At 46.5% G+C, this 72089-nt stretch overlaps 1 protein-coding gene across 1 annotated transcript; it reads right to left on the bottom strand.

Moving 5' to 3' along the window:
- Positions 1–44181: 44181 nt before the first annotated feature.
- LOC122919542 (transcription initiation factor TFIID subunit 9-like) lies at positions 44182–68770 on the bottom strand. The gene is made up of 7 exons (XM_044268619.1): positions 68640–68770; positions 67191–67272; positions 63443–63579; positions 58612–58746; positions 53386–53467; positions 51757–51870; positions 44182–44445 (listed from the first exon to the last, which is right to left on the bottom strand). The coding sequence occupies exons 1-7, from the start codon at positions 68700–68702 to the stop codon at positions 44279–44281; spliced, it is 780 nt and encodes a 259-aa protein (XP_044124554.1). The 5' UTR covers positions 68703–68770; the 3' UTR covers positions 44182–44278.
- Between the last annotated feature and the right edge of the window lie 3319 nt (positions 68771–72089).

Here is a 72089-nt window from a genome sequence, read left to right as displayed (position 1 = left end):
TTAGACTGGGTGAGTCTATTGGTTGGAGCACCCACTCCTTATCAATTAGCGGGTGAGCCACCGCACAAAATTGTTTATTTCAGGATTAACTGATTACCATTTGATATTAAATATATGAAAATGGCCATATTTTGTGTTCTTAGCAATACCCTCTCTGTCAAAGTGGTCCGCAACCAGAAGTGACGTTCCCATCATTTCCAGTTTCCTGATTTTCAGTTTTTTCGGGCATTTATGAAAATCCATTGGTTAGACAATACAGTTTTATCTCTATTTATATGTGTCTTTTTAGGCTATGTGTATGCTCCTATGCTCCTGGACAAGGGGACTTGCTATTGTCCTCGAAACGCATTGAGCTGATTTAAAATAAAAAAACTTCCTAACTCTCCATTGAAGTCCCTAGTTACATCATTGAAGTTTACCATACTTTTAAGGTGATCTCGGCAAGGGAGGAGTGGGTTTAAGTGTCTTGAGCTTATCCTGCATCCCCCTCACTGGTAAAGTAAGTCACCTTCTACACGTACTACCATTTATCTATAATTTTTTTACAATTTCTTAGCACTGTACGAGACAAAGGGCATCTGTCAGCAGATTTGTACCTATGAAACTGGCTGACCTGTTACATGTGAGCTTGGCAGCTGAGGGCATCTGTGTTGGTCCCATGTCCATATGTGCCTGCATGTCCATATGTGCCCGCATTATGTTTTAATATATTAAAATTAGCCTCTAGGATCAATAGGGGCGTTGCTGTTACACCTAGAGGTTCAGCTCTCTCTGCAACTGCCGCACCCTCTGCACTTTGATTGACAGAACCAGGTGTGATGATGTTTATAAGAAAGTATTTATAACGAAGGTTTTCACTTCTATGAGTTGTATCGTTCTTCCTCATCCCAAAAAATGTATGGATGAGGAAAGTTTAAAGGTTGTTTATGTCCTGAAAGAAGCTGATCTGAAATTCAAGTCGGGCAGCTCCAGAGCGGGATCTGTGATTTTACATGCACTTAGTTATTTTAACTTTGTCAGTATAATAAAACCCTGGAGTGTGGATCCGGTATTGCAGTGCTGCCTCACTATTGTGTTATATATTGTTAAGCCGGTTTATAATAGTGATACATTCAGATGATATTGGTCGGCAAGGAAGAACGATACAACCAATAGAATGTGAAGATCTTCATTGGGAGAACTTGTAAAAGAAGATGTTAAGTTGTTGTCTACATTGTGGTGTTTTATATTTAATAGAGCAGCGCGCACCTTTTCAGTATTTAACTATTTGACTGTTGGAGAACTGACCGATCTCTTTAGGTGCGGCGCTCAAAGTTATACATAGGACTCTTTTTCTTTTTTGTTCATAGGCATCGGGCCTACTGGGCTGTGGCCTATGAAAGTGTAGGCTGGGGCAGGCAGCCATCTGCTACCTTGCCCCGCTGCAGTATTTAACTGTATCGTCGTACTCATGGTGGCTTTAGACTTGAATTCAGGAAAGTGACTTGCTGCTCATTTCCAGGAACTTTCGACCACCAGCTAGGTATATACAGACCCGATGCTACGAGCGTTAATTGGAAGGCCCACCGATCATCAACCCACCAGGAAGTTCCCTGCTAGGGTCTTTGGCCAGGCTGCCCCAAAAGACACATGCCGTGGTTAAAGATACCTGCATTTGTTGTCATCCAGCTTTAGGTGTCAATACCTTATTATATGTTATAAGGACAGAATATTAAAGGTTCCACAGTGGTCTGGAAGGAGTGGGAGCGGAGGATGGGAGGTAATAGAGGCTCTGGCTGTTATAGTCAATCAAAGTGACTTTCCTCAAATCGTTACTCCCTACAGCCACTCAGTGAAAGGAGGTTGCCCCCTTTCTTCCTCTGGGGCACACACTGATGTTGGGGCTCTTGCCTGATGGTAGTCAGGGTGCCCGTGATGTTAAGTGTTTGGGTGAAAGGCAGGGTGTGTAGAGTACAATGGCCGGAGTGTAGGAGTCAGTAACTAGGTCAGAATAAATGTGCAAAATAGAAGTTGTAGTACATCCAACAATAGGAGGATATGTTGATTTCCAGTTGTGGAAGCATCATTCGGTGACCAGAACTACTGCCCAGTGAAGCCAAGTGTGTCCAAGGCCCTGATCCTGTCCAGAGGAACGAGGATTGCTTCCAGGAAGACTGGTGAGAGCTGAGGAGAAAAGCAACATACACTGCGGTACCGCATATAAGAAGCTTTTGTTCAGTTCACAGCCACCAGCGGAGGCAGAGCAGACTTAGGTCGGTAAATTCGTGCACGCACCTCATTACAGTGTTGGCTCCTAGGATCCTAGAGACTGAGACGAGGCCTGTAGTTATTTAGATAGGATTTCTGTTTGTTTCAGTCCATAAGTGTTGTTGGCTGTTCATTGCAACGACTCCACAATTTAATTTGAAATTTCACACTGGAGAGCTGATAAACTTCCCTACAAACTGAAGCCAGGCTGGTCTTTTGCTCAAAAGGAATACTCAGGCACGTGCTACATGACCAGTTATGGAATTGGGAATACTGCAGAGCATTTTAAGTCTGTAAGCTGTTGTGCTGCACCGCAGGCTAGCCCGTAGCACACACCCAAACAGTTGTTCTTGATCTTTTAGTGTAATAACAGTTAAGGCGTGGCTGTTTAATTGTGCCCGCTAGCAGGTAAATTACCGCACTTTCCTCCGACTTTCATCTTAGGGCTGCGTGTACGTAAATGTATTGTATGTTCCCAGCATTTGTGGTTGTCGTCATTGCCACATTTAAGTAAACTACTGTTTTGGCAAAAGCTTGTGTTGGAGTTGCTTTCCTCGTTCGTGATTTTGCTGTATCCTGGGGACCCTACCCCGGTACACGGCTTACACATTGTCCATGAGGCAAGTTGAGCACTTCGCCTCAGGCGGGACACCTTTTACAAACACCAGGGCTGTGCTCCTAGAACTAGATCTGTGGGAGGCAGTGGCACTGTAGAAGCTATAGTTAAAGTGAGGTGAGGCAGAAAGCTCCAAGTAGGACTCAGTTGACACAACAGTATTTCTGCATTGGAAGCCTAGCCGGACCTCTAAGCTGCTGCTCAATATATATAAAGCTTGGGATGTCCATATATCATGCAACCACCATCAATCTGCTCTGCACCTATTTTAATAGGCATAAGTTATGCATGTCAGCTGTGTGACTGTTTACTGATCATGCGTGAAGCTGCTGTCTAAAGCTCTGATTGACCCCATACTATTTAGTGAGATCCATTGACCTGCAGATCTTTTCTTCTCTGTCTGCTGTAGGCTTTCTACGAAGGGTCCTGCTACTAATCCTTTCACACCCTGCTTCCAGCACTGTCTTACTGGGAGCTGTCAGTCAGCAGTTCCCTGCCCTCAACCTGCTGCTTCACAACAGTGATCCGTGGAGGCCAGTGGCGTCTCTAGCTTTCAAATTTGGGGGGGCGCACACTGGGGGCCAGGACAAAAGTAGGGGGGGCAGCTATAACAACTATACATTTACACAAGTATGCTTAGAAATGCTGTGATACTTTACCCAATACCTAAAACCGCAACAGGGAAGAAAACGCCTGCTGTCTATGGTTTAAAAAAAAAAAAAAACTATCACTCAGATTTCAACATGTCCTAGTTGCCTGTGCATGACACTGCTATGGGGGGGATCTGTGGATGACTCTGTTATGGAGGGGGATCTGTGGATGACACATAACGTATGTAGCATCTTATGCTATATGTGTCATCCACAGATCCACCCCATGACAGTGTCATCCCCATTTCCCCCTCCATAACAGTGTCATCCACAGATCCCCCTCCCTATAACAGTGTCATCCACAGATCTCCCTCCCGCCTCACAGGAATGTACATTTGACATTTCTAAACTGTAATCCATATCCTGCAGTAACTTTACCTTTAAATCAGGATTAAGCGGCCGCTTATCTCTACTAGTACCTTAACCTTACACCACTCAGCTAGCTTCGTTAACAGGGCTAGGCTACAGCCTACAGGCACTGCCTGTTAGTTGTTACCGAGCGAGTGCTGATTTCTGCAGGTCAGAGGATACGGATTACAGTTTATAAGAAATGTACACTAATGTGAGCGATGACAGTGGCGGATCCAGAGCCTGGTCTCGGGAAGGTCACTTCCAGATTATTTTTTGTCCGCCGCCACAAAACAATGGTGCTTATAAAACAGACTACACAGTGTAGAGGTATACTGTATATTGTGTGGCACAGTGTATGCTATGTGTATAACATAAACATATTTCACATGAAAACTTGCAATTACTTGGCTTTGCCCTTGGGGATCTTGGACGCCATTTCAACACTTTGCTGGGGGGCTCAGTGGAGCTGATGTTGTGTTTTATCCTAATGAGAAAGATTTCATAATAAGTATTTGGAGAAGGGGCAGAGGGATAGCAGAGCAGGGAGAGGCTGGTGCTGCTACTAGGGGGTCATACCATGGGGGAGTAATAAAGCCCACCATTATGCCCCCCCAGTAGAAATAATTCTCCTTATAATGTGACAGTGCAAAGAATACCCCCTTGTAATGCCTCCAGTTGAGCTAATGTCCCCATAGTGCCCCCTAATGTGCCAGTATAAAATACGCCTATATAGTGCCCCCAGTAAATGCCCTTATAGTGCTCCTCTCCCCCCTTCCTCCTAGTGCCCCCCTAATGTACCAGTATAAAATGCCCCATATAAAGTGCCCCCCATAGATGACTCCAAAGTACTCCTCTCCCTCCTTCCCCATAGTATCCACCATAATGTGTTCCAGTATAAAATGCTACTGTACAGAGCCCCCCATATAAAATACCCCTTCTTTGTGGCCTCAGTAGATGCCCCTATAGTGCCCACCGATAATGTGGCAGTAATTAGTGTCCCCAATAATGTGCCGGTAATAAGTGCCCCAATAATGTGCCAATAATAAGTGCCCCCAATCATGTGCCAGTAACATGAGCCCCCCCATCACGTGCCAGTAATAGGAGCCCCCATCATGTGCCAGTAACAAGAGCCCCCATCATGTGCCAGTAACAAGAGCCCCCCATGTGCCAGTAATAAGTTCCCCCCCATCATGTGCCAGTAACAAGAGCCCCCCCATGTGCCAGTAATAAGTGCCCCCCATCATGTGCCAGTAACAAGAGCCCCCCATGTGCCAGTAAGAGCCCCCCATCATGTGCCAGCCCAGTAACAAGAGCTTAGAGCCCCCCCCCCCCCCCCCCAATGTGCCAGTAACAAGAGCCCCCCCCCTAATGTGCCTGTAAAGCTATTGTACATATAAAAATAAAAAAAAACACTTATACTTACCTCCATGTCAGCGATGCGATGCAGGCCTCTTCCGGCCTGTTTCCCGCGCTTATGGCTCAGGCGGCGCGGTGACACAGAGGAAGGGGAAGGGGCACGCCTCTCCCTCCCCTGCCCCGCCGCACTAGCACACGCAGATGACTATGGAGATGAGCGCAATGGAAGCGCTCATCTCCCTGTGCCTGGCTGCGGCAGCTCAGTTGGGGGGGGCATTTTAGTTGGGGGCAGCTGGGGGCACAGCGTGATGTAGGGGGGGCCGTGGCCCTTGGCGACGCCACTGGTAAAGACAGAAGCTACCAAACACTGATCAGTGGAGACAGAAGCTGCCCTCAGTACAGAGGAAAAGACTACAGGAAAGAGGAAAGTTACAGTGTAGTTAGTAGGGAGTGTGTAATTGTGTCCAGTGCAGACGGTCAGACCTCACAAGTGTCCCACTTTCTACTTCTAAGTCCCTCTTTACTCCTTTAAAGTCCATCTTTTTGATCTGAGGTATAGATTTGTATTATTACAATATTGATCCAGAAAGTGTTTGGTTCTTATCTGTATATTAGAGAATGCCTTGTATATTGTTTCATTATTTGATACAATTTGGATTTTAGAAATTTCTATATTCAGATAATTTTTTGCGCTACAGTGTTTACCTGTGTACAGTATTTGAGTATATGCATGTTTACATAGTTGTGTAGACACATGTATAGTGCGTGTATGCATGTTTGCACAGTCCTTATATGTATGTGTACAGAGTTTAAATTGTGTGTACCGTGTGTAAATCATGTGTACAAAGTATGTGTATGCATATGTATGTTTGTGCCCGGATCGACTATCAGAATGACCGTAACCTAAGCATAGCAGTTGAGTAGTGGCGGAACTGCTGTAAAGGGTAGCCTAAAGGGGGCCACCCTATAGGAAATGATGATAAAAGGGGTTGGGTGGGAGGGGCACACGCTGCTGTTCCGGGAATCGTGGAGGTAGCTGACAGGGGGGAGGGCACAGAGGTGCCTTAAGTAGTCAATGCGGGAGCCTCCCCTCCCACAAATACGGAAACTACGTTGCCTACACTTGTGCTCGGATCGACTATCAGAATGACCGTAACCTAAGTATAGCAGTAGAGTAGTGGCGGAACTGCTGTAAAGGGTAGCCTAAAGGGGCCAAAAATACACGACACAGTAGTGTGAACAAAGTACTGTATTGACACATATTACAGTAACAAATTTCGGAAAAATAAAGACATCTCACGTTTAGGGTTGGGGATGTAGCGAGTGTAGCATAATGATTTCCAACGCCCCAGTCTCTTACAGTGTTACATTGTTCCTAGAGGAGGCTGATGCCGCCCCCTATCCTGAACGAATGGCCGGTGATGCTCAAAGGATCTACACCCAGTCCCGGCAACAATGTGCGGATGAACCTAAGGAATGTCTGGATACTGAGTGGGCCGGAGTCGTAAGCCAACAATGGGGAGTTAGGTGCATCGTGTTTGATCAGCACCGACCATTCGTTAAATGCTGCTACTGGGCACCATTCGTTGCCTATGGAAAAATACTTGACCTTGGTGGTCTCGCCGGGTCTGGTAGTTTTGGTATGATCAAGTGTGAGGACGTAGTGGGAGCCCAAGTGTTGTAAATGTTGTTTCTGTACGAAAGTATTGCAGGATATAGTTAAAAAATTGGATTGGCTCACCCTCCAATTATAGTGGAATGGGTGCTCCCCCTAAAAGATATCCCCAATCTTCTAAAGTATATAAGTAACTGACTGTTCAAGAGGGGCACACCTGCATCTAATAATCACATGGAGCTACAGCCAATACGTTTGATATTATTTATTTGCACCAAATGATAACAATTAAAACAAATGAGGTACCTCAATAATACTATAAATACAATGTATTCACTTAAAACCATACAAATTGATAACTATCTGTAAGGGCTAGATGTTAAATAGAATAGGATATCACTAGTTGTAGGTTGCTGTGCAGTGAGAGATCGTGGTTGTTTGGTTTTGTATACAGTTTTTGGATACAAATTCCAATGCGCAGGACTGGTTTGGTGCGCAATGTCTCTGCTGATAGTAAGTATAGCAACTTTGACTGGTAGTTTACAATTATGTATACAGTCTCGTTCCTTTAGTTGGTTATCTTCACAGCATATACCGGATAGTGTGCTGTTAAATATTGCTGTGTGTATACACACTACTCACTGTTCTGGAGCAATGGAGTGACCGATCCCTCGTGCTAAGCGTGGCGTCCCACGTGTTGTAGCATAGGTGCACGATCCATTAAGTAACTTTGTAGAATACAGTACTCAAATTTATATTACATATACTATATATGTTTGTAATTATTTTATAAAGGTTTTATGTTTTATTAATTTTATCTTTATAACATTTTTTATTATTCTTTTAATTATAATCTTGAATTGTGGTATCTATTCCTTTGGCTTTGTTTTCATCTCCATATATAATCATATGGAGATCAAAGATTATATTTATGTGGACAAAACGCATAAAAACCACATTAGATGGAGAGACATACAATATCAAATGCAAAGAATAGCAAACCGCATCAAGAGACATATGAAATGACGATTCAACATATACATAGCATATACGATTTGTATACAATTCTATATGAGTAAGTTGCTGCAAACTATACTATACACCAAGTCCCATCGATATATTTGAAAATTCATTTATATGAAAGACTGTTTTTTAAAATACATATTATCAGCCAATACGTTTATTTTATAAATTGCTATATATATATACTCTTATGCACATGCTTGTTATATCTAGTGAATTTTTATATACTTACATACGTATAACAAGAGGATAAAAGGGCAAACAACCAAGAAACCTATATCCAGATTTTCCGTTTTACTCTGTGATGACTAAACAAGTCATAATGAGCAGATGGATTTAGCCCTATATAAACCCCCATTCAACAGACGAGACTTGACCACTGAGGAAAGAATCACTGCCAACTCCGAAACGCGTCTGGTGTACACAAGTCTCGAGTAAAGAAAGAAACCGCAGCATATAATCTGCGCAACATATTTGAATCTTTGGAAGCGCTTCTCTACAGCCGACAGGAAGAAACTTAAGTCCTGCTGTGTCTAGATCAACAGACACTAAGTAACGCCGAAGATTCGAGTGGGTCTTAACTATTTCAGACCCCGGCGTCTAAACGGACAGTTTTTTTCCTTGTCACGGCATTCTGTTCAATCATACAAAAGAGCGGACCGGAATTGAAATCACCTATGCTACAACACGTGGGACGCCACACTTAGCACGAGGGATCGGTCACTCCATTGCTCCAGAACAGTGAGTAGTGTGTATACACACAGCAATATTTAACAGCACACTATCCGGTATATGCTGTGAAGATAACCAACTAAAGGAACGAGACTGTATACATAATTGTAAACTACCAGTCAAAGTTGCTATACTTACTATCAGCAGAGACATTGCGCACCAAACCAATCCTGCGCATTGGAATTTGTATCCAAAAACTGTATACAAAACCAAACAACCACGATCTCTCACTGCACAGCAACCTACAACTAGTGATATCCTATTCTATTTAACATCTAGCCCTTACAGATAGTTATCAATTCGTATGGTTTTAAGTGAATACATTGTATATTATTGTATAGTATTATTGAGGTACCTCATTTGTTTTAATTGTTATCATTTGGTGCAAATAAATAATATCAAACGTATTGGCTGTAGCTCCATGTGATTATTAGATGCAGGTGTGCCCCTCTTAAACAGTCAATTGCAGGATATAGGGCACGTGAATTCCCCGGGTCGTAGGAAGCCGTAAAAGCATAGATACAAGGCGGTTTTGATTAAGGCGCTAGTCCTCAACCCGAAGGGGTTAGTACCTAGGATGGCCGATAAGGACTTAAACATGTCCCCGGAGAAAGGTCTCCTAGAAACTTTGCTGACGGCTGCTGAATTCTGGATCCCTTTGAGGATCGTTTTAATAGGGTGAGCGGAGAATAGCGAGGGTCTATCTGGGTAGGAGATATGCCAGCAGTGTTGTATTTTCACACTTGCGTTCAGAGCGGATCCGCTCATAATGCAGACAGTGGATCCGTTCAGAACGGATCCGTCTGCATTATATTGTAAAAAAAATTCTAAGTGTCAAAGTAGCCTCAGATGGATCCGTCCAGACTTTACATTGAAAGTCAATGGGGGACGGATCCGTTTGAAAATTGAGCCATAGTGTGCCATATTCAAACGGATCCGTCCCCATTGACTTACATTGTAAGTCTGGACGGATCCGTTTGCCTCCGTACGGCCAGGCGGACACCCGAACGCTGCAAGCAGCGTTCAGGTGTCCGCCTGCTGAGCGGAGCGGAGGCTGAACGCTGCCAGACTGATGCATTCTGAGCGGATCCGCATCCACTTAGAATGCATTAGGACTGGACGGAAGCGTTCGGGGCCGCTTGTGAGAGCCTTTGAACGGAACTCACAAGCGGAGCCCCGAACGCTAGTGTGAAAGTAGCCTAAGTATGACTTGATTGTGCCATGTGCTAGTTTGAGGTCTGAGTGTCAAAAAGCTATGAACGCGAGTAGATATGTAATATCGTCCATGCCCAGTTGTGGACAATTTTGCTGAAACCTAGAGAAATGGGACCACGCCGTCTTGTACGTCTTCGCCGTGTTCTTGGATAATGACCTCTGCATGAGAAGCCTGGCTGTGACCAGGTGCGTGTTCAATGCATGACTAACAGGTTGTGCGATGGTGTTGGGGTTGGTGTAGGGTCCGCCTCTGGTGAAATCTGAAAGAAAAACTGCAGTTTACCTCTAGATAGTGCATCTGCAGCCACGTTTACTTTGCCGGGAATATGTACACATTCAAAATGAAATTGGTGCTGTAAAGCCAACCAGATGAACCGTCTCATGAAGGCCATGATCTCTCTGGAGTCTGATCTACCCTTATTGATCAGTGCTGCCAGACCTTCGTTATCAGTCAGAATCAACACTGTATTCTTGCGCCAGTAAGCACCCCACGCCTGTGCTGCAGCAACAATGGGGTAAATCTCGAACAATGAGGTGGACTGGGAAAACCCAGGTATGGTTGTAACCTCGGGTGGCCAAGAGCTGGCCATCCAGTGGTTGCCGTAAACGGCGGCGAAGCCCAGAGCTGATGAAGCATCGGCGTGGAGGATGGGAGAGTGACTGGACACTGCAGGAGTAAAAAATGAAATACCGTTCCAGTTGGAAAGGAACTGGTCCCACAGGACGAGATCGGCCAGAGCTTGTTGATCTAGCCTCACCTGGCTATCTTGGTCAGTGGTTAATGGAAGGAGGCTAAGGAGTCTGGAGATGAAAGTCCTGCCTTGCGGTATGATCCTCATGGCATAATTGAGCATGCCAAGCAGACTTTGGAGCTCAACTCTGGAACAAATGCCTGCGCAAGCTAACTTGTGGACAGTATCTCTGACTCTTCGTAGCTTGTCCAGAGGCAAACTAGCTTGCAACGTGACGGTATCTAGCTGGATACCTAAAAAGTTCAAACTAGTGTGCGGGCCATCGAGCTTATGATCTGCTACTGGAACACCGAGTTTGCCAAAGACTTCGGTTAGGACCCCTAGGTCCCCAGGAGGCCGTGATGGTGGTTCGATCAGCAGAAAGTCGTCTAGATAGTGTATGACGTGATGGGCACTGAAGGTGTGCTCAAGGATCCAGTGCAGACTCCTGGCAAACTGATCGAACAACCAAGGGCTTGATTTTGAGCCGAATGTGAGACAGTTAGCGAAATATTACAGCCCGTCCCATCTAACGCCATGCCACTGCCATAGTAGGGGGTGAATAGGTAGCAGTTTAAAAGCGTCGGTGATATCTGCCTTTGATAGCCACGTGTGCTGCCCCAAAGACAGTATGACCTGAATTGCCTCATCTATGGATGCATATTTCATGCCGAATTCCTCGGAGGGAATAAGAGCATTGAGGCTAGGAACGTCTGAAGAATGTGGAGCTGACAGGTCATAAATCAGGCGTTTTTTATTGGAGAACTTGCCAACGACCATGCCTATTGGACTAACTCTCCAGCAATCGAACGGGGGCTGACACAGAGGACCTATCAGATAGCCCTTCGCCAACTCTGCTTGAATGAGGCAACTGACTGCCTCGGGGCTCCTGACAGCAGACAGCAAATTCCTGCACTCGTACGTGGTTTGTGGTAGGGATATCTGGCCTGTGTGGAAGCCCTCGGTGAAACCTTTTAGGAGGAAACTCACCCACTGTTCATTTGGATGATCAGCCAAAAATGTGACTAAAGTGTCTACGTGTACCCTGCCTAGTCATGCCGAGTGAATGCCTTTCTGGGGGCATGCTGTCTTGGGGTGAGCCCTGAAGCAATTGGTGCACAGATGCAGCAAACAGCATTGGCTGTAGAAGCACCCTGTGGAATTGAAGTTATTGCAAATTTGTGATTTGCCTAAGTACTTGATGGGTCTGCCTAATTTATCAATATAACAAAACAATAACAAATACAGGTGCACTCTGCAGTCTCACTAAACCCTCAAACTGATTTTAAAATTGAGAGATTAGTCAACATGTCCTACGGTGTAGAACATGTCTAAGCCTGGGCACCACATCAAGGTTTCTCAAGTAGCCCGAGACCTAACACTCTCCTACCTGAGCCGTATGGGCGATACCAGGAGCCAGTGGGCAAATTACAGGAGCATGAGGCCGACTCACAAACAGCTCACCAGTTACCTCCAGCATGTAACCATGCTTACAATGGGAGGAGGGAGGAGTCCGTGAGTCCCACTCAAGACTGACTGATATGGCCTAGGCCTCACAGGTGCACCTAAATGTGGCCTGTAGATGGAAAACAGGCACATTTAAATTGGAGTTTATACACCTCCAGAAATATATATATACAAACTAAAAAGAAGGGGTGGCATTAGCAGGAGGTGCTCAAACCCACATGCAGTCGTGCATATATACAGGGGAGCAAATCCTGCACTTGTGGCCCGTTGCTAATGGCGATCCCCAGCAAAATGCATACGGTGGAGGATGCCCGCGGCGAACCACAAGTACCACAATAGACATCTCACACAAGGTAACAAGTACGTATGTCATAATCAATATAGCAATATAACAAAACAATAACAAATACAGGTGCACTCTGCAGTCTCACTAAACCCTCAAACTGATTTTAAAATTGAGAGATTAGTCAACATGTCCTACGGTGTAGAACATGTCTAAGCCCGGGCACCACGTCAAGGTTTCTCAAGTAGCCCGAGACCTAACACTCTCCTACCTGAGCCGTATGGGCGATACCAGGAGCCAGTGGGCAAATTAATCTCTCAATTTTAAAATCAGTTTGAGGGTTTAGTGAGACTGCAGAGTGCACCTGTATTTGTTATTGTTTTGTTATATTGCTATATTGATTATGACATACGCACTTGTTACCTTGTGTGAGATGTCTATTGTGGTACTTGTGGTTCGCGGCGGGCATCCTCCACCGTATGCATTTTGCTGGGGATCGCCATTAGCAACGGGCCACAAGTGCAGGATTTGCTCCCCTGTATATATGCACGACTGCATGTGGGTTTGAGCACCTCCTGCTAATGCCACCCTTTCTTTTTAGTTTGTATATATATTTCTGGAGGTGTATAAACTCCAATTTAAATGTGCCTGTTTTCCATCTACAGGCCACATTTAGGTGCACCTGTGAGGCCTGGGCCATATCAGTCAGTCTTGAGTGGGACTCACAGACTCCTCCCATTGTAAGCATGGTTACATGCTGGAGGTAACTGGTGAGCTGTTTGTGAGTCGGCCTCATGCTCCTGTAATTTGCCCACTGGCTCCTGGTATCGCCCATACGGCTCAGGTAGGAGAGCGTTAGGTCTCGGGCTACTTGAGAAACCTTGACGTGGTGCCCGGGCTTAGACATGTTCTACACCGTAGGACATGTTGACTAATCTCTCAATTTTAAAATCAGTTTGAGGGTTTAGTGAGACCGCAGAGTGCACCTGTATTTGTTATTGTTTTGTTATATTGCTATATTGATTATGACATACGCACTTGTTACCTTGTGTGAGATGTCTATTGTGGTACTTGTGGTTCGCCGCGGGCATCCTCCACCGTATGCATTTTGCTGGGGATCGCCATTAGCAACGGGCCACAAGTGCAGGATTTGCTCCCCTGTATATATGCACGACTGCATGTGGGTTTGAGCACCTCCTGCTAATGACACCCCTTCTTTTTAGTCTGCCTAATTTATCTACCCCTGTGGTGGGCTTGGGCAAAACGCTATCGGGTGCATGCCTAGTCTGAGACCCGCCTGCCGGAGGATTGCTGGAAGAGCACCACTCTGCGGTGTGGGAGTGAGAACTGCATGTGGAACAAGTGGGGGCTTTCAAGCCTGTAAAATGGCGACAAAAAAGCTTGGTGTCAGTAACTGCCCAGTCGACGGTGTGCTGGAACTGTGTGAGTAAGGCTGCTGCCTTTGCGGAAAAAGATCTGTGGTAATTGTGAAAGGCCGTACCCCCGTATTTGTGGCCTAGATCTACTACTTTGTAGAGGTACAGGTCTAATTCTTCGCGGCGACTAGACGACACGGAACAGATGACGTCCCGGTATAGACTAAACGCCAGCACAAACTCAGTGATACTGAGTTTGCGGTCTAGCCTGACGTCCCGTGACTTGAGAATGACGTACACCTCCCCGCATGGTCTTATTGTCAGGTACCTCATGTGTGGCGATGAGCAGACAGGCTAAGTTGACGTCCTTACCGTCTAGAATATCCTGCTTAACGTTGGCCGGTATAAAATGTGACGGCGCGACGTTGAGGAAGTTGGGGGGGAAAGTCGCCACAGACGTCGGGGGAACTGATGGAGTCATGGGTCTTGGGGTGCCAGCGCTGGAGGTGGAGGCCCTGTTTTCAATTGCCTCTAGTCTGGTTTGGAAGTCAGACATGGAGGACGCGATATTGTTAATCGCTGCATGTAACTGGGTAATGGAAGTCTGTATGGTATTGGACGAAAACATCTCTTGACTGGACCCTGGTTCGGACTGTAGCAGGGGAAAAAGTTCAGCCTTCCTGGCAGATGCTGGGAAAGGAATCCCTCTGCGTAACAGTTCCGTGGTTATTCTCGATATGGTCCATTACCTTAGGGATGGGATGACGCCTCTTTCTGACTGTACGTCCCCGCTGGCTTGGGATGACGCAGATCCTGTCGAAACCTGGTTGTGTGGCAGCTCCATCTAGAATATATGAATTGCGTGACACTATGGCTAACTGAACGTGACGACTGCCCGTAACCATACACCCTGGTGAACTAGTGTGGAAGGCAGAACTGAACACACAAGCTGTGCCCGAGGAAATGACACGCAACTAGCCGGACAACCACCAGTGTACCCTGACACCCACCTGCCACCTTGTGTACCACGAGACGGGACATGTACAGCCATGACTGCTGATAGCCGTGGGGGGGCCCATGTCTACCTGTGAATGGGCTATTACAGTGGACACGTGTGAGACTGGAGGCATGTATGCGCAAGCTGTAGGCCGTACCGAGCTGGGACTGTACTGGCGCCTGTAGACGCGACAGGACTTGCGTCATCTCTGTAGACGTGACAGAGTTGCATATGCCTGAAGTCGTGTCCGGACTTAAACTGAGTCTGAGGACGTGACAGACTTGACGAGTGTGCCTGAAGACGTGACAGGGCTTGAACCGAGTCTGAAAACATGACAGACTTGACGAGTTTGCCTGAGGACGTGACAGGTCTTACGTTGAGTATGATGACGTGACAGAACTGACGAGCCTGACGTGTTCCGGGACTAGCGTATGAGTCTGAGGACATGACAGAACTGACGAGGCTGAAATGTGCCGGGACTAGCGTATGAGTCTGAGGACGTGACAGAACTGACAAGGCTGAAATGTGCCGGGACTAGCGTATGAGTCTGAGGATGTGACAGACTTTTTCTTTTTTTTTTTGGGCTGTACATGAAACCCCTGGTGAGGAGTGGAACCCCTGGTGGAGAGAGAGAGAGACAGACATATACACATAGCGACATCATGTGTGGTCGGCGGTCATGTACGTCATGAAATTAACGGTGATGACATGCAAGTGCGTGCTGCATGTTACCTGTGGAAACATTTTTTATTTTTTTTGGGTGGAACATCTAAACACCGGACATCTAGACAAAATGTGAACCTGTATGCTGTTCCAGAGCTAGGTGCGTGGAACGACCGGCAGAACAAATTACATATGACCAGAATGGGTATACTTTGGAATTGTGTACTGGCTGGTACGGTATCAAGAACGGTAATGTAGACAACATTATAGCTATGGCATAACATGACTCATGAGATACGGAATACAGCGATTGCAACTTCCCTATAGCATCATATTTGAACAATTTGTTACAACCCAGGAGACTGTTAACACGTGATGGAAGGGACCAGCTACCGTGTGTCTGCGTGGATACTGTGAAGCTGGGGATATAAACCCGGCGGCACACTGGAAGCAACCATGGAGTCTGGAGAATAATACAGCTTGAGGCCGCAGCCTGAATGCATAACATGACCGAGTGATAGTGGTGACAGTGGCACAGACTGTGGTGCCGACAGCATTCTCCAGCAGAACGGGACGTGCACGGAGGTAAGCGGTACCGCCGCTAGAAGGATGCTGCCAGTGGAATGCGATGCGTGCACCCGGCTTACATGGCCACCCAGCGGGGGAGGGGAGTGCCGCGCCCTCCGACAGGGCCGGACTGGCCTACCGGGATACCGGGAAATTTCCCGGTAGGCCGCCGGCCCTGGGGCCGCTTTGAGATGTGCCTGCAGTTTTTCGGTGGCCGGCGGGCCGAATCCGAAAGCTCTGATGCAGTGGTGGCCGGTAGGTGGAGCTGAGCAGGCCGGCCTCCGTGGGAGCGGCACTGCTCCCTCCGACCACCTGGTGTCGCTGTGAGCGGCAGCCCCTGATCCTCCTGGCCCGGCCTGGCTGTCCTGTGTGTGGACGCCTCTCTCTTCCTGCAAGTGGCCTCAGGCTCCCGCCGCCTCACCTCCAGATTCAATATGCCGGGCCCAGGCCGCAGACCGCAAGCAGAGCCCGACCCCTATGTATGCCGCCGTCATGACCGATGCCCTGAGAGGACTTGAGGAGCCGCAAATACTGGGGGTAAGAAGGGGCCAGGCTGTGCCCACATGTGACTGTGCAGGCTGTCAGGGTTATGTAGTGTATATTATTTACATACAGTCTTATAAATTATAAGACTGTATGTACACTAATATACACTACATAACCCTGACAGCCTGCACAGTGACATGTGGGCACATCCCTGGCATCCAATACATATCACAGAGAGCTATACTGTGCATTATAAGCTATACTGCACAGTATACAGTAGCTCTCTGTGATATGTATTGGATGCCAGGGATGTGCCCACATGTGACTGTGCAGGCTGTCAGGGTTATGTAATGTATACTATTAGTTTACATACAGTCTCTAGTTTACAGGAATCTCCAGGAGTGACATCGGCTGGGCAAATCAGCTTCTAGGATCTGGGCTCCATGGGCATTCTGTAGCCCTCATATGCTTCTTTATACATCACAGCAAGGAGATTGGGGCAGTTGACAGCAGGGCTCTGGCTGGAGGTAGCACTTTGTGAAAGGTTGTCACATAGGTTGTCAGGGGCTAGGAGTAGAGAACATCTTGGTGTGTAACCTGGTGTCACTGTGCTGTACAAAGGATCTGCTGGGCATGGTGCCTCCACAGAGGGCAGGGAATCAGATTGACTGAGGAGGGCTTGTACTTTGGAGAAGAATATTTGGCTTCATGTGACAGAGCAGAGGAATCGCACAGAAGAGTGTGTGGATGAGGATACGTCGTGTCTCCAGGAGCTCTGCCCCTGACATCTCCAAGTGACAGACTCTTCTGTGCGATTCCTCTGCTCTGTCACATGAAGCCACATATTCTTCTCCAAAGTACAAGCCCTCCTCAGTCAATCTGATTCCCTTCCCTCTGTGGAGGCACCATGCCCAGCAGATATTTTGTACAGCACAGTGACACCAGGTTACACACCAAGATGTTCTCCACTCCCAGCCCCTGACAACCTGTGTGACAACCTTTCACAAAGTGCTACCTCCAGCCAGAGCCCTGCTGTCAACTGCCCCAATCTCCTTGCTGTGATACATAAAGAAGCATGTGAGGACAACACAGTGCCCATGGAGCCCAGATCCTAGAAGCTGATCTGCCCAGCTGATGCCACTCTTGGAGAGTCCCTTGCTGCTCTCTGTACAGGAGGGGACAGTGATCACACAGCTCTCTGCATCCAGCAGGCTGCTCAGCCTCCACACAGGCAGCTCCCAGCAGTCTACTGTGCCTTCATACATAGAAGCCTGGAGGTCACTTCCAGGCAGCTGAAACTCCATGCATGATGGTCAGAGTGGCTGTGAGAAGCTTGGAGCCCACCACCTCCAGGCAGCTGCACTTCAACAACTTTTCCAGGAGAACCCAGCAACTCTGTGACAGCAGGAAGGGGTTGCCAGTCACTCACTTGTCCCTGTGCAGCCTGCAGCTCCAGTCTTTCTCCTGGTGCTGCTGCTGACATACATTCAAGGGGGACAGAAGGGGAAGGGGGGTGAGGAAGAGGGGGACAGAGGGGGAAGGCCAGGTACTTACAGGAGGACTATATCTGAGTATAAATTAAAGGGGTTGTTCGGGTTCAGAGCTGAACCCGGACATACCTCCATTTTCACCCCGGCATCCCCCCTGACTTGCACATCGGAGCAGTTCATGCTCCGATGCTCTCCTTTGCCCTGCGCTAAATCGCGCAGGGCAAAGGCATTTTTTTGAAGATCTGGTGACGTACCGGGGCTCTCCATGTGGCTGCCAGGAAGCCCAGTGACGTCACCGTCACTGATGGCCGGGATTTAGCGCTGCCCTAGCCAGTAAAACAGTAATATGAACAATGGGGTTCTACAAAAGTGCTATTGTGGGGCAAAGTTCATATTCGTCTTTACACACGTGTTTTAAAATGAATGCTTTCCCCTTTTATAAACAAGTAAATAATGACGCAACACTGTGGGGCTGGTGTGCAACTTTTTCCAGGGCTGGTTTTTATCCCCAGTCCGGCCCTGCCCTCCGCCGCCTGAACGTGGGGCATGAAGCCAGGGGCGCGCGACCGTTACCTGCACCGGGATACCTGCCGGACGGGAGCGGCTGTAGATCTTGGAGGTGAAGCGCTGCAGTTCGCATGACGGCGCCCGCCGGACGCTCATCCACCACGTGACCCGGAAGTGACGCGGCACACGCTGCTGTGCCGGGAATCGCGGAGGTAGCTGACAGGGGGAGGGCACAGAGGTGCCTTAAGTAGTCAATGCGGGAGCCTCCCCTCCCACAAATACGGCAACTACGTTGCCTACACTTATACATGTATGATGTGTGTCTAGTGAGTAAGCATATGTGCTATTTGTGTCACATTCCCAGCTTGACACCATAGTGTCACTAAGGAGGAGAACATCTCCAGATGGTTCTGATTTTACCTATTTTTGCACACCCTGCAGTACACTTACTTTCTGTGTAGCTGTGGTTGTGGGTAGTCATGATGTCCCTATAGTGTATTGTTGTGCGGATTTATGTGCGTTTTTTCGTTCAGATTTCATGCATATTTTCTGCACTTAAACCTCTGCAGCCACCGTTAGGCCACCTGCACACATTACGGAATACGTCCCTTTTTTTCCAAGCAGATTTGCATGCTGAAAAACTGCAAAGTACAGTACAGTACGGTACCAGCAAAGTGTATGGGGTTACACAAGTCTCATTTACACTCATTTTTTCTGTGCGGAAATTGACCTGCACTGCATATTGCCAAATTTATAGCATGTCAATTATGTTTGTGGTTTTAACTGCGGATTTCACCCTTGACCACAATATTCTGGAGTTATCTACCTGGACCCTCCATACTCTCTATAGTCCTACTGCTAATGGGGCCCCTCATTAACCTCCAGATCTACCTCCGGACACTGCACTGTATTCTGACTGCCTATAGCATCAGGATGTAACGCGTGTGCCCTATGACCTGATGTTGCACGCAGTCAGGCTACAGTACAGCACAGGCCCGGAGAAGACCAGGGAGCAGTAATTGCAGGAGAGACCGCCAGATCTGCAGAGTGGCAGCAGAGCAGAAAGCTATTTATTTATCCTAGTTCTGATCTGAGGTGTGATATGGGGGTCTGATCTGAGGTGTGATATGGGGGTACTGATATGTGGTCTGATATGGGTCTGATCTAAGGTCTGATATGGGGGTCTGATCTGAGGTCTGATCTTAGCCGGGTCTTATCAGGGGTCTGATATGGGGGCCTAATCTGAAGTCTGATGAAGATAAGGAGTCTGGTCTTAGGTCTGATATAATATTTTTTCTTATTTTGCTCTTCTAAAACCTAGGTGCATCTTAAAGAGTGAACAATACGGTAATTGAATGAATGAAATCACAGGTCTCCTATTAGCTCTACCTATCTGGTGTATGATTAGCTGAAAAATGTGACTTAGGACTCATGCACATGGCTCCGCAATATGCAGGCACTGGCCGCTTGCACCCCGCATCATGCAATTGAATGAGTCCGCAGTTCCGAAGGTCGGTGCGGAACGAAAAAAATTTAACATGTTCTATTTTTTTGGGATGTGGACAGATCACAGACCCATTCAAGTTGAATGGGTCTGCATCCGTTGTGGCAGCCGTATGGATGGTGCTCGTGCATTGGGGACCGCAGATTGTGCCCCGCCCAATATACGATACGGCTGAACAACGGCCTGGTGAATGAGCCCTTAGGAGGTTGGCCAAGGTGGTTAAAAAAGGGGAGAAAAGTTCACCTGTGACTAGCAATCCAGATCCAGGGCCGAACTCCCATCCCTAATGTGACGTGACGTCTACATGCATGTCACTGCTGCTGATTAATCAGTGGCCTCAGCAGTGATTTGTGCACCAATGTCCTGTGACCGATGCTGAGGCCATTGATTGATGTGCATGTACAGGTCCTTCTAAAAAAATTAGCATATTGTGATAAAGTTCATTATTTTCTGTAATGTACTGATAAACATTAGACTTTCATATATTTTAGATTCATTACACACAACTGAAGTAGTTCAAGCCTTTTATTGTTTTAATATTGATGATTTTGGCATACAGCTCATGAAAACCACAAATTCCTATCTCGAAAAATTAGCATATTTCATCCGACCAATAAAAGAAAAGTGTTTTTAATACAAAAAAAGTCAACCTTCAAATAATTATGTTCAGTTATGCAATCAATACTTGGTCGGGAATCCTTTTGCAGAAATCACTGCTTCAATGCGGCGTGGCATGGAGGCAATCAGCCTATGGAACTGCTGAGGTGTTATGGAGGCCCAGGATGCTTTGATAGCGGCCTTAAGCTCATCCAGAGTGTTGGGTCTTGCGTCTCTCAACTTTCTCTTCCCAATATCCCACAGATTCTCTATGGGGTTCAGGTCAGGAGAGTTGGCAGGCCAATTGAGCACAGTAATACCATGGTCAGTAAACCATTTACCAGTGGTTTTGGCACTGTGAGCAGGTGCCAGGTCGTGCTGAAAAATGAAATCTTCATCTCCATAAAGAATCCTTTTCAGCAGATGGAAGCATGAAGTGCTCCCAAATCTCCTGATAGCTAGCTGCATTGACCCTGCCCTTGATAAAACACAGTGGACCAACACCAGCAGCTGACATGGCACCCCAGACCATCACTGACTGTGGGTACTTGACACTGGACCAGGCATTTTGGCATTTCCCTCTCCCCAGTCTTCCTCCAGACTCTGGCACCTTGATTTCCGAATGATATGCAAAATTAGCTTTTATCAGAAAAAAGTACTTTGGACCACTGAGCAACAGTCCAGTGCTGCTTCTCTGTAGCCCAGGTCAGGCGCTTCTGCCGCTGTTTCTGGTTCAACAGTGTCTTGACCTGGGGAATGCGGCAGCTGTAGCCCATTTCCTGCACACGCCTGTACACGGTGGCTCTGGATGTTTCTACTCCAGACTCAGTCCACTGCTTCCGCAGGTCCCCCAAGGTCTGGAATCGGTCCTTCTCCACAATCTTCCTAAGGGTCCGGTCACCTCTTCTCGTCGTTCAGCGTTTTCTGCCACACTTTTTCCTTCCCACAGACTTCCCACTGAGGTGCCTTGATACAGCACTCTGGGAACAGCCTATTCGTTCAGAAATTTCTTTCTGTGTCTTACCCTCTTGCTTGAGGGTGTCAATGATGGCCTTCTGGACAGCAGTCAGGTCGGCAGTCTTACCCATGATTGCGGTTTTGAGTAATGAACCAGGCTGGGAGTTTTTAAAAGCCTCAGGAATCTTTTGCAGGTGTTTAGAGTTAATTAGTTGATTCAGATGATTAGGTTACAAGCTCGTTTAGAGAACCTTTTCATGATATGCTAATTTTTTTAGATAGGAATTCTTTTAGGAATTTTTTAGATTAGAAAATCAATATTAAAACAATAAAAGGCTTGAACTACTTCAGTTGTGTGTAATGAATCTAAAATATATGAAAGTCTAATGTTTATCAGTACATTACAGAAAATAATTAACTTTATCACAATATGCAATTTTTTTTAGAAGGACCTGTAGACATCAAATTTCTGGTTCAGCAGGCTCTGGAAGTTGGGTTGCCATCCAGAGTCTCACTGGCAAGGCCGGTTATTTAGTGTCCTTGCAGGTAGTTTTTTTTCTGTGCGGACTGCTACTAATAAGCGCTTCCATTCCCCAATGTTAATAAAAAATAAAATAAAGCACTCACCTCCTCCATTTGCTCATGTTAATATAAAAAATAAAAAAATAAAGCATAAAGCATTTACCTCATCCATTTGCTCGTGCTGCTGACTGGATGCTCAGGACAGGACCTGTGAGACGCCATCACACTGGAGCGCAGGTCCTTTCCTGAGCTTCCAGTCGGGATCAAGTGGAGGAGGTTAATTTTGTTTTGTTTTGTTTTTACACGGGGCCTTTTCTTTTTTTTTCAAAAGCAAACTGGGGGCACTAATGGGGGACTTTATTCTAACTAGGGGCACTAATGAGGGCATGATTCTAACTGAAGCGCTAATAAGGGGCACTAATGGGTTCATTACTCTTACTGGGCGGTACTAATGGGGGCATTAATTCTGGGGTGCAATAATGGCCGAATTAGTATTACTGGGGGCACTAATGTGGACAGTATTAATTCTGGGTGTGTGCTAATGGAGGCATTACTATTACTTACTACATTATTCATTCTGGAGGCACTAAAAGGGGCATAAATATTATTGGGAGCCACAGTATAATTGCGACTTAACACCCTGTGTTAAGCCACGCCCCCACGACCACACCCCCTTTGAGGTGTGGCTTATCTTGGCCGGGATTTTTTGTTGGGAAAGGTGACAACCCTACCTGGAAGTGACAGAGACAGGTCAGCGCTGTTTTTTGTTGCTTTAATTTGTCACAGTGAGTAGCAGCCCCCTGACCATGGGTTAACAGTCCCTGAGGACCCCTTTAATATCTGCACCCTCTCTTTTATCATTGGTGTAGCAGTGTGGGGGGATAGGGTTAAGGATTTCTGTGGTCTAGGTCATTAGTTGCCTACATGGCCACTTAGTCAATGCAGTGAGCATGATTTAGGCTGGGGCTACATGGCGACAAAAGGGCACAACTACATAGCAACATATAACATATAAGGTGTAGTTGTTAGTGAGTCTCAGTCACACTTACTGCATTAGTGGTGTAGTCGGTGGGGGTCATTTATTATTGTGGTTTGTGCCTGTTTTTGTCTAATGTTTCCTTGTCTGGACAGACTAATTGGGCCTCATTTATTAAAACTGTAACAGTTACCCCCAGCAACCAATCAGAGCTCACGTTTCATTTCTTAAAGGACTCAGAAAAAAAAGAAAGCTGAGCTCTCATTGGTTGCTATGGGCAACTAAACCGTTTTATTCAGGCAGTTTAGATATATGAGGCCCATTGTTTTAGTCACATTTACTAATCTAAGCCTCATTCACACGTCCGTGTCCGTGCTCAAATCCGCGAGCAGATGGTCAGTGATGCATCCATGAAGCTGTACGCGAATAATTCGTGCTTGGTCCGTGCGTTAGTTTTTTGCTGTCCGTGTGCCATCCGTGTTTCACTGACACTGAACAGCTGAAAAATAATTTTCAAAGCATCTCATCTTAATGATCCGTGTTGCATCCGTGGTTTTCATAAACTCATTGACTATAACGGGCATAAAGGATCCGGGAACACGGATCAAGATAGAACCCACGGACCGTGCTAAAACACTGATGTGTGAATACACACATTTAAATCAATGGGGAGGTGTGCTGTCCGTGGAGAACACGTACAGCACACGTCCGTGAAACACTGACATCTGAATGAGGCTTAAAGCAGGTGTAGAAAATGGTAAATGAGACGGGCCAGCCTGCGCCACGCCCACAATTTTAGACCGGGCGTGAGCGCGGGGAGTAGTCGCAGATTGCGACGCAATGGACCATTGCACCACAATCTGTGCCACAAATAAGTCTAATTCAGGCGTATTTCAGCATGATAAATGACCCCCTTTGCTTTTTTCTTAGGTGTAGAAATTGACCTGCTGTACGGAAAATCTGCAGGATGCCAGCTATTGTCAGCTTCTTATTCGGATTTCACCCTTTTCAATGAAAGCATGAGATCTGCGGAAAATCCACATCAGATTTAAAAAATAAATAAAATGCAACAAAACACAATAAACAGTACGGATTTATGTGCTGTTTTGGTGCAGATTTCTTGCGCATAAATTTGCACCATGTGCAGACGGCCTTATGCCTTATTCACACTGTCAGTGTTCGGTCAGTGATTTTGAGCCTAAACCAGGTGCGGCTCTAACCACAGAACAGGGGCAGATCTTTCCCTTATACCTTATGTCTGTGGAGGCTCCAATCCTGGTTTTGGCTAACAATTACTGATGGAAAACACTGACCGAACACTGACGTGTGAATGAGGCATTAGGGTCTGCGGTCTAATTGTACGGCCTTTGGGGAAAGGGGGGGGGGGCTTTTCGCTGTTCACTTCATACAGCAGATAGGGTAGGTGCACCCCTGTACATAGCAGGACATAACATGAAGAAATAATGCAATTTTCATTTAGATCTCAATTATGATTAAAGGGGTTATCCAATCCCTATAATGCCCCCCAAAATGCCCGGGCACCTCATACAGGTTATGCTTACCCTGCTCACGGGCACCCGTGTCTCTCCTGATGCCCGCATGGGTGCCGCTGCATCTCCCCATCGTAAGGATTAAAACAAATGGGGGGAGGGGGTCAGCCAATAGCAGGCCACAATGAGGATGAGCCTCCCTAGGGTCACCCACAATGCTAGTGCAACGTGCCGGTCCACAGGGGTAGAACACGTGAGGTTCACGGTGGGCCGAAGGGCACAACACTTCATCGGTTACTCGCGGTTATCAGATGCCTCCCTGGGCCAGCAGTGCAGTGAAGGGAAGAACAGCACTGGATTATCCGGGGCACACTCTATCACAGGGGACACCGGCCAGATGGAGATCAAGGTGCCCTTGATGGTGATTGGATTTCTGAGTGCTTGTGCGGCTGGGCCCCTGATTTAGGTAATGTCGTGACGCCAGCACCTTGATGGTGCAAAATGATGAGAGTGGTTGTAGTATGGAGATAGACGAATGAGGCAGGTTTGAATCCAACTAAGAACTTTACTGTAACCAGGATCTTGACAACAGTTTCCATCCAGTAATAAAGCAGTCTTTTATAAACATGCAGGTTGGATGTGATGAATCCCAGTAACAGGCTGTACATGCAGTTATGTCTCAGGCTATCGTAGGTAGTTGTGTACTCGCTGATATTCAGCTCTTTGGCTTGCTTCAGTCTCAGTAGAGGTAGTTCAAGTCTTTACCTTCTACACACAAGTGATGCAACAGATATCTTGTCTGTCCTTAAAATAACGGTGAGGCTGCCGGAAGCTAATAAATCCTTCACCCTGGCAGAAAGGCGCCTAGAGCCTAGAATAATGGCTTTGTCCTTCCTTTGTCTATTCCACAATCAACTTACAAAATCCACCTGACACTCCGGAAGAGTGGATTCTAGAATACAGACTTCACCTCTGCCTATTTTCCTGGCTTTACACTGAGATATAAATTAGCTCCTCTGGGCCGTGGAGCCCAAGAGAGAGAGAGAGAGAGCTGAGAGGAGAAGGGATCTCTCCATCTCCCTTGCTCCTCACTCCATCAACTTCAACCTCCACACTCTAACTCCAACATTTTACCAACTGACTAGGCCTGAACTGAGCTATATATACTGTGGTGCTATCCCCATCTAGTGGTGGAATGTGTGTAGTGCACCTGACAGCCTGGTAACAGGGATTTCACATAGGAATAAAAGTCAGCAAGATACAACACATGACATAACAAGCTTTTTCAGAGCCCATGTACACTAGTGGGATGCTGCACTAGGTAGGCTGGTCCCCGTCTGGTCCTGCTATTCACTGCCATCCCCCACCCCCCGTCACCAGATGTTTTGATCTTCACGACAGGGAGATGCAGCGGCAGCCATGCGAGCATCAGTAAAGACATTGGTGCCGGGGAGCAGGGTAACAATAACCCGTATGAGGTGCCCGGGCATTTTGGGGGGCATAATAGGAGCTAGATAACTCCTTTAATCTTTAATTATTTACTGGTCTAATGTGGAAGAGCAACTAGGATTTATTTTACCGCCCTCTCTTTCTAGGCAACAGATGCATCTCCGGATCTTTTTGTCACCCAGAAATCTGCAGAACGCTGACACTTCTTGGTGATAAACACAAGCACTTCCCTCATAGCATTGTAGTAAAGAGGACGCCCCCAGTCCCAGGAGGATAGCAAAGAAAATACAAGACACAAGGAGGTATGTTTTTGTTTTTTTATTTAGGGGATTTGGGGTTGGGGTAGGATGATTTATGTATTTTTTATTTAGGGGGAAAAAGGGAAAGGAAAGTTTTAGTGTTTTTTTTAAAGATTTTTGTATTTTTATGTTTTTAGTTTGGGGTAGGGGTAAAGGGGGAAAACAGGGAGCAATGGTCGGCTCCGCTCTGTAGTTGTTCTTTAGGCACATTCTTCTTCCTCTACTGCCGGAGGCCCATTGCTGGTATCTATATCTGCTCTATCCAGGCTTGGCGGGGACTGTGGTGCTGTCCATGTAGACAGGTGATGTTATCAATTACTTCTTTGGTGTTTGTAGAAGCCAAGTCCTCCAAATCCACAGCCTTCAGAAAAGCATGCAGGGCCTGAGCAGGATCTTCAGCATCAGAAGAAGCAGCACATTCTTTAGAAAGGGGTATATTTTGTTCTTTTTTTTTATATTTTGTTGTTTTAATCTCCTGGTCACACTCTTCTCTTTCCACTGCAGTTGGCCTATAGCTTGATGTACATTTGCTTTTTCCGTCTTGATGGGGATTCTGGCACAGATGACAATGGCCATGTAGACTGATGTTTACAGGCATGATGTGTTATAAAGCCATGTATTCTGTGATGTTTGCAGAGGCCTAGTTTCCCCCAAATTCTCTGTCTTCGGAAAAGCATGCAGGGCCGGTGCAGGATCTTTAGTCTTGGATGAAGAGGTGTTCACTAAGGAGATTCAGAAAGGAAACTTCCTCTTTCTAGAGGCGCCAGGACTGAGTTTCTGGATGACATTTTGGTGGCTGAGTCCATACGCTGCTTTCCTGGCTGGACCATAGTTCTCTCTATTGGTCTTGTTGGATGGAGTATGATGACTTGTAGATGTTTGTTCATCATTTTGGCTGGTGGTCAGGAGATGTAATCTGCCCCCACAAAACCTGCAATAAGCTTTATTTTGAGCGATTGTTCTAAAACGCCCAAAGCTGTGGAGACAGAGAAATTACTGGTTAATAGGCAGAAATGGATCATTATAGGACAGATCTAAACTGTACCAACAACAGAAAATCTCCACCAATATATGAATAACTGGCTACAGGAAAACAGCCCCAGCAGAAAATATAGAATATGCCGCATCCTGACCCCTTTTACCCATAAAACAGCCCCATGCATCAGTCTACTGAGGTAGTATTAATTACAATAAAATACCATCAGCAGGATCACCCTGAAGTCATCCCATAGTTATTGTTCTTTATAAGTCTAATATCCTCTTACCTGCGATGACACAAGGAGCATTGGTAGGTGAACTTGTAATTGATGTTATATGAGTGGTAAATGTCCACCTTTGGCAGCTCCGGATGCACACAGGTCACTTTCTGGGCATACGTCATCCATAATGGACCATGTCCAGCGTTTAGGTCTCCATCAATAAGCCAGCAGGCAGCATGACACATCTCATGGGCTAATGTGTCTCTTACTCGGTCTAAAGAGAAAATAATTTATATGTATAATGAGTATAAAAGACATATTACTTCCCAAGAAGCCGACTGTTACTTCTGTCACAGGTGGGACATTTCATAGCAGCTTCTACCCCGTGTACAGGGTGTTACATGAAGCTGTAAGATGGAGGTGATGTGAGACCTACCTGCAGAATCACAGACTTTCTCAGACAGTTCGATGATGGAATATCGCTCCATACCATCCTGCACATTATTGCAACGACCACCTGTAGATTTTAGTCTTTTACTCCAGGTTATTTGTAAGTCCTGAGGGAGCTAAATAAGTGGAAAAAGAAAACAAAGTCCATTACATCTACATTTCATTCACTGACATACAGCAAGGAATAGAAGTAGAGGTCTCCTCTAAGAGAAAACTTATTTCGATGGTCCTCTTAAGGTAATAAGGACCTTGTGGACATGTCATCTAGAAACTGATAATAAGATACCTTGTTCTCAAAGGTTGTTCTGTTGTAGTGATGGAAGAGTCTTGTTACCAGCTCCTGCTTTAACTCCTGGAAAAAGGTGGTGTAAGTGGATGTGGGCGATGAAATGTCTTTAATGACACAGCCACAAGTATTACACAGAGGTCTCCTGGAAAGAAAGCAGAAAGAATATTAATCATCAAGTCTGAACATCCGAATATCTATTCTTTCACTTATCCCAAAATATGAAGAGGAAATTACATTTATCCCACCACCAGCAAGAGGCTACAGGGGCTTTTACCATAGTAATAGTAAACCGACATATCTCACCTTTCCTCTGGAGTGGATCTCTCCGCACATTCAGATGGTGCTTTATCTGTGCAGAAATGTGAAGTAATAAGAGTGAACAATATGGTATTAAATACTGATCAGAGATAATGGATATAAGTAGGGGATAAGGGGGAACAGGTAGGCCCTTGGACTTTGAGTTTATAGTCAAATATATATTTAGTTAAACTTGAATGATATCAAACTGACCTGTGACAGCAGTGCCTGGTGTAATGGTGGATTCATCATCGCTGTCACTGATGGTAATTGGAGAGTCCCTCTCTATAGAGGTATCAGAAGACCCTGTATCAGTCCTGATCCCTATGAAGAACAGATAACAGGACAGAGAATTGAGAAATGTCCTGTGTCCAATAACACAAATCTGGATTGTAACTGGAAAACACAGTGATTTATAACTTACTTTTAGGTGTGGAAGATTCTCCACTTTGAGAGTCGTCATCATCATCAGATGTTATGTCATTGGCCCTGTGAAAATGAATGTAGAAAGATATATCAGCAGCTGAGAGGCTAATCTTAGGACTTTAACAATACTTTAAATAATGGCCAAGTCATGGTGGAAGACAGTAGATCAGTAACCAAGAACCACACTATCTGGTGTACACTGATGACCTCAGTAGAAATGACTCCCATTGAGGCCTCAGCTGCTTGGCTCCTGGATCTGCCCATTATTAAAAATGTATTATTTTTTTTCATACCTGGTGACATCAATGCCAATGACGCTGCTTGATGATGGTATTGGTGTATCTGTGGAATGAAAAGTAAAATGTGTATAATAACAATAGGTAAACCTCAACAGCTAAACAGTAAGAAAGTGAATCGTCCGCACACATCTACACAGCAATCCACACAGAATCCACCCATGGTTGGAGAAACATCCCAGATGTCCAGCTGAGATCCGATCTTTCTGTTTCCTATGAAAAGTCCTCATTAAAAGCACTGTACCTGGTTCTCCAGATAAGATGGTGGTGGTGAAGCCATTTTCGTCCTCTAGTCTTGGAGACCTGGGAACCGGCTTCTTTCTTGGATGAGTCTGGAATAATAAGGGAACATGAAATAAAGAACTGCACAATGGTCCCACTTATGGAATCTACAATCCCAATGCTAATTATAATGACTGCCGTGTGTTTGCTATTGTCCTGGTGTATACTATGCAGAGGAGGTCAGGACTGGTATAATATATCCCCTGTCTAGAATTATAGTTTTGGCCCAGTACGTTTATACTGTAACATATAATCTTAAGTTCACAGTTAGTGTCACTCACCTGATGTAAATCCTCATCCTCACTGCTGTCCGATGAGTCGGACAGAACGATAATTCGCTTCCAGCGCTTTCTTTTTGCCATATTTGCAAAAAATCGCACAGAACGATCCTCGCTCTGCAATCTCCTACAGAAACCCTCAATGGAACTTTGGGTGACTGGGCTTTTCATGACTTCCCGTTTGTGACATTATTAGATTCTCATTATTGCTTATCTGATATTATGACATCATCATATGGACATTACTGGTCATGTGACATGGTGGCTGTGATGTTACTACATATACATTACTATATAGGATAAAGGTTTAGGATAAAAATGAAGAATATTTGTATTTCGTCCATTGGCGATATGGCAGCGAGGTGGATTATTATAACACAGACGATATTGGTGTCTGGATCACATTTCTCTAACATTTCAATAACATATAATTCTCAGGCTGTGGGATCGCTGCTGTTTACTTATTTAATTTTTAAAAAGCAATTTTTATACATTTTTCATCTTTATTGAATCTTACAATACAAGAATGAATGAGCAAAGATCAATGGCGTCCATAGTACAAGAATATTACTGACTATACATGGTCACCTTCGTGTATTAATAAAATGTTTAACTTAAAGGCGTTGTCCAAGTCATTAAATAATCAGCCTGGACATCTAATGTGATAAAATAATATCTATTCACCTATCCTATTTCTCATTAATTCCAGTGCTGTCACTACAACCCTCATGGCCAATACAACCATGACATCATCTTCTTGGCTGCAGCAGTGACATGCTTCTATAGCCCTGACACCACTGCAGCCGTTCTCTGGCCTTAGCAGTATATGGCACATGACCACTGAAGCCAGTAATTGGCTGGCCACAGTAGTCATGTATCATATGCTGCTGAGTGATGGGTTGCAAATGTGTCCGGGTATATGGGCATAGCAACTCTGCAACAGGGATCATGGCCATACTGGGAGAGAGGATGAGAGTGGTAGCACTGGAAGCAGTGGGTTTTGAAATAGACTTCTGGCATTGCTAGCATATACTAGCCTATCTAGCAAAATGGGGGAGCTGGAGGCTATGGCACTAGAAGAACACATAGATGTAGTTGGTGTGGCTGAAACATGGTTGGACTCTTTGCATAACTGGGCTGTTAATATTGAGGGTTTTATACTATTTAGGAAAGATAGGGTCAATAGAAAAGGTGGTGGGGTGTGCCTGTATGTGAGGAGTGATCTGAATACAAGTGTGAAAGAGGCAATTGTGGGTGAGGATGGTGAGGATGTGGAAACCTTATAGGTGGAAGTTCAAAGGGATTTAAATAGAGTTGAGTGGACACCTGGATGTTCGGGTTCGATTGGTTCGGCCGAAACTTCACAAAAAAGTTTGAGTATGGGACCCGAACTTGACCCCAAACCCCATTGAAGTCAATTGGGACCCGAACTTTTGAGCAATAAAATGACTGCGTTGGCGACCTCTTCCTCCTCCTCTGCCTTCGCCTTGTGCTTCCACTGTGCCCCCGTTGTCAGGTGGGCATGCCACCAGCAGCGCGTCTACCAGCGTGCGCTTATACTCGCGCATCTTACGATCATGCTCCAGTGAGGGAATTAAGGACATTACGTTTTCCTTGTAACAGGGATCAAGCAGCATGGCCACCCAGTAATCAGCACAAGTTAGAATGTGGGCAACTCGGCGGTCGTTGCGGAGACACTGCAGCATGTAATCGCTTATGTGTGCCAGGCTGCCAACAGGCAACGAAAAGCCACCTCCACCTAGTCATCCACCAGAACTGTGCCCTGGTTGAACAATTGTGTACCTGGCGTTTGTGGGTGCAGGAACCCACCCTCGGAGTAGGGTTGGGCGATATACGGGTATCGCGATATACCGCGGTATTAAAAAAACTGCGATATGGCAATATCGCTGTTTTCTAATTACCGCACTATTTTGTGACGTCATCGATCTGCATCCGCCCGCCCCTGCACCTTGCATAGCGCTGAGTACAAACATTAGTTTTTTTCTTTTAAACGGGTATTTATCGCGATATATATCGTTATCGCGATAAATTTTTTAATTTCGTTATCGTCTGAATATTTTTGATATCGCCCAACCCTACCTCGGAGCCACTTGTGAATGACTGGCTGGAAACCCTATGAAAAAATCCCTCTTCCTCCTCCTGTGCCACATCCTATTCCATCATCGCCAGCAGCGTTTTTTCAAGGAGGCATAGAAGTGGGATAGTAACGCTGAGAGCAGTGTTATCGGCACTGGCCATATTGATGGAGTACTCAAAACAGCGCAACAAGGAACACAGGTCTCGCATGGAGGACCAGTCATTGGTGGTGAAGTGGTGCAGCAGAAGAGGAAGCAGGAGGAGCCAGAGACCTTTCTTGGGTTTTGAGGTGTCTACTCCACTGCAGCTTGTGCTTTGCACTTAGATGCCTAGTCATGCAGGTTGTGCTCAGGTTGAGAACGTTTATGCCTCGCTTTAGGCTCTGATTGCACAGCGTGCAAACCACGCGTGTCTTGTCGTCAGCACATTGTCTGAAGAACTGCCACGCCAGGGAACTCCTTGGAGCTGGCTTTGGTGTGCTCGGTCCCTTGCTGTGGTGGGCAGTAGCAGGCGTACTGTCTAGGGGACAGCCGCTCCGCTTTTGCACCCTGCTCCCTCTTCTACTGTGCTGGTGGCTCTGTGTGACCACCGCTTCTTCCTCCGAACTACACAGGTCACTCGCATGACCTTGATTCCATGTGGGGTCGAGGACCTCATCGTCCTCCACATCATCTTCCACCCAGTCTTCACCCCTGCCCTCCTTGTCAGTCTGCACACTTTCGAAAGCCCCAGCAGTTGGCACCTGTGTTTCGTCATCATCCGAGACATGCAGCGATGGTCCTCCCATGTACTCATCTTGAAACATAAGTGGTTGGGCATCGGTGCACTCAATCTCTTCCACTTCTGGGGCAGGGCTATGTGGATGGCCCTGGGAAACCCTGCTAACAGTCATCAAAAAGCAGAAGAGACTGCTGCATGACTTGGGGCTCAGACTGCTTGGCTGATTTGCAAGGGGGTGAGGTGAAAGACTGATGGACATCGACTACAGGTGCCAACTCTGATCTTTCAGCAGGAGACTGGGTGGGAGACAATGTGAAGGAACTGGATCCACTGTCAGCAACCCAATCTACTATCGCCTATACTTGTTCTGGCCTCACCATTCGAAGAGCCGCATTAGGCCCGACCAAATACCGCTAAAGGTTCTGTCGCCTACTCGCACCTGAGGAAGGTGTTTCACTTGTGCGTGTAGCTGGCACAGATCGACCACGTCCTTTCCCTGCAACATGAGCTCCACCGGCAGAACCACAACCGGGGCCACGTCCCTTATTTGACGCTCTCTTCATATTTTTCAAATTTAGGATCTTGCCCATAATGGGTGTATTTTTAATAACCGAATAGAACAACAGTATCTAACGCGTGTATCTCACACTGACAGATGCAGCAAAGGCTGCAAAATTAAGTTGTTTTGCCCTAAATAGGTGTTTTTTTATTAGCAGAATAGAACAACAGTATGTAAAGGGTGTATCTCACAATGACATATGCAGCAAAGGCTGCAAAATTAAGATTTTTGCCCTAAATGGGTGTTTTTTTAATACCAGAATAGCACAGCAGTATCTAAAGCGTGTATCTCACACGTACAGATGCAGACAAGGCTGCAAATTAATATTTTTGTCCAAAATGGGTGTTTATTTAATACCAGAATAGCACAGCAGTATGTAAAGGGTGTATCTCACAATGACAGATGCAGCAAAGGCTGCAAAATTAAGATTTTTGCCCTAAATGGGTGTTTTTGTGATACCAGAATATGACAGCAGTATATAACGCTTGAATTTCACATGTACAGATGCAGACAAGGTCGCAAATTTAGTATTTTTTTAATACCAGAATAGCACAGCAGTATCTAAAGCATGTATCTCACACTGACAGATGCAGAAAAGGCCGCAAATTAAGTATTTTGTCCTAAATGGGTGTTTTATAAAATCCAGAAAATTATAGCTGTATTTCTAGCTTAAATTGCACACTGACTAATGCAGCAGAGGCCCCAGATGGAGGGTATTGCCCAAAAATCTTTTCAAACCAGAAATGTATTGAAGTATTTCAAGCTTGTTTTAACAATCACAGATGCAGCAAAGGCTGCAATATTAAGTACTTTGCTCAAAATGGGTGTTTTTTTTTTTGCTAACAGAATATGACAGCAGCATATAATGCTTGAATTTCACACGTACAGATGCAGCAAGGGCTGTAAAATTGAGAATTTTGCTCAAAAAGGATGTTTTTTAAAACCCAGAAAATTATAGCTGTATTTCTAGCTTAAATTGCACGCTGGCTAATGCTGCAAAGGCACCAGATGTAGGATATTGCCAAAAATGGGTGATTTTTAAACCCAGATTATTATTGCAGTATTTTAAGCTTGGATTTTAATGTCACAAAAGCACAGATGCAGTGCTGGTGCACTGAGCTTGCATAAAATAGTCTCTGTCGCCCACCTAACAGACGGATAAAAGTTATTTTTCTCTGTCACTGGGCTCAGGGCAGGGTAAAAAGATTGTGCACTGCACCTACACAACAGAATCTATGTAGATCACTGAGTTCAATTGCAGTTCTGATATCAGATTCTGTCCTATTCTCTCCCTCACAGCAGCAGCATCCTCTCCCTACACTAGTAACAGCAGAGTGACGTGCAGCGCTACATGACTCCAGCTTATATAGAGGCTGGGTCACATGCGGCACTGGCCAATCACATGTGATGGCTTCTAAGGGCACAGAGTTAAACGCTTGTTTATTGGCTGCTCTGCAGCCTTTCAAAAAGCACGAATAAATCGCTGAACACTGAACCCGAACTTTTACTGAAATGTTCGGGTTCGGGGTCCAAAAATCCTAAAGTTCAGTACGAACCCAAACTTTACAGTTTGAAGCTCAACTGTATAACCAAATAGAGTGGGCAGCACAGACTGGTACGGTGGTCATAATGGGAGATTTTAACTTCCCAGACATTGACTGGGGTCATGGTTTTGCCTCAACCGCAAAGGGGAGAAGATTCCTTAAGTTGCTGCAGGACTACTTTATGGGCCAGTTTGAAGAAGCTCCCACTAGTGGCAATGCTCTGTTGGATCTAGTAATTTCTAATGATGCAGAGCTTGTTGGAAATGTTCAAGAAACACTAGATAATAGTGACCACATGTCACGGACGGTGTACAGGAAACAAGGCAAAGCAACATGTATAAATGACTCGCTGGATCCGAAAGCTAAGGAACCAAGGGAGACCCCTGCAGAAGACCTGGCACTTTCCCTGGCTGCTCAGCCTATGCAAAGATCCTAATGGTGGAGGTTTGCATATCCACGAACCTTGACTATAAAGCCCTGAGCACCCTACAATAGTGAGGGGGCACGACCACCGGCTCCCTACACAAGATACGGAGGGAGTCAGGGTCACCTGGGATCCAGCAAACAGAAAATAACAGATAAAGGTACAACACTTAGCTTTGTAGCAGACAGGAGAACAAGGTCAGCATGCACACACACTCCAGGAAGTAGTATAAGCCGCCCAGAAAAGCATTCTGGGGAGGAATTTAAAGGGAAGCAATTAGTCCAACACATGACAGCTGAGAGAGGCTAACGAGAGGAGGAGCTGAATACCACAACACAGAAACTCAAGGAGGAGGTTCTGAAAGGCCTCTGTCAGAGCTTCTCAGCTGTCTGGTTGTGACACCACAATATAATTATATCCCCCCATAAACTATAAGGCCTCTTTAACACGGGCGAGATTTCCGCGCGGGTGCAATGCGTGTGCTGAACGCATTGCACCCTCACTGAATCCGGACCCATTCATGAGCAGTGATTTTCACGTATCACTTGTGCGTTGCGTGAAAATCGCAGCATGCTCTATTTCAGTGTTTCCCAACCAGTGTGCCTCCAGCTGTTGCAAAACTACAACTCCCAGCATGCCCGCACAGCCAAAGGCCGTCCGGGCATGCTGGGAGTTGTAGTTTTGCAACAGCTGGAGGCACGCTGGTTGGGAAACAATGCTCTATTTTGTACGTTTTTAACGCAACGCAGGCCCCATAGAAGTGAATGGGGCTGCGTGAAAATTACAAGCATCTGCAAGCAAGTGTGGATGCGGTGTGATTTTCACGCATTGTTGCTAGGAGACGATCGGGATGGGGACCCGATCATTATTATTTTCCCTTATAACATGGTTATTACTGAAATAAATTAAGTTTGCACGATATTCAAATTTTTCCGAGTTTCACCTGTACTGTGTGCTCAAATCCAGCCAAACTGATTGGTCGGCGTTTCATAATACAGATGGACAATGACCCAAAACATAAATCCAAAGCAAACCAGGAGTTTATTTGAGCCCGTGAAATGAAGGGATTGAGTTAAAAAAATGCTTTAGTTCCTCAAATTTTTATGCAATCATTTTGTTCAACCCACTGAATTAAAGCTTAAAGTCTGAACTTCAACTGCATCTGAATAGTTTTGTTCAAAATACATTGTGGTAATGTACAGAACAAAAATTTGAAAAATGTTGTCTCTGTCCAAATATATACGGACCTAACTGTATTTACTTTGATGCCACGTTATCATTTATTTATTGTGAATTTTTGTTTAGCTTTGTACTGTTTGCTATTTGCCATTTTGCCTTGGACTATACACACTTTATCCTTGTGTCCTTATTTGTGGACTCAGGTGGATGCTGTATTTGGTCCTACCTTGTACCAGCAATTGATTTATTGTATACAATTTTTAAATAATGTCTGTATGTCCATTTAGTCTAATAAAACATTTTATATTGCTTTTATACTTAGTGGATGTGCACTCTATTGCGGTTTCCTTGGGCTATGCGGCCTTTCTTTGGTATTTGTGGGTTGGATTTGAACCGTTTGTGCCCTCCCCTTCATTTGAAGTGTGCCCCCCCCCCCTATTCATTGTTATTAGCGTTTGCTACCTCCGCCTCTTCCACCTACACTGCCACGTCCACAGCCTCCTCAACTTTCTACTCCACTTGGACCTCTGCCTCCTGGTTCAAGATTATTATTTTTTTTAATGTATTTTATTTCTCTATCCAGATTTGTTTGCAGGGCAGTTGTACTGCTCTTACACCCATTTTGCTTCCTTTTGCAGCCCTTTCTATAACTATTTTACAGCACCAATGTTTGGCCCCCCAATGACTTCAATGGGGTTCAGGGTCAAGTTTAGAGACCTGAACCGAAGTTTGAACCACAGTTTGGCCAAACCCGTCCATTCACAGGTCAGATCATCTCTACCTATGAGTCAATGCTTGACGTTTTAAACAGGCCTTGAAGCATAACTTGGATAATAGCTAAGCCTGTCACTCATCTGCAGACAGCTGTTGTGAGGGGTGATTGCCCTTCATCAGTGCAGAGCAAAAAGAACTCGGTGAGATGCCATGGTCAGGATCCAGGAGGTACTATTTTTCCTGATGTAGTGCACTAAGTATGTGACAGGAGTCTTGTGGGCCACAGAAGCTTAAAGCTTTCTTTTTCTTTTGGAAGGAGAGTTAATTAGCATCTCTTTTTCTCAGAAACCCAGAAGAGTGTTGTCTTGCTGATAAGACTCCTTACGCCTAATGGGCACTCTCTGAAAGGAGAAATAGTACCCTCAGATCCTGACAAAGTCCACTCACCTTGCTAAGGCAGTTTTCCGTGCCCTGCACTGATGAAGAGTGCTCACCCTGAAACAGCTGTCTGCAGATGAGTGTCTGTCTTAGCTATTACCCAAATTATGCTTGAAGGCCTGTTTAAAAGGTTGGGCATTGATTTATAGGACAGCTACCTGGTATCAGAGGTTTTTAGCTTTATTTTTCTTTTGGAAGGAGAGCTAATTTGCATATTTTTCCCATATAACCTCAAATAACTTTAAAAAAAAAAGCTGTTGGTAAATGGACACATTCCTTGTTCACATCCAGAGATCTTAAAAACAGAGATTTTTTTAATTAAAGGTATAGTGCAGAAGTTACCCACAGCGAACAATTAGGGTAAGGACTTTATTTTCAAAAAGGTCCTTTGAATAATTAGTGCTGGATTATAACTAGTAGGTATAGGCAAGTGCTGTATAGCGCATGCACTGAATGAGCTCCTGCGAAAGGTCCAAGTGTTGGTATTTTTTCTCTGCCTGGCTCTGTGAACCCTGTAATACAGTGGGAAATAGTGATGGACGAACATCGGCCGGGACGGTGCACAAACGCAATCAAATGTTCGCAAACTGCAAGTTCGCGGCGGGCACCATTCACTTTAATGGCAGGCGAACCTGAAAAAAAACTTCAGCTCATATTTGCAGCCACCAAATACTTACAAGAAGTGCACAAATCGTCCCACAACATGGACAGTGACATACCAGAGGCAAAAATTCCCCCCAAAAATATGTATTTAATCAGGGGCCATTTTTATGCGTCTTAAATTGAAACACTCAAAAATGTGCCCCACTGGAGCCTAGAAATTTTTTATTTTAGGCCACGGGAGTACAGGCCCCAAACATTAGGCATTCACCGGACAGAAAACATCAAGTGATTATGTGGCTGGAGGTATATTAGACTATCATTAGATATCAATATTACTGCAGGCCAGTGGAGTTCAGGCCCCAAACATTATTCATTCAATGTACAGAAAAGAACAAGCTTTGTCTTCTTCTCATTGTCTGTCGCTAGAAGAGGCCTAAGCATGGCAGGCAGGTTCCCCCAGAAGTATCTTGCTGGATGAGCAGCCAATACCGCAGTTGCATCAATCTTGACAGGATTCGACTCCAGGTGTAGAGGAATTGTTTTTTTGGAATGCTTTCTCCATCGCAACACCCTCCACGTCGTTGAATAAACTGAAGACTGGCCAAGTCTCTCCTAAGAAACAAAATTAAATGCTATTATAAAATGTATTAAACATTTTATTATGAAATTTATTCCATATAGATTATAAAATTCGGTGTCTCCATGATCAATCTGCAGCGTGGGGGTTCTACACACTTCCAAAACAAAGTGGGGCAAATAGATGACTGATTATCGGGATGCTCCATGATCTTCCCAGGAGCTGCTTTTGGGAGCCGAGGTTCATTTCTGAGACGTCTGTGTGGGAATCCGAAGACCATCTCCTCCTCCTCCTGTGTTAGGAAAAATGTAATTTTTATTATAAAATGTATTAAACATTTTATTAATAAATGTATTAAATATAATAAGGATGCCCTCCTTTTCATTCCATGATGACTGGGAACCCCTGACGAATAGACTGGGCCCTGGTTGGTTTGAATCGTGATTAAATTTGCAACTCTTCCGGGCTACAAGCAATCTTAAAGCTTTGTCTTCTTCTCACTGTCTGTTGCTAGTAGAGGCCTAAGCATGCTAGGCAAGTTCCCCCAGAAGTATCTTGCTGGATGAGCAGCCAATACCGCACTTGCATCAATCTTCACAGGATTCGGCTCAAGGTGGAGAGTAATTATTATTTTTTGAATACTTTCTCCAACGCAACACCACGTCGTTGAATAAACAGAAGACTGGCCGATTCTCTCCTGTCTTACGCAACATTCAATTTTTTATTATTAAATTTATTAAATATTTTAACATAAATTTATTAAACCAAAACTTGATTAAAATTATAAGAAAGTATACTTAAATTTGCCAAAACTGACCAAATAACTCAAGTATTAACTCAACCTTATACAACCTTGTCAGCTGATTCCACATAGATGTCTACAGAACCTGTTCTATTACACGCTTACACGCTTATACAAGTAAAAGCCCCCTGACAGAGTGGAGAGGGTGTCAGCAGTAAGTGTGTGTTGACGTCACTAATTAATTTGCCCTTCCTCTGATCCGTCAGAACAATAACCCACAAAAAACGGATCCTGTCTTTGGAGCATATGCCTTCACCCGGTCAGCATTTGCTCAGTATTGCTAATGCCAATAAAAACAGGAGTGGAACCAAAACAGAGATGACACGTGAAAGGAATATTTGCATGTCTTCTGTGTTTTGTACCCACTCCTGCTTTATCATAAGCCAATTCTGATGGGACCATACAGTAGTGATGGACAAACATCTGCCGGGATGGTTTGCGAATGCGATCAAATGTTCGCGAACCGCAAGTCCGAGACGGGCCCCGTTCAATTTAATGGAAGGCGAACCTGAAAAACCTTTGCAGCCAAGAAATAATTACTAGACGTGCACAAATAGTCCCACAACATGGACAGTGACATACCAGATGTATTATTCGAATTTCCGATCTCCATTCATTATTTTTAAAATGCAAAATATGGGCAATAAAATTTTCACGTACGCGCATGTGCACACTAGTTATAATTATCTTTTTCAGTATCGTTTGTCACTGTGTGTAGCAGAGGGAATGCAGCAAAACAGAAAACAAATGCTACAGTACCCAAATGCACTATATAGAAAGTACATAATTGGTATATAACACCCCGCTTCTATCAGTTTTTTTTGGGGGGGGGGGCAACTGGTATATCACACCAGTTATAATTATTTTTTCTAATTGTGTTTGTCACTCTGTGTAGCTGCGGTATCACTGCAGAACCGCTCACCAGTCACAATGCTGCACAATACAAATGCACTATAATTAACTTTCTATGTTAGAAAGTATATTATAAGTGTATTACACCCCTCTGTACTGCACACCTATCAATAGTACACCTATACCAGTCCTTAAAAGGACTTTTGTGGACCTATTTGATAGCGTTTTTGTCCCTAACAGTCTGCCCCTGCTCCACACAGCAACCTTTCCCAACACTAAAAAATGGCGGCCAGATCGGGTCTATTTATAAGGTATGTCAATGTGCTGAAACTTTTCATTTGGCTGTCCTGTACCACCTGATGGATGTGTCATAGGTCAAAGTTCTTCACAATGTAAAAGAATATAGCGGGCGCGAATATCGCCATATGTTCGGCGAATCGCGAACAAGCAAAGTTTACCGCAAACCGACTGCCGGGCGAACCACAAGGCCATCACTACCATACAGGCCTTACAGCTGCTACACAGACAGGATCTGTTGTGCGTCTCATTTTCCTTCCTTCTGACAGATCAGAAGAAAGGTCAAATAAATGTTGATGTCAGCCAGGCCGAAAGCCAAAATAGTTGCCCAGCATGAGAAGTCCACAGAGTGTCCCTATGACAGAGTGGTGAGGTGGAAGCAGCATGAGGAGACCGCAGAGTGGCCCAATGACAAAGTCTGGAGGTGGCGGCAGCATAAAGAAGGCCACAGAGTGGCACAATGACAGTGTGGAGGTGGCAGCAGTATGTGGAGGCCAGCGAGTGGCCAGGTTACATAGTGTGGAGATGGCAGTATCAGGAGGCCAGAGTGGCAAGGTGACATAGTGTGGACATGACAGCATCAGTGGGCCACAGAGTGGCAAGTTGACATAGTGTGGAGGTGGGTGGCAATACTAGTACTCGCTGAAGATGGTGGGTGAAAGAAGGACCACTTGGCATCAGATGTTTGGCATCAGGAGGGTAACAGCATCAGAATAGTAGCTGAGGCAGGTAGCCAGAAGAAAACAGTCTATTTTGTCAAAATGTTGGTGTGGCACCATGGATGATCTAGTCTGATGCATCAGGTATTGGTGTGTGAAATCCTGGCTGATCCACCTTGATGCAGTGTCCCACTATGTGCTATATGTGGGCACTTTAAACTCTTGCTAAATCTCATATCAAATGTATGTGGTATCATGCTGTAGTTTCCTTTAACAGGGAGGCAGTATCATTTACCTTTATTCGCTCCTAGGTGGTGCAGGAACCTCTTAAATATATAGCTGGGGGGGGGGGGGTTAAAGTTACTGTGTCCGATGTTAATGAAGGGATGAGGAAGCTATTCCACCCAAAAAAAATCATAAAAGATTTTACCGCATATCAGTGCAGCGCTTAACGCCGAATACAAGCTTTTTTTTCCACCCAAATATTTCAAAAAAGATTTTAGCACATATCAGTGCAGCACTTAACGCAGAATACAAGATTTTTTCTGAAGTGAACGGGACGTAGCGGAGGAAGTAGATCCGCGCTGGATGTACGAGCTGCGGACCTCATACGGTTTCTGTGGTACAGAAAAGTCCCCGTAGTGTCCAGTAAGCAATACCCTAGATAGATGCGGGCTGGTGTGAATTATTTTGCATTTTTGTGGAGGGTTAGTGCATAGTGATTTAACCTGTATTAGTGCGCAGCTCTTATGGACGTCATCACATAAGTGCGCAGTGTGTGAAACGTAAATACAAAATTTCAACACAACGTAATTCAGTCCATACCGCAAAAAGTTTTCCACATATAACTGCAACGCTGAATATATCTTGATTTTTGTACAGAAATACGCCACTAAAGGCTTTACCTCATATAACTGCAACAGTGAACGCTGAATATATTTTTATTTTTCTACTGATATACGTCAATAAATGTTTTTCAAGATATAAGTGCAGCGGCGAATGTATATTTCTTTTTCTACTGATATACGTCAATAAAGGTTTTTCTACATATAAGTGCACCAGCAAATGTATATTTCTTTTTATACTGCAATACACCAGTAAAGGCTTTACCAAATATAACTGCAACAGTGAACTGAGAATATATTTTTCTTGTAGTACTAAAATACGCCCCTATATGCTTTCACCATAAATAACTGCAGAAGTGACCTGAGAATATATATTTCTTGTTGGAATGAAATAGGCCCCTATACGCTTTCAACAGAAATAACTGCAAAAGTGAACTTAAAAAAATATATATTTCTTCTTGGACTGAAATAGGCCACTATACGCTTTCACCAGCAGTGTGTATGTATTTTTCAAATGAAATAAGCCCCTATACTCTTTCACCAGAAACTAATGCAACCGTGCAGTGCGTTTAAATGTTTTGTGTATTACTGAAATACCGCCCTATGCTCTTCACAAGAAATTACTGCAAATGATTTTAGCGTAAGTAACACCATAAGTGACCTGCGTATATATTTATCTTTTGCCACAGATAAAAGCCAATAAAAGGCTTTTCAACATAACACTTGCACCCCAATAACTAATTGCTGGAATAACAGACAGGTATTATGAGACTATCTGGGTCCCCATGTAATGTTTCCCTGCACTTGTAAATCGCTGGTTTTCACAATGAGGATTTTCCTATGACTCTCCCTACTAGCATCTGCACATCTCTCCCTGACTGTGAAATAATTAATCTCAATTATCCTTTCCCTGCACTAGTAAATCGCGTCTCTGTCCTTTAACGTTTTTCTTTCACTCTCCATAGAGCCTGCATACATGTCTGTCCCTGAACAATGTACGATGGTGAATGGCAGCATCTAAGATGGCTGCCGTATTTATACGGCTGTGACATCACCGGGCTGGCTGCATGCATGGCATTATGGGTCATTCTGCCTTCCCAGAGTTCCTTGCCCCATGCCCTCACACGTGTAGCCGCCATTTTGGGAAATAATGCGATTAGTTACCACGAAGCGTGAGGAAATTCGCATTCGTTCAGAATAAAAATTTTCCTGAAATTCGGAACGAATTCGACTTAGTCAGCTTCGATTTGCTCATCTCTAATCACAACAGTTGCAAATAGTTGTTCCAATAGCATTTGTCCCTCTGTATAGCTGCGCTATCTCAGCAGAACCGCACACAACTGCTGCACATGCACTATATATAAATTATTATAGGTATATCACACCCCTGCCTCAATCAGTTTTTTTGGGTGGCAACTGGTTAATCACACCAGTAGAAATTATTTATTCCAATAGTGGTAACGCAGCAAAACCGCAAACAAATGCTGCACTATATAGAAAGTATATTAATGGTATATCACACCCGTGCTTCAATCAGTTTTTTTCTTTTTTTTGGGGGGGGGGGGGGGGGGCAATTGGTATATCACACCAGTAGAAATGATTTGTTCCAATAGCGTTTGTCCCTCTATCTAGCTGCAGTATCGCAGCAGAACCGCACACAACTGCTGCACAATACTAATGCACTATAATATACTTTCTATGTTAGAAAGTATATTATAAGTATATTACACCCCTCAGTAAGTCACACCTATCGATAGCACATCTATACCAGTCCTTAAAAGGACTTTTGTGGCCCTATTGTCTAGCGATTTGTGTCCCTAACAGTCTGTCCCTGCTCCACACAGCAACCTCTCCCTACACTGGCAAAACACTGAATGTAAAATTGCGGCCAGATCAAGTTTATTTATAAGGTAGGGGGTACATCCATGTGCTCAAACGTCTCAATTGGCTGTCCTGTACCACCTGATAGATGTGTCATGGGTCAAAGTTCTCACAATGTAAAAGAATATGGAGGGCGCAAATATCGTCATATGTTCAGCGAACGAGCAAAGTTATTTGGGAAACGACCGCCAGGCGAACCACAAGGCCATCTCTAGTGGGGAATATTGTGAAAATTATATCGCTCGTTCATTTACATTTTAATATCTTGGATCTCTATGACGTCCAATAAATATCACATCACTTGGAGCACTTGTGCAAATTAATATTTTTACTTTCTCCACATAAAAAAAGAAATTGTATAAGTTTGAGTAATCCTTGAGCCTTTTTTTAAAATAAAGTCCATGTTATAACGCATCGTAGTCCTCATCATCTTCATGTTTCCGCTTTAATGAGTTGGATTCATTCACGGAGTTCTGTGAGGACACCATGTTAGTTGTAATGAGAATATTTTTGGATCCGATCAGTGACGGGTTGATCAGGACGTTCTGCACTGTGGGCGTTGTAGAAGTGGCTGTAGGATGGAAAAAGAAAAAGATATCTAAGCCAAAACAGCACAATGGCTAAACAGTATAACAACATGTAAAACGTAAGTATGAACGTCACTAACACAATGTTCAAGGGCATCTGTCAGTAGATTTGTACCTATGACACTGGCTGACCTAACATGTACGCCTGGCAGCTGAAGGCATCTGTGTTGGTCCCATGTTCCTATGTGCCTGCATTGCCGAGAAACATGATGTTTTAATATATACAAATGAGCCTCTAGGAGCAATGGGGCGTTGCTGTTACTCCTAGCGGCTCAGCTCTCTTTGCAACTGCCACGTCCTCTGCATTTTGATTGACAGGGACAGGCAGTGAAATCATAACGCCTGGCCATGTCAAAGCGCAGGAAGTGGAGCAGTTGCGGAGAGAGCCGAGTCTCGAGGAGTAAGAGCAACTCCCCCCTTGCTCCTAGTGCAGGCACGCACGGATGCTATTCCACACTGTGCAGCGCTGTGCCTTTAATAAAATATAAAAAACTTCAAACGCGCCACATGGGGATTCACTCAGAGTTTGACCTGCCGCGCACTGGTGAGTACTAAAGGGCTTATTTCCCTAATATATAAACACTTATTTAGTGACCCTATAGGAACTGGTCATTTGCCTGTTATATAGAAGTGGGAGATGGATGTGGTCCTATATCGAACAAACAATGAAATGATATAATGGCCTTAACCCCAAAATTGTCAATCTGTGAGGCTCAAAGTATGTCTCAATTATTACTCAGTCACCGGGTCACCGAGATATAACATATTCTTACTTTTTGTGGTGCAGAGGCACGGACCAGAAAGCCCACGGAAGTGCTTCGTAGTGCTCCGCAAGAGAGAGGTGAAGTCATACAGGGATCACAGAAACATTCAAGTCACTGGGTCTGCACCTGCACCACGGAGTGCAATATACGAGCACTGGCCATTTGCGGTCTGCAATACGAGAACTGAGCCCTTACGCTTATCTGCATGAGCCCTAAAATTGGATTTTTTGTACTCACCGTAAAATCCTTTTCTCGTAGTAGGCATTGGGGGACACAGCACCATGGGGTATATGTCCAACTACCACTAGGAGGCACTAGACACAAAAAGTGTTGGCTCCTCCCAGGTGGGCTATACCCTCTCCACAGGCACGAGGCTATTCAGTTTGTACCAAAAGCAGTAGGAGAGAGAAGAAAAGCAAGGAACCAACAACTCCCGTACCGGGAAAGATCAAGAGACCAGCCCGGAGAAGCGGAAGAAAAAACATAGGGAGGGATCTGTGTCCCCCAATGCCTACTACGAGAAAAGGATTTTACGGTGAGTACAAAAAATCCAATTTTCTCGTGCATGGCATTGGGGGACACAGCACCATGGGACGTCCCAAAGCAGTCCCTGAGGGAGGGAAAAGAAGAGACGCGCCACCGGTTGGGCATACAGGTGCAGGAGAACCATGTGACCCAACGGGAAAAAACACGAGATGGGCAAGAGGTTCCATAACAAGGAAGAAACCTCAGAAGAAGCAGGGAAGACTGCCAGCACCCCAGGACAAATGACTGGAAGAAAATCCCAAATGCAAGAAGGTGGCAAAAGGAAACAGAGCGCAGCCAAGGGCTGGAGAAAAAATTAGGACAGCACCGCGTGGTGAAACTACCCAACGCTCTACATTGTTCCAGACCCAAAAAAACCTGTGGCCATCCCCTGAAAGGCCAGGGGAGAAAAGAAACAGGGAAGCACTGAAAACCAAACGAGTGGGGGAGCCATAGCAAGGCTCACATGTGAAGGGAGGGGACTCCCCTCACCGCAAGGCCAGGAAAGAAGCTAAGCGCCCCATGTAAAGGTGAAAACCCAAGGCTGCTAGAGGAAACCGCCAACCCTGGAGAAGGAGGGGGTTGTAGGTAAAAAAACCAGGAAAAGAACGATAGCTCCTGCGTCCCCAAAAACAGGAGACGAGGCGCAAGCCTCCGAAAACAAGATATCACCGTGAAGCGTAAGACCAGAGGAAACACTGGGCATGTGAAGTAGCATGGAAAAAAGAAGCCAGATACAGGCCAGGCAACCTCGGCAGGACACACTGGACTGAGAGACATGGGAGTAGAAGGAGAGCACTCCAAAAAACCTAAAGAGGAAAGGTCCTACAACAGGAGGAGGTCCCTCCCGAAGGAGACCATACGGTGGAACTGCAAACCGCAGCACTAAACCACTCAATACCAGGTACTTGACGTGGGAGGCTGGAAAAAGAGACACAAATCCCAAGAGGACCTCAAATGAACAGGGACAGGGACTCCAGAAAGGAGTACCCAGTATGGGCTCACAAGGAACCAGAAGCTGAACCACCAGAAGACAACGCAAGCCAGAATATCCAGGAAAGGCGAAAAGAAACCACCATAGGGGAAGGGGCATAGGCCATGGACAACTAGCCGTACCAAGAATATTGACCAGCAAACCTTAAACATTGTCCCAGAGAGGGCAAGTACAGCAGCTCGGGATGTACCACAAAACGACAGACATCCATATGCATAAGGAATGCAGAAGTCGCCATGAAAAAACCGGGGTAGCCTACATAGAAATGTAGAAACCAGCTGCGACCGGCATACAGAAAACTTCCAGGGGGGAGAAAGCACCAGACAGGTGCAGACGACGGCAAGGTCCAAGAGGACTGCCCCTCCGCCATGTAGCACAACTAAGCAGAAAATACAAGGGAATACCGAAAACACCTGGACCCAAAAGGAACTACGGGGCCCTGTCCGATACCAGAGCAAGCAGCTGAAAATTCAGACAGGTGTGTGTGGCGCTCAGAGGTCCTGTCCTTGACCCATCAGGGAGGACGTCCAGCAATGATAAAAGCCGTGGACCCAGAAGGATTCCGTGTGGCGGACATCCAGCGATGACAGAAAACCGCAGCCGCGGCCGATGCCACCAGCTACGTGTCCAAACAAGGTAGAAGATCCAGTGGAGATCCTTGTACTTCACCAGGAATGGGCCGCTCAGCAATTAGGAAACAACGCGAGTACTCCCCTATAACATGGGGTAACGCGGAGCACAGCATACCGTAGTACCGTAAAGAGAAGGCAAGAGCAACTACAGCACGAAGGCCAACAACCACCTGGCCACGGAGTAGGGAGCGTGGTTGAATGAGGACCACCCGCCGGATCAGACAGATCAGTCATATACTGGAGCTACCAGAAGTAGCAGTAGACCGACAAGGTGGGGGTTGGGCTGGCCCACACCTGCCAGACATGGAAACCATGCACACGCTGAACGAAGGGGGCCTGGTGCAGACAGTGCCTTGAGAGGTAGAAGGAGACCAATGAGCGCGACAGTAAAGGAGTGGCAGATGTATGGAAGAACCAAATGGATGGAACCAACATCCGCAGCACAGATTAGAACCCGTGGGCAGAAAACACCCAGTGATACAGAAACTGTCTGAGCTACAGACCGCACCACAGGGCCCAGCGCTTGGGGTACTACAAACACACGCCTAAAATATGGGCAAAGTGGCTGCATGTTGCCAACTAAGGAGAGTGGAAACATAGCCACAGCATCTGGGAATGAGACAGCATACGGAGGGTACAGGTACACAACCTGTAAAGTAGAAATATGGCTGTGTTAGAGGAACTACATTTAAGATCGAAGCAATGTGGCCGCATGGTGCACCCTAGACCCAGAGAGGTGCAACAGCAACCGCGTTAACAATGGAACCCAGTAGGGCCGCACGGTACCACAAAGAACAAGACAGGTGCACACCACAATCAGGTAGGTGCAATGGCAACAGAAACAGGGCCGCATAGCACACCCTAGAAGCCAGACAGGTTGAACGGCTGCAGCATCGGAGACGGTTCAGGGACTCTACCCATTAAGGGAGTAAGATGGCCGTTTGGTGCACACTATGATGAGGTAGGTGCAATGGCCACGGCAATAGGAGGAGGCCTCAATATCTCGTCCTGTAAGGAGAGAAAATGCCACATGGAACACCATAAAGCCGGACAGGAGGAACGGCTACCGCATCCGGAGATGGCTCAGGTACTCCACCTGTTAAGGGATCAAGGCGGCAGGGAACAGACAGGTAACTGAACCGGACAGGGGCAATTCTACGGCAATTGAAAGTGGCCTCTATATTCCGCCCGTAGGGAGAAATGTTGCCGCATGGAACACAACAGAGCCCGCCAGAGGTATCGGCTACAGCACCGGTGATGGCGTAGGTACTCTACCTGTGAAGGAAGCAAATTGGCTGGGAACAGACAGGCGCAATTGCAGCGGCAATTAAAGGCAGCCTGTATATCTCGCCAGGAAGGGAGAAATAGTGTCGCATGGAACACCATAGCGCCAAGCCAGGGGAATCGGCTACAGCATCAGGAGATGGTGTAGGTACTCCACCTATGACAGGAGCAAAGTGGCTGGGAACAGACAGGTGCAATTGCAACGGCAATTGAAGCGACCTGTATATCTCACCCGGAAGGGAGAAATAGTGCTGTATGGAACACCATAGAGCCAGCCAGGAGTAATGGCTCCTGTAGGTACACTACCTAAGAAAAGGGGCAAGGCGGCTGTACAATTGCTCTGAACTCACCAACCTACAGGAGGCGATAGCCGAGCTAACCGCTTGCCCAGAACAGGAACTCCCTGTAATGAGGTAGAGTGGCGAACACCAACACCAGGATGGGAACCCCACGGAAACACTCTCAAATGTGTAGAGGATAACCCCTGGTATAGGGGAACCAGGAAGGCTTGTCAGGGACAGCCTATGGCAGTGGTGCAGGAACCCCCCTGTTAAGGAGAAGGCGTACGTATCAGACACCGGGTAGGTGACTCAGTATGCTAAACACGGGGACGGCTGCCTTACCTGTGCGGTTGAATACCTGTGCGGTCAGGGGAGCACCATCCGAAAATCCACTAGAGGGGATACCAACCCTGTTTAGGTAGGAGAGGTTCCTCCGTGCACGTAGTCTTGACCTCCCAGAGGGCTTCTATATGGAGGAAGACCGCCTGATGCTCTGTTCCGAGGGAATCGGTGCAGAGGTGTCCCCAGAGGCAACGGATGGGGTGACAGGAAGGATTCGTCACCAGCCTCAGGCCTGTCCTGGGGGGGATCCGAGGATGCCGAGGAGGGGTGGGACCCCGTTGAGACCACCCGAGGGTGTACTGTGAGCTACCCCTCGCCGAACCCGGGTGCAGGTACCCCTAACTGAGCATGCCCCATCTGCAGGGAGGACCCTGGGAGGGCAGAGGTGGCCGCAATTTGGGTTGGTAGCGTTCCAGCGACACTGCCAGGGAGAGTCGGCCAAGGTTCCCATGGCATTGACACGGAGGGACCCATTCATGGGGAACCTACACAAAAAGATTGTTCAGGGAAAACAATGGGATCTGGGAAGAGGTACTGCACACCAGCAGGGACAGGATGACCACATGGCAGCCATTGTAGACAGCGGACGCACGTGAAAACACGTGGCGACCGAGGAGCTGTTGGGAGAAGAGATGCTCAAAAAGCTGTCTATCCTGACCCGGACGCAGTGTTCCCCCAAAGAGGTGCAGCAGCAGCTGTTCCCCAAAAAAGAGGTGGTCAGTAGGGCTGCAGGGGACATGAAGCAATCGAGGGGTTAACCACCCCCTCCAACAGAAAAAACATGTTAGCCCAGGAAAGGGTGAGGAGATAGCTCCTCCCGAGGGCCGGGCGGGGCTCAGAAAAGCCCGGGAAGCAAGGGGGAGGGGCCGGGAAGATTGCGGCCTAGCAGGCCCAAAAGCCGGGGCCTCGATTTATGAGGTGGCCGGGAATGGAGCAAGGGGGGCGGGGCGAACCGCGGCCGACAGAGGGCCCACCGAACCATAAAAATAGGTGAGTAGGGTAGGGGGGGAGAAGCGACACCTGGGGATAGGCAGATCAGGGCAAACAGAGCACCTGGGAGCCGGGGACAGGCCATAGAAGATGAGGCCTAGTCCCGGCAGAAGCCGGGGACTAAAGTAGCGGGGAAGCCAGGGAGAGACTGTGGCCAGGGAGGAGAGAAAAGACCAACCGAGGGGGAAAAGAAGGGAGGAAAAAAATGAATATAACCCCCCCCAGGAGGGGGAGGGGGTTGGCTAGGAGGAACGAAGAGGCTCCCCAGGACCCCCAGCTAAGGTGGATCCCATCCCCCTGGCCACAGAAGGGAACCTAACCCTGGGGCAGGGACACAGGGACAGGGGAGTATACTCACCATCCGATATACTCACCATCCGATGTCTTCGGGCGCAGCACGGTCACCCCTTCGGCAGACTCAACACGGGAACCGTGGGAATGCCGGCAAGCCACTGCGGATGCAGTCCGTGGGGACTGGGTGACCGGCGATGGTACCGAAGTACGCGCCCGCAGGGGGGGCAACTAAAGTGGAACACGATGGAGCCCCAGCCTGCAGCAGGTATAACGGTGGAAAAAAACCGACCTGTGGAAGAGAGAAAAAAAGAATAAAAATAAACAGCAGAACCTGCAAAAAAGCAGGACAGGTCTGCCTCCTACGGACACTAGACTAAAACTGAATAGCCTCGTGCCTGTGGAGAGGGTATAGCCCACCTGGGAGGAGCCAACACTTTTTGTGTCTAGTGCCTCCTAGTGGTAGTTGGACATATACCCCATGGTGCTGTGTCCCCCAATGCCATGCACGAGAAATAGGAAGCTCTTTGGGACAGATGAATCGGGGTCCATGCTCTCATACTCTGGCTACTTAACGATCTATTGGTAATCGTGACTCGCTCTGAAAATCAGCAGGTTTATTTCACATTTACCCTAATGTTCCTGTCCTTCCGTTTCATGAGATATATAGCTTTTCTGAACCAGATGTTATTCTGTTACTTTTCCTGTAAAGGCGTCTATAGAAAGCAAGGCTCAGCCTGTCTGTTTTTTAGGAAGCAAGCTTAGTCTTCCATTCCACAGGAGTTTGGGTCCTGGTCTCTCACTGTTTGTCTCTCTGAGGGTGGGAAATGATCGGGGAGGGGGGGGGGGTTAATATACATTAGATTTTTTTAAAGCTGCAGATGCTTTATTGTTTGCATCAGTGTTTTCTAAAAAATTTAAATAAAATGTATAAAACACACACACATATATATATATATATATATATATATATATATATATATAATTGTTTTGTTAAAGCAAATGGATCCATTGCTGAATCCATTTAAATAGTTTTCAGGTATTCAAGTGTGCACGATGGAAAGCCCGGTTGAAGGCTACAATTTGGTGTCAGGGACAACTCAAGAGTATTTGATTTTTACGTATTTTCTGCAACAATGAATGCAAAAAAGTGACATTAATGACATAAAAGAATGACAGAATATTTACTAACCTGTCTTAACTGTGGTCTGTGAAGTTGGAATCTGAACGGTAAATCTTTGGCCAGTGAGAGCCACTGGAGTACCACCAACCTTAGAAACAGACACGGTCTGAGAGGCAGGAGTCCCTGTGGTGAAAACAAATATATCAACAATAATAAAAGACTGCAATGAAGGAGACGCTTCAGTAACAGGATTACATGGAAAAATAGTGTTATTATCAAACCATTACCTTTATCACCTTTATCAAAAAATGGTCTGATACCACATGCAGGGCCGTGGGGAACTAGCTTCCTGCAAGCTCAGTGGTCAGTACTGGGGTCTTAGGATTGATTCTGACCTTGGGCATCTGCATTAAAGGGGTTGTCCTGCTTTTTATTGATGACCTACCTATCGTCAGGATAGGTCATCAATATCAGATTGGAGGGGGCCTGATACCCAGCACCCCCACCGATTAGATGTTTGAGGAGGAGGCCCTCCATGTGAGCACTGCTTTCTGGTGGTGCGGTGTAATTATAAGTACTCCATCCATTTAAGCGTATGGAGCGAGTACTTGTCATTACACTGCACGTCAAAGACGACAGGCAGTGTAATGAAGAGGATGCGGCGCTTGCATGGAACACCACCTCCCCTTCAAACAGCTGATAGCTGTAGGACGTCCACCAATCTGATATTGATGACCTATCCTGACAATAAGACAACCCCTTTAAATTTCCATGTTTTTCTAGTGCGTGTGATTCTTCCAGTTCCTTTGGTTTCCTCCAACAACATACAATACTCAGTGTCCTATGAAATTGATCCTAAATAGGGAATGATTTATCACCTGACCTAAAAAAGTAGCAAAACCTGGAGTTGCTACTTTTTAAATGCCACTGCACAAAAATCTTGCTGCAAGTGGTGCTTCTACACCGCCCTCTGCACTGTCCAAAAAGGGCGTGGGCAGGGCCATCAGCCCCTGGCATTATCATCATTTACGCCAGTTCACCAGCTCATTTTAGGCTACTTTCACACTAGCGTTAATATTTTACACTATTCAGAGCCAATGGGTACAATAGGGACAAAACATAACCGAATGGAACAGAGTGCTCCAAAATGCATTTCGTTCTCATATCGGAGAGCAAACCGCAGCATGCTTTCAGTCCTGGGATGCGGAGCAAGACGGATCCGTCATGACCCACAATGCAAGCCAATGGAGTTCATGACGGATCCGTCTTCGGTATGTTAAAGATAATACAACTGGATCCTTAGAAACATGAGCCACAGACTTCACTATTCAAAGCCGCAGAGTGACTAAGGTGTGATTTATTCACAGTTCCCTATATGGTACTTTGTTTAGTGAATTCAAATTTTACCTAGAAGCATGACCCCTGCTGCCTTGCGGGCTATCCTACTAATAGCAACAGGAGCCTCCAGTCCTCAGGGCCCAGAAGCCTGTACGGTTTTCAGGATTCCCTTAGTATTGAGCAGGTGATAAAATTTGTGTCAATGCATCACCATTTACTTCAGGTATTAATTCTTTGGGATATTCTCAAATCCTGACCGACAGGTGGGCGCTGAGGACTGGAGTTGGGGAACACTGCCTTAGAACATCAATCCTTAGAGTAAAAATGGAAAAATAACTTACCAAGAGCTGTGCTGCTTACCTATTGTTGGCGTGCTGGGTCGGCTTGATACGGTCCCCACACTTAATCTTGGGACAGTTATTCTGCTTCCAGATGACGGAATCTGTTAGAGAGAGAGAAATGCAGAAAACATAAGCAATATACCATTATAACATACACACAATATACAAACCATCTACAGTCTCACAAGTACAGCAGATGATTCACTTTTGCATATTTGCTGCCATTACGAGAGGCACCTGAAAGACCTCTCCCTCTCCTGCAGATCTTGTGATTATACACAGCAGAATAGGTCATCAATATAACCTGAGAACACCCATATACACTCCCTGATCACCCCCTGTCATTGATCACCCCCCTGTAAGGCTCCATTCAGACGTCCGCATGCGTTCTGTGGATCCGATCCATGTATCCATGGATCCGTAAAAATCATGCGGACGTCTGAATGGAGCCTTACAGGGGGGGGTGATCAGTGACAGGGGGGTGATCACCCTGATTACCCTGATTACCCCCTGTCATTGATAACCCCCCTGTAAGGCTCCATTCAGACATCCGCATGCGTTCTGTGGATCCGATCCATGTATCCATGGATCCGTAAAAAATCATGCGGATGTCTGAATGGAGCCTTACAGGGGGGGTGATCAGTGACAGGGGGGTGATCACCCTGATCATCCCCTGTCATTGATAACCCCCCTGTAAGGCTCCATTCAGACGTCCGCATGCGTTTTGTGGATCCGATCCATGTATCCATGGATCCGTAAAAAATCATGCGGATGTCTGAATGGAGCCTTACAGGGGGGGTGATCAGTGACAGGGGGGTGATCACCCTGATTACCCTGATCACCCCCCGTCATTGATAACCCCCCTGTAAGGCTCCATTCAGACGTCCGCATGCGTTCTGTGGATCCGATCCATGTATCCATGGATCCGTAAAAAATCATGCGGATGTCTGAATGGAGCCTTACAGGGGGCGTGATCAATGACAGGGGGGTGATCAGGGAGTCTATATGGGTGATCACCCCCCTGTCATTGATCACCCCCCCCCCTGGTAAGGCTCCATTCAGACATTTTTTTTGGCACAAGTTAGCGGAAATTTTTTGTTTGTTTTTGTTTTTTCTTACAAAGTCTCATGTTCCACTAACTAGTGTCAAAAAATAAAATCTCACATGGACGCACCGTACCCCTCACGGAATCCAAATGCGTAAACATTTTTAGACATTTATATTCCAGACTTCTTCTCACGCTTTAGGGCCCCTAAAAAGCCAGGGCAGTATAAATACCCCACATGTGACCCCATTTCGGAAAGAAGACACCCCAAGGTATTCCGTGAGGGGCATATTGAGTCCATGAAAGATTGAAATTTTTGTCCTAAGTTAGCGGAAAGTGAGACTTTGTGAGAAAAAAACAAAAAAAAAATCAATATCCGCTAACTTATGCAAAAAAATAATAATTCTAGGAACTCGCCATGCCCCTCATTGAATACCTTGGGGTGTCTTCTTTCCAAAGTGGGGTCACATGTGGGGTATTTATACTGCCCTGGCTTTTTAGGGGCCCGAAAGTGTGAGAAGAAGTCTGGGATCCAAATGTCTAAAAATGCCCTCCTAAAAGGAATTTGGGCCCCTTTGCGCATCTAAAAAAAGTGTCACACATGTGGTATCGCCGTACTCAGGAGAAGCTGGGGAATGTGTATATTTACATATACCCATGCTGGGTGAGAAAAATTTTGCAGGGCATTTTTTACACATTTTGATTGCAAAGTTCTTCTCACACATTTGGGCCCCTAAATTGCCAGGGCAGTATAACTACGCCACAAGTGACCCCATTTTGGAAAGAAGACACCCCAAGGTATTCCGTGGGGGGCACGGCGAGTTCCTAGAATTTTTTATTTTTTGTCACAATTTAGCGGAAAATGATGATTTTTCTTTTTTTTTCTTTTTTCCTTACAAAGTCTCATATTCCACTAACTTGCGACAAAAAATAAAAAATTCTAGGAACTCGCTGTGCCCCTCACGGAATACCTTGGGGTGTCTTCTTTCCAAAATGGGGTCACTTGTGGGGTAGTTATACTGCCCTGGCAATTTAGGGGCCCAAATGTGTGAGAAGAACTTTGCAATCAAAATGTGTAAAAAATGCCCTGCAAAATCCGAAAGGTGCACTTTGGAATATGTGCCCCTTTGCCCACCTTGGCAGCAAAAAAGTGTGACACATCTGGTATCGCCGTACTCAGGAGAAGTTGGGGAATGTGTTTTGGGGTGTCATTTTACATATACCCATGCTGGGTGAGAAAAATATCTTGGTCAAATGCCAACTTTGTATAAAAAAAAAATGGGAAAAGTTGTCTTTTGCCAAGATATTTCTCTCACCCAGCATGGGTATATGTAAAATGACACCCCAAATCACATTCCCCAACTTCTCCTGAGTACGGCGATACCAGATGTGTGACACTTTTTTGCAGCCAAGGTGGGCAAAGGGGCACATATTCCAAAGTGCACCTTTCGGATTTCACCGGTCATTTTTTACAGATTTTGATTGCAAAGTTCTTCTCACACATTTGGGCCCCTAAATTGCCAGGGCAGTATAACTACGCCACAAGTGACCCCATTTTGGAAAGAAGACACCCCAAGGTATTCCGTGAGGGGCATGGCAAGTTCCTAGAACTTTTTATTTTTTGTCGCAAGTTAGTGGAATATGAGACTTTGTAAGGAAAAAAGAAAAAAAAAAAAAAAATCATCATTTTCCGCTAACTTGCGACAAAAAATAAAAAATTCTAGGAACTCACCATGCCCCTCACAGAATACCTTGGGGTGTCTTCTTTCCAAAATGGGGTCACTTGTGGCGTAGTTATACTGCCCTGGCAATTTAGGGGCCCAAATGTGTGAGAAGTACCTTGCAATCAAAATGTGTAAAAAATGGCCTGCAAAATCTGAAAGGTGCACTTTGGAATATGTGCCCCTTTGCCCACCTTGGCTGCAAAAAAGTGTCACACATCTGGTATCGCCGTACTCAGGAGAAGTTGGGGAATGTGTTTTGGGGTGTCATTTTACATATAACCATGCTGGGTGAGAAAAATATCTTGGCAAAAGACAACTTTTCCCATTTTTTTATACAAAGTTGGCATTTGACCAAGATATTTTTCTCACCCAGCATGGGTATATGTAAAATGACACCCCAAAACACATTCCCCAACTTCTCCTGAGTACGGGGATACCAGATGTGTCACACTTTTTTGCTGCCAAGGTGGGCAAAGGGGCGCATATTCCAAAGTGCACCTTTTGGATTTCACCGGTCATTTTTTACACATTTTGATTGCAAAGTTCTTCTCACACATTTGGGCCCCTAAATTGCCAGGGCAGTATAACTACCCCACAAGTGACCCCATTTTGGAAAGAAGACACCCCAAGGTATTCTGTGAGGGGCATGGTGAGTTCCTAGAATTTTTTATTTTTTGTCGCAAGTTAGTGGAATATGAGACTTTGTAAGAAAAAATAAAAAAAATAAAATCATCATCATTTTCCGCTAACTTGTGACAAAAAATAAAAAGTTCTATGAACTCACTATGCCCATCAGCGAATACCTTAGGGTGTCTACTTTCCGAAATGGGGTCATTTGTGGGGTTTTTCTACTGTTTGGGCATTGTAGAACCTCAGGAAACATGACAGGTGCTCAGAAAGTCAGAGCTGCTTCAAAAAGCGGAAATTCACATTTTTGTACCATAGTTTGTAAATGCTATAACTTTTACCCAAACCATTTTTTTTTTGCCCAAACATTTTTTTTTTATCAAAGACATGTAGAACAATAAATTTGGCGAAAAATTTATATATGGATGTCGTTTTTTTTGCAAAATTTTACAGCTGAAAGTGAAAAATGTCATTTTTTTGCAAAAAAATCGTTACATTTTGATTAATAACAAAAAAAGTAAAAATGCCAGCAGCAATGAAATACCACCAAATGAAAGCTCTATTAGTGAGAAGAAAAGGAGGTAAAATTCATTTGGGTGGTAAGTTGCATGACCGAGCGATAAACGGTGAAAGTAGTGTAGTGCCGAAGTGTAAAAAGTGCTCTGGTCATGAAGGGGGTTTCACCTAGCGGGGCTGAAGTGGTTAAATCTGCAGCGCGTCAATCCTCTCAATTTCCGCTGCATATTCCGGCCTTTGCCAAGCAAGGTGTAAAATCCACGTGTTGCTAATGAGGATTTTGGCACCAACTCATTGTAGATTTTCTGCGTATTACATGCGTATCTGCAGCACTAATCTGTATGAGGAAAATCTGCATCTTAATACAGTACCAGCTAAATAGATGAGTGCTTAAAGAGGACCTTTCACCAGTCCTGACGTTACAATATAAGTACCTGGCACCGCAGGGCATTATTAGTAGATGTCATTCCCCTCTGTGGCCTTCGTTCTGGTTTCGTGCCCTGTACGCTAATAGACAGCATCCGTACAGGGAGGAGGATACGCCAGCTTTTATCGGGGGCGTCTCCTTCTCCGAGGCTGTAGTGCTGTCCAATCACAGCGCAGAGCTCACAGGAGAAGGAGACGCCCAGGAGAAAAAAGGCAGGCTCCTCCCAGTGTTACCAAGTCAGCGAAAATACCGGTGGACATAGCGGGAGAATGGACTGGCGCCCAGGGATAATAGTAAGTGCAGTGAGATCCCCGGGCGCCGCTCTACATAGTCTGATAGTTATCTTACAATGTTCGGACCGATGGAAGGTCCTCTTTACCATATGCAGAGGATTTGTTAAGTTATCTCTCTGCGTCTTATAGGGGATATACTAATGAGCGCTTCCACTATGGACACGCTCTTTAGTACTGGAGGACGAGGAAGCGGTGAAGGCTCTGTACTCGCCGCTTCCTGGTCCTTGGCTGTCGGCTGCACAGCATGCGGGCGCTCTGTGACCTCACGCTGTGCGCCTTAGTTCACAGCACAGCCAGCTGCAAGAAGAGCAGAAGGAGCGCCGAAGGTGAGGAGCGGCGGTGTCCGGAGCAGGAGAAGTAAGTGGATTTTTTATTTTTTCTAATCTGAGACTGGGGGCTGCAGACATGAGGCTGGGGGGTTGATCTGAGGCATGGGGGTCTGATCTGAGGTCTGATTGGGGCAGTCAGCTGAGGTCTGATTAACATTGAAGGTCTGATTGGTGGTCTGATCTGAGGTCTAATGAAAAAAAAAATGTTTTCCCTATTTTCCTACTCTAAAATCTAAGTGCGTTTTATAGAGTGAAAAATACGGTAACTATTCCCAGGCACATACCTTTTTCGTTATTGTTTTCAGTCTGTAGTTTGGCGCAGTCAGGCAGTATCTATCTGGTGGCAGCCGGGGTCCAGCATAGGGTTTGATTAATGGTAGAGGCGTCTGGTTCTTCTGTCTTGATATATCTAGTAAAAACTAAGGCACAGAAGAAAAGAAAAAAAAAAAATCATAAGAATAAAATTCTACTGTAAACAATTTTATATTTACATCACCATAAAAAAATAATAATCATTTCGCAAGCACTTTATTCATTTTGGACCCAATTTCTTTCATTTTTTGTCTCCACAGATTTATAACTTGTAATTTGTCATCATTGTGGTCGCATTAGGACTTTTTGTGGCTTCGGTTAAATTTGGAATTAATCACAGAAAAAAGATGCAAAACATCCTGCACGATATGATAGTTAATATGCGGATGTGCATGGCTACATTTATAGTCACAGAAAATAATGCACTATAGTAATAGATGTAAGCATAACATATGGACTAAGCCCTCACTCTAATGATAAAATCTGAGACTCTTAGCCAATACATTTTGATCAAAACACATCTGTGCCCACCTACCCAGCGCCAAGGTGGTCTCAGTCCAGGCAGGTCCTACGCTAAACCTACCTATGCCGTCATGTTTTGATCAAAATGTATTGGCCAAGAGTCTCAGATTTTATCATTAGAGTGAGGACTTAGTCCTTATGTTATGTTTGCTTCTATTACTATAGTGCATTATTCTCTGTGACTTTATAAATTTGGAATTATAAATAGCAGTGCGTCTTATACGGCGAATGTAGCCGATTTTGCTTAGTTTTCAATGATACACCCGCCGCGATGCCGTGCGGCGGGTATATCAGCTGTGAGGGAGGAGGGGCTGGGGGCGGCATCTGCATTTATAATGACAGCGGGGCCCGTGCAGTGACTGTATTCTACTACACGGGCCCCGCTTACTGTACAATCATATCCCTAATACCGTAGTTAATTGTTGTGTGCACTGCATGTAAAAGCATAATGAGCGATGATGAGCGCTATTACTTACAATTAGAAGCGCTTGCCGTTCGGAGCAGGGAGGAGGGAGGAGGCAGGAGGCAGGCCGGGAGGACGGGCGCTGGCAGTGTGAGTCATACGTCACGCGCCTGCGCCGCCTGCTTCATGAATGAAGCAGGCGGCGTGGGCGCATGACGGATGACTCACACTGCCAGCGCCCGTCCTCCCGGCCTGCCTCCTGCCTCCTCCCTGCTCCGAACGGCAAGCGCTTCTAATTGTAAGTAATAGCGCTCATCATCGCTCATTATGCTTTTACATGCAGTGCACACAACAATTAACTACGGTATTAGGGATATGATTGTACAGTAAGCGGGGCCCGTGTAGTAGAATACAGTCACTGCACGGGCCCCGCTGTCATTATAAATGCAGATGCGACCCCCACCCCCATTATAAAAGCAAATGCGACCCCCACACTTATGGAGGGGATCTGTGGATGACACATAGCATAAGATGCTATATATGTGTCATCCACAGATCCCCCCCATAACTGTCATACACAGATCCTCATAACAGCGCCATCCAGAGAGGATCCCCTATAAGTGTCATCCACAGATCCCCCATAACAGTGCGTCATCCACAGATCCCCATAACAGTGCATCACCCACAGACCACAATTAGTTCAAAATATTTTTTTTCTTATTTTCCTCCCCAAAAACCTAGGTGCGTCTTATACGCCGGTGCGTCTTATACGGCGAAAAATACGGTACCCTATTTTGGGGTCCATGCACTCTTCAACACTGACATAGCAACACCAAGAAGGACAAGACATAAGGTTATACAAACTGAGGAAGTAGCAGGTATCGTTAAGATCTGCAGATGATTACTGTAGTTTTTGCATTATGACGCAATTTTTTTTCTCCCAAAAGTGGGGGAAAATGGCAGTGCATTTTATAAAGCGAATACTAGTGAGCGTTTCCATTATGGAAGCACTTACTAGTATGCAAAAGGAGCGGGGTGTGAGACGCTGCCTATATCCGCCCTCCCTGGTCTTCTCCGGGCCATTCTGCACTGTCCTGACTGCATACAGCATAAGGACGTACTGAGCCCTCTATGAAGATCAGGGAGCATGGCAGCGCAGGGGAGACCATAAGAGTAAAAGCGTAGCAGGAGAGGTAAGTGAATTTATTTTAAGGTTTGATCTGGGATTCTGAGATGGAGGTCTGATCTTGATCTGAGGTCTAATGAAAAATATTTTTTTCTCTTATTTTGCTCCTCTAAAACCTGCGTATTTTAAAGTAGGGATCGACCGATATTGATTTTTTAGGGCAGATACCGATAATCTGTGAATTTTCAGGCCGATAGCCAATAATTTATACTGATTTTCATTTTTGAAAAAAATGGTATAAAATTCCTACACAAATCTGCTGAAAATAAATATGGTTTATTGTTAACGTGTATTTTTATTTTTTTTTGTAAATCTTTATAATTAATATTTTGGTGTGGTTTTATTTTTATTACTATTAACCCCCTTAGGGACTAGAACCCTTGTCCTATTCACCCTGATCGATCTCTATCAGGGTGACTAGGACCTCACGCTGTCCCTGCTGCTCTGTGCTTTGTGCACACAGCAGCAAGGGAGCTGACTATGGCAGCCAGGGCTTCACTAGCGTCCTGGCTGCCATAGTACCCGATCGGAGCCCCAGGCTTACACTGCTGGGGCTCCAATCGGAACTGCCACTGAGGAGGAGGGGACCCTGTGGCCACTGCCACCAATGATTAATACTGGGGGGCTTGGGTGGGGGGTGCCACCAATGATTAATACTGGGTTTGGGGGGGGGGGGGGGGCGCACTGTGCCACCAATGAAGATAACTCTCTCATTAATTCATATACAGGAGACGGAAGTAGCTGCGATCCATGGCACCTGAGGGGTTAACTACCGTAGATCGCAGCTACCGCTCATAGAGGTCGGGAGCCGGCTATGTGATCCTGCAGCTTCCGCCTTCTATATATGAATTAATGAGAAAGTTTTCTTCATTGGTGGCGCAGTGGCCATAGCCCCTCCCCTTCTCTTGTCCTCCCTCCTCTCATTGGAGGCAGCAGCAGCATAGGGGGAGGGAGACACTGCTTCCTTCTCCCCTGTGCTGCTGAGGGAACACGGAGAGCGAAAATAGATGCCGATAACGTTCAAAATCCTGAATATCAGCAAAACCGATAATCGGTCAATCCCTATTATAAAGCGAAAAATACGGTAAATTTTTAAGCACCTAGCTTCAAATCTGTGACATGTGAGACGGGCATAACAGCCAGATGGAAAGCAGTTTTTTTTTAGCCACATGAAGCCTCAAAAATTGGATCATGTTGTGTGGGATGATTGTGCGATGCCTCCTTGACAAGCCAGTTATCTCCACCTGTCACAAACTGAGAGGGACAGAATCCTTGAACAGAGAGGCCTTGGTTTATCACTCCAGTAGGTCTCTACGCACCTAGGCGGAGATGTCAGTACTGTTCAACGGTGCGTGTTCAAGTGATTGGGAGTATAACAAGGAATTAGAATGACAGCAAGAGGTGCATGGAGGTGAACCTCTGCACGGATCATCGGATTAGAAGAATGACAAATAATGATCTATTCTGTACTGTAAGTGAAATTGGATATCACATCCCAAGCCTAGGGCGGCAAACAATGTCTACACAAACCATCAGAAGGTGTCTGCACGACCCTGGGCTATGAGCAAGATGTCCAGCCACAGGTGTCCCACTGACCTCACACCACAACTCTCAAAGGCCATCATGGAGGTCTGTCTTCTTCAGTAATGAGTCTCACTTTTGTCTCTGACGTCATGATAGCTGGAGATTGGCCTGGAGACCACGTGGGCAACGACATGAAAAGGCCTTCACAGGGGTACGTCAGACTAGTCCTACTCCTCATACCATTTTTCTCAGATTTTACTTCTACCGACACATTCTGGCAAACTGTCAGGATAGAAGAACGAACTGTGCTGATGGTTTATTTATCTCAAAGATTGCTTAGAATTTATATAAAACTCTAGCTGTCTAGGTCTGTATGGCCAGGTCCCGAATAGGTGAGGAAGTTGAAGGGTTCCCCAAAGTAGAATACTGATGGCCTAACCTCAGGATCAGCCACTCAGACTGGTGGAGGTCTCGCTCACAACGCCCCCACTGATCAGCGCGTGGTTGACCAGGCAGTGCGCCATAGTTTTCCTGGTGGTTGTGCTTGGTACTGCAGGCACTGGAAAACCCATGTAAACACAAAGTATAACAGAAATTTGCAGAATTTTTCATTACACAGCAATAAAGCTTACAGACCTAGAAAAACTCTTTAACGTTCATGTATTCAGTTAACAGGATCGTCCACTTTGTGAATATATTTCAGTACTATCGTACACTACTGTGTAATGTCATAAGACCTTGATAAATTTCCTCTGGACTTACCTTAGCCCACACAGATCCCCCCCCCCCCCCCCCCCCCACCACTCCATCTGGTGCCAATAGGTAGTGATGCAAGTACCGGCTTCCATAGGCTTTCTAAGATGGTGCTTCTGTCTTCTATTGTGCGTGTGCTGAAAGCATTCAGTGCAAGCAGCGATACAAGAGACCCGGGGAAGTAATGGACATCCTGTATCAGCGCTGAACGCTTTCAGTGCATGCTCAGTGGAGGACAGAGGCACCATCTTGGAGGGGCAATGGACACTGGTGCTTGTTTACATCACTGCCCATGGGCATCGAGCAAACCAACTAATTTTGGACTAAAATAAGTCCAGAGGAAATTCGACACGTTCATATGCGGACACCCCCTTGTCATTCGCCTCCACAGCGATATATATAACCCAACACTCACGTCTCTTGGAGGAGGCGATGTAAATGACTGGTCTGTTCTACACTGAATCGCCAGCCTGACGTCATCGGCATCAATATTATTCTTCTTGGCATGACTGGAATAAATCTTGGCATCTTCCAGAATCGACGTCACATATCCTAAATAATAAGAATTGTTTTCTCAAAATAAGACACCGTTCAATATTTTCTGTGTGTAAAAATTGACCTCACATTCCTTTCATGCTACTCTGCACGACTCTGCACGACTCTGGAGTTAGGTCCTCAGCCTGAAAGCTTCAGGAATTAAATCCGAGGGTCAGAGAACAAATCCAATGTTCAGAAACATTGGATTACACTTACCGGTAATTGGTTTTCTTTGAACCTATGACGGCACCCCTGGAGAGACCGCCTCCACTTCCTCAGGACAGGAAACAGGAACCAGAACCGCCTTTTAACCCCTTAAGGACCCTGCCATTTTTCACCTTAAGGACCAGACGGATTTTTGCAAATCTGACATGAGTCACTTTATGTGGCGATAACTTTAAAACGCTTCTACTTATTCAGGCCATTCTGAGATTGTTTTCTCGTCACATATTGTACTTCATGACAGTGGAAATTTGAGTGAAAATATTTCATTTTTTTTAATTTAAAGAAAATACCAAATTTACCACAAATTTGGAAAAATTCGCATCTTTCCAAATTTCTATTTCTCTGCTTTTAAAACAGATAGTGATACCTCATATAACAGTTATTACTTTACATTTCCCATATGTCTACTTCATGTTTGGATCATTTTGTGAATGCCATTTTATTTTTTGGGGGAATTTGAAGTTTTGAAGGCTTTGAAGCAAATCTTGAAATTTTTCTGAAAATTTCCAAAACCCACTTTTTAAAAGGACCAGTTCAGGTCTGAAGTCACTTTGTGAGGCTTACATAATAGAAACCACCCAAAAATGACCCCATTTTAGAAACTACAACCCTCAAGGTATTAAAAACTGATTTAACCAACGTTGTTAACCCTTTAGGTGTTCCACAAGAATTCATTGAAAATTTCTGAATTTCACTTTTTGGGCAGATTCTCATTTATCATTTTTTTCTGGTGATTGTCTTAGGTAGGGTATCATTTTTGCGGTATGAGATGACAGTTTGATTGGTACAATTTCTCGGTGCATATGACTTTTTGATCGCGTGCTATTACACTTTTTGTGACAACAAAATGGCATTTTTGACTCCCAGGCTATGAGCTGTGCGCTACGATTGGCCAGCGCTGCAGCAAGGGACACGCCTAATACAAAAACTCCGCCCAGTACAACAGAGGGAGCTGCAGACACCGGAGCCTATACCGGGCGAACGGAGCAGCGCCCAGACATACTAGTAAGTGCAGGGGGACCCCTGGGCGCCGCTCTGCCCACTGATATAGTTAGTTTTTAAACTAGTGAAAGGTCCTCTTTAAATTGTACTGGGCCCATTCCACCTCTGCAAAAAGAGACAGGTGTTAACCTCCGACAGGTGCTCTGGCGTCATTGGGACTGCTTTTTTGTGGTGTCTGACCCAGAAAAAAGAAATCCCTTACTTTTCTTATTTGGACCTGCAAATAGGTTCTCTCTTTCTTTGCCCCTAAAGTTCCCCTTAGTAAAGAGGACCTTTCAACAGAATTAAACTTCTAAAGTAACTATACAGACATGGAGAGCGGCGCCCAGGGATCTCCCTGCACTTACTGTTATACCTGGGCGCCGCTCCGTTCTCCCGGTATAGCCTCCGGTATCTTCATAGTTAAGCTCCACCCAGGGGAACCTGCCGTCGGCTCATTCTCCCATGCTGTAGCGCTGGCCAATCACAGCGCTCAGCTCATAGCCTGAGAGAGAAAAAAAGCCTCTCAGGCTATGAGCTGAGCGCTGTGATTGGCCAGCGGTGGGCTCAGAGCGCCTTCACACGCTGGAAATTTTGTTGCAGACATTTCCACAAGTGAAAATCTGTTCCAGTCACCTGAATAGGACTTGCAGAAATCCGTGTGCTCTCAAATGAAGGGAAGTGATTTTCTGTTGCGGAAATTTCTGTAACAAAATCCACAGTGTGTGAAGGCGCCTTTTAATAAAGATGACCCCTTTAAGGGACTTCAAAATAAGGCGTTCCCAGAGAGAGAAAAACAAAAATCTGCAGGACGCAATAAAAGTGGCAGTACCACAAAAGACACTTATCCCATAGCCACATAATAGGGCATATGTATATGATCAGTGGGGGCTCGACTCCTGGACCCCCATCGATCACAAGAATGGGTGCCTTGTGTTCCCCTGTATGAATAGAGCGTCCGGTAGCTCTTGTAAGCCGCAGCTAATGGACCACCAGAGATGGCCAGGTTCTGTGCTCCGTTATTTCCAGAAGTCCCATACAGTTGAATGGATCATCAAGCAAGTGCAGCCACTCAAATGCAGACCCCCATTCTCTTGATTGGCGCGGGGCCCAGTGGTAGGACCCCATCGATCAGACACTTCTCCCCCTGACCTGTGGATAAGGAATGAGTGTGTTTCATGGGGCAACATGCAGATGTATGAGCCGTCCAGATGGAGGTATCTCACAGAAGGGTAAGGATGCACCAGGAAACGGTCAGCGCTGACGCCAGCCGGTGGTGTGAACAGAGCCTAAGGCCCCTTTCACACAGGCGAGTATTCCGCGCGGATGCGATACGTGAGTTGAACGCATTGCACCCGCACTGAATACCGACCCATTCATTTCTATGGGGCTGTGTACATGAGCGGTGATTTTCACGCATCACTTGTGCGTTGCGTGAAAATCGCAGCATGTTCTATATTCTGCGTTTTTCACGTAACGCAGGCCCCATAGAAATTAATAGGGTTGCGTGAAAATTGCAAGCATCCGCAAGCAAGTGCGGATGCGGTGCGATTTTCACGCACGGTTGCTAGGAGACGATCAGGATGGGGACCCGATCTTTATTATTTTCCCTTATAACATGGTTATAAGGGAAAATAATAGCATTCTGAATACAGAATACATAGTAAAATAGCGCTGGAGGGGTTAAAAAAAATAATAATGATTTAACTCACCTTAATCCACTTGTTCGCGCAGCCGGCATCTCTTCTGTCTTCTTTCTTCAGGACCTGGGTAAAGGACCTGTGATGTCGTCACATGACCCGTCACATGATCCATCACCATGGTAAAAGATCATGTGATGGACCATGTGATGAGTGCAGTGACGTCACCACAGGTCCTTTACCCAGGTCCTGAAGCAAAAGACAGAAGAGAAGCCAGGCTGCGCGAACAAGTGGATTAAGGTGAGTTAAATCATCATTATTTTTTTTAACCCCTCCAGCGCTATTTTACTATGTATTCTGTATTCAGAATGCTTCTATTTTCCCTTATAACCATGTTATAAGGGAAAATAATACAATCTACACAACACCGATCCCAAGCCCGAACTTCTTCTGTGAAGAAGTTCGAATTTGGGTACCAAACATGCGTGATTTTTTTCACGCGAGTGCAAAACGCATTACAATGTTTTGCACTCGCGCAGAAAAATCGCAGATTTTCCCGTAACGCACGTAGGAAAGGGGCCTTAGGCCTTCCGCCACAGGAAGAAAAAAACGTGACTGACAGACACCAACCGCACCCAACAAACCCCATTTACTATAATGGGGTCAGTCAAGTGTCTAGCAATGGTGCCCATCATTTTACCAAGGTACATTTTCAACCACGTCTTTAGCACAGTGTGAACAAACCTTAAGACGCACTGCGACAACCTGCGATTTACTTACTGTACGTGAACTCCAGCATCTGGTTAATGACCCTCGGTTCATACTCTGTAATCCCCATATCCTTCAGAATCTGGGCCATAACCTGGAAACAGAAAACGGAGTCAGCGTGACGCGTTATTACAGAATAACTCAGCAATAGTGCCCCCCCACAGGCACAATCGGGTCTGGTAATGGCAGGGTGCTGGGGGTCCTACCACGACATTTAAAGGGGCTTTTGAACCCCATGAAATCATTTAGCAGCTGACAATGGTAGAAAACCCCTTTCCTCCTCATGGGTATATCTGCTGTCAATCACGCCCGTACAATGACGTCCCGTCCTGAACCTCTTTCCAACACTGAAGGGCTCTGCGGGAACTGGCAGATAAGAAATATCACTTTAAAGGGGTTTTCTGGGAGTGTTTTTTTTTTTTTTACCAATGACCTAGGAGAGGATAGGTCATTAGTACCTGATCAGTGGGGGTCTGACACCTAGAACCCCCCCCAGGCTTCTCACAGCGCTGCACATTGTGTAGTGGCTGTGCTTGGTATTGCAGCTCAGCCCCATTCACTTCAAGATGGCTGAGCTGCGCCTAGGCCACGTGACGTCACATGGCCTAGGCAAAGTGGCGGGGGGCAGGCCTTTCAAATCCCTTGATACTTTGGGACATGATTTTTCAAGGCAATACCGCAGTTTGTGCTCAGTCATCAATGTAATTGGGCTATCCTAAGGGAGAGGCCATCAATATCTGATCGGAGGGGCCCAGGTCCCGGCACTGCTCCTAATCAGCGGTTGGACGACCGCGACACTCCAGATTACAAAGCACAGCGCCATACATGGTATAGTGGCTATGCTTGGTATTGCAGCCCAGGCCCATTCATTTGAATGAGACAGAGCCCCAAATAGGACATGAGGCCAATGAAGAGGCTCTTCAAACAGCTGATCGGCAGGGGTGCCAGGAGTCGGACCCCCAACATTCAGATATTGATGACCTATCCTGAGACTAGATCATCAATACCCCAAACAACCCCTTTGATTCCTGCATTATATACATAAGCACAGCGCCATGCACAAGTGTGGCCGTGTCTGGTACTGCAGGTAAGTGATTATGTTCCTTCTATGTCCAGCATATCAGCTTGGGCGGGGCCTAAACACTAAGGGGCGGGGCATGTCTCAATGTGTTGCTAGCATATACAGTCACCTGAAAAATAAAAGTGATGTATCTCTATAACACCTGACACCAATCCAGCCCTGTGTCAGGGACTCCCATTTCCCGAGCACCCCGTCCATCACCAGGGACTATCCTCTACGTAAAGTGGACCTCCCCTCTAAGCAGTGAATGCTGGGACGGAAGCGCAGGAGAGATGTGTCAGGAGAGGTAACAGCCGGTGGTCGTGCTGCAGTACATCCCGCCATGCTGGGCTATGTAGTCCCTCAGCCGCCCTGTAATTCCAGCTCCCCACCCCCTGCACCTGAGCATCCTTTGGAGCGCTCTTGGGTGACGCCATTTTCGCCTGCTCCATAGCGTCCAACATTGATTCTGACTGACTTCCGGCACCGGACCAAGAAGACACCCAGCAATCTGGCGGTGCAGCGTCCGACTTCCGTCAGACGAGGAGCGCCATCTATGTAGAGGAAGGAAGCGCGGCGTCGTAGTAGAGAGCGCCACCTGCTGGTGTCCGTGAGAACTGCGCGTTTCTCTCCATATTTGAAGAGAAGAGGGTGTCACAGGGGCCCCAAAAAACGCAGGGTGCAACTGCTGTGTGACAGGGTGTGCAGGAGGATGGGGCTGCCTGTGGTTTACAGGGTGTGCAGGAGGATGGGGCTGCCTGTGGTCTACAGGGTGTGCCGGAGGATGGGGCTGCCTGTGGCCTTCAGGGTGTGCAGGAGGACGGGGCTGCCTGTGGTCTACAGGGTGTGCAGGAGGATGAGGCTGCCTGTGCAGGAGGATGGGGCTGCCTGTGCAGGAGGATGGGGCTGCCTGTGCAGGAGGATGGGGCTGCCTGTGCAGGAGGATGGGGCTGCCTGTGGTCTACACTGTGTGACAGGGTGTGCAGGAGGATGGGGCTGCCTGTGGTTTACAGGGTGTGCAGGAGGATGGGGCTGCCTGTGGTCTACAGGGTGTGCCGGAGGATGGGGCTGCCTGTGGCCTTCAGGGTGTGCAGGAGGACGGGGCTGCCTGTGGTCTACAGGGTGTGCAGGAGGATGAGGCTGCCTGTGCAGGAGGATGGGGCTGCCTGTGCAGGAGGATGGGGCTGCCTGTGCAGGAGGATGGGGCTGCCTGTGCAGGAGGATGGGGCTGCCTGTGCAGGAGGATGGGGCTGCCTGTGGTCTACACTGTGTGACAGGGTGTGCAGGAGGATGGGGCTGCCTGTGGTCTACAGGGTGTGCCGGAGGATGGGGCTGCCTGTGGTCTACAGGGTGTGCAGGAGGATGAGGCTGCCTGTGCAGGAGGATGGGGCTGCCTGTGCAGGAGGATGGGGCTGCCTGTGCAGGAGGATGGGGCTGCCTGTGCAGGAGGATGGGGCTGCCTGTGCAGGAGGATGGGGCTGCCTGTGCAGGAGGATGGGGCTGCCTGTGCAGGAGGATGGGGCTGCCTGTGCAGGAGGATGGGGCTGCCTGTGCAGGAGGATGGGGCTGCCTGTGCAGGAGGATGGGGCTGCCTGTGGTCTACACTGTGTGACAGGGTGTGCAGGAGGATGGGGCTGCCTGTGTGACAGGGTGTGCAGGAGGATGGGGCTACCTGTGTGACAGGGTGTGCAGGAGGATGGGGCTGCCTGTGGTTTACAGGGTGTGCAGGAGGATGGGGCTGCCTGTGGTCTACAGGGTGTGCAGGAGGATGGGGCTGCCTGTGGTCTACAGGGTGTGCAGGAGGATGGGGCTGCCTGTGGTCTACAGAGTGTCCAGGAGGATGAGGCTGCCTGTGGTCTACAGGGTGTGCAGGAGGACGGGGCTGCCTGTGTGACAGGGTGTGCAGGAGGATGGGGCTGCCTGTGGTTTACAGGGTGTGCAGGAGGATGGGGCTGCCTGTGGTCTACAGGGTGTGCAGGAGGACGGGGCTGCCTGTGGTCTACACGGTGTGCAGGAGGACGGGGCTGCCTGTGTGACAGGGTGTGCAGGAGGACGGGGCTGCCTGTGTGACAGGGTGTGCAGGAGGACGGGGCTGCCTGTGTGACAGGGTGTGCAGGAGGACGGGGCTGCCTGTGTGACAGGGTGTGCAGGAGGATGGGGCTGCCTGTGTGACAGGGTGTGCAGGAGGATGGGGCTGCCTGTGTGACAGGGTGTGCAGGAGGATGGGGCTGCCTGTGTGACAGGGTGTGCAGGAGGATGGGGCTACCTGTGGTTTACATGGTGTGCAGGAGGATGGGGCTGCCTGTGGTTTACAGGGTGTGCAGGAGGATGGGGCTGCCTGTGGTTTACAGGGTGTGCAGGAGGATGGGGCTGCCTGTGGTCTACAGGGTGTGCAGGAGGATGGGGCTGCCTGTGGTCTACAGGGTGTGCAGGAGGATGGGGCTGCCTGTGGTCTACAGAGTGTCCAGGAGGATGAGGCTGCCTGTGGTCTACAGGGTGTGCAGGAGGACGGGGCTGCCTGTGTGACAGGGTGTGCAGGAGGATGGGGCTGCCTGTGGTTTACAGGGTGTGCAGGAGGATGGGGCTGCCTGTGGTCTACAGGGTGTGCAGGAGGACGGGGCTGCCTGTGGTCTACACGGTGTGCAGGAGGACGGGGCTGCCTGTGTGACAGGGTGTGCAGGAGGACGGGGCTGCCTGTGTGACAGGGTGTGCAGGAGGACGGGGCTGCCTGTGTGACAGGGTGTGCAGGAGGACGGGGCTGCCTGTGTGACAGGGTGTGCAGGAGGACGGGGCTGCCTGTGTGACAGGGTGTGCAGGAGGACGGGGGTGCCTGTGTGACAGGGTGTGCAGGAGGACGGGGGTGCCTGTGTGACAGGGTGTGCAGGAGGACGGGGCTGCCTGTGTGACAGGGTATGCAGGAGGACGGGGATGTCTGTGGTCTACAGTGTCTGACAGGGTGTGCAGGAGCAGTGGCGGATTATAATTGGGGCGTTTGGGTCGGTAGCCCCGGGCCCGGCATTTCTGGGGGGCCCAACGACCCAACCGCCCACAAACTACGGCGGGGCACGGGAGCGCATAGTTCCCTGCCCCGCCGCCGATCACTGCCATAGGCTTCAGGCCTAGCAGGCCTGAAGCCTATGCGGTAGTAAAATCCCGATGCAGGCGGGCGTGATGACGTCATCACGCAGTGCCTGTGCCCGGACGCAGCACACTGACGTGTGTGCGCACGCCTGCACCATCTACGAGTGAGCGCCGGCTGGGACACAGGTAAGTATTAGCTTTTATTTTTTTATTTTTTTGTGTGCCAACTGCCGACTTTGGGGGACATTACTGAAGGAACAGGGGGGGGGGGGCAAACTACTACGTGGGGGCAAATTACTAGTATGGGGGAAATTAATACTGTGGGGGTAGTGTGGGAGACAATTAATACTGTAGGGGCAAATTACTACCATGGGGGGAATTAATACTGTGAGGGCAGTGTGGAGAAATTAATACTGTGGGGGCAGTGTGGGGGGCTATTTACTTAGTGGATGGCAGTGTGGGGGCAAATTGTCTAATGGGCAGTGTGGGGGGTTATTAAATGATGGGGCAGTGTGGGGGCAAATCACTTAATGGGTGGCAGTGTCGGGGCAAATCACTTAATGGGTGGCAGTGTCGGGGCAAATTACTTAATGGATGGCAGTGTGGGGGAACTTACTATATGGGGGAAATGACTATATGGGGCAGTGTGGGGGGAAATGACTATATGGGGCAGTGTGGGGGGAAATGACTATATGGGGCAGTGTGGGGGGAAATGACTATATGGGGCAGTGTGGGGGAAATTACTATATGGGGGCAGTGTGGGGGAAATT

Source organism: Bufo gargarizans, chromosome 9, assembly GCF_014858855.1.
Source record: "Bufo gargarizans isolate SCDJY-AF-19 chromosome 9, ASM1485885v1, whole genome shotgun sequence".
NCBI lineage: Eukaryota > Metazoa > Chordata > Amphibia > Anura > Bufonidae > Bufo > Bufo gargarizans.
Note: the sequence above shows the minus strand (reverse complement) of the source record. Positions and strands in the feature narration are given on the sequence as shown.

Coding starts and splice junctions, on each gene's coding strand:
- LOC122919542 (XM_044268619.1), bottom strand. CDS start 68,702: ATGTTGGACGCTATGGAGCAGGCGAAAATGGCGTCACCCAAGAGCGCT. Junction 67,273..68,639: donor GCGCTCCAAAGGATGCTCAG/GTGCAGGGGGTG, acceptor TTCTGTTTCCAG/GTTATGGCCCAGATTCTGAA. Junction 58,747..63,442: donor CATCGCCTCCTCCAAGAGAC/GTGAGTGTTGGG, acceptor TCTGTGCCTTAG/TTTTTACTAGATATATCAAG.